This window comes from Arvicanthis niloticus, chromosome 3 (genome assembly GCF_011762505.2).
Source record: "Arvicanthis niloticus isolate mArvNil1 chromosome 3, mArvNil1.pat.X, whole genome shotgun sequence".
In the NCBI taxonomy this organism is placed as follows: Eukaryota; Metazoa; Chordata; class Mammalia; order Rodentia; family Muridae; genus Arvicanthis; species Arvicanthis niloticus.
In genome coordinates, this window is record NC_047660.1 from 92,821,514 (window position 1) to 92,893,405 (window position 71,892).

General features: G+C 41.2%; 4 protein-coding genes and 1 pseudogene across 5 annotated transcripts in view; 2 read left to right on the top strand and 3 right to left on the bottom strand.

Moving 5' to 3' along the window:
- The window catches only part of LOC117705676 (uncharacterized), a 9,012-nt gene extending 3,918 nt beyond the window's left edge, over window positions 1–5,094 (bottom strand). The window contains exons 1-3 of the mRNA XM_076931518.1: window positions 4,869–5,094; window positions 3,985–4,144; window positions 1–3,132 (exon numbers count right to left, since the gene is read on the bottom strand). The exon at window positions 1–3,132 is cut by the window's left edge and continues 3,918 nt beyond it. Coding sequence (XP_076787633.1) covers window positions 2,997–3,132; window positions 3,985–4,144; window positions 4,869–4,998 — 426 coding nt within the window. The 5' untranslated portion in view covers window positions 4,999–5,094 and the 3' untranslated portion in view covers window positions 1–2,996. The remainder of the gene's footprint in view (window positions 3,133–3,984; window positions 4,145–4,868) is intronic.
- An 11,632-nt stretch (window positions 5,095–16,726) lies between these two features.
- On the bottom strand, window positions 16,727–27,409 carry LOC117706227 (hyaluronan-mediated motility receptor pseudogene; annotated as a pseudogene).
- Window positions 27,410–36,412: 9,003 nt separating this feature from the next.
- Window positions 36,413–42,221, top strand: LOC117705502 (uncharacterized). Its single transcript, XM_076931521.1, has 5 exons — window positions 36,413–36,605; window positions 37,331–37,490; window positions 38,404–38,535; window positions 39,225–39,411; window positions 41,904–42,221. Exons 1-5 carry the CDS (start codon window positions 36,476–36,478, stop codon window positions 41,907–41,909), a joined length of 615 nt encoding a protein of 204 aa, XP_076787636.1. The 5' UTR covers window positions 36,413–36,475; the 3' UTR covers window positions 41,910–42,221.
- A 9,306-nt stretch (window positions 42,222–51,527) lies between these two features.
- LOC143441609 (uncharacterized) lies at window positions 51,528–55,485 on the bottom strand. The gene is made up of 4 exons (XM_076930505.1): window positions 55,323–55,485; window positions 54,438–54,597; window positions 53,489–53,620; window positions 51,528–51,654 (listed from the first exon to the last, which is right to left on the bottom strand). The coding sequence occupies exons 1-4, from the start codon at window positions 55,450–55,452 to the stop codon at window positions 51,600–51,602; spliced, it is 477 nt and encodes a 158-aa protein (XP_076786620.1). The 5' UTR covers window positions 55,453–55,485; the 3' UTR covers window positions 51,528–51,599.
- A 12,756-nt stretch (window positions 55,486–68,241) lies between these two features.
- The window catches only part of LOC117705501 (uncharacterized), a 10,840-nt gene continuing 7,189 nt past the window's right edge, over window positions 68,242–71,892 (top strand). The window contains exon 1 of one of the 2 annotated variants that reach the window (XM_076931520.1): window positions 68,242–71,394. In XM_076931520.1, coding sequence (XP_076787635.1) covers window positions 71,265–71,394 — 130 coding nt within the window. In that variant the 5' untranslated portion in view covers window positions 68,242–71,264. The other variant, XM_076931519.1, reaches the window with a different exon arrangement.

The window sequence follows — 71,892 nt, forward strand, 5'->3', positions numbered from 1 at the left end:
CCTTATGGAGAGCCTGCCAATAATTTAAGTGAAGGCTATGATTATTTCTTCAGTGCTAGAACCTACCTGGGTTCCACTTGTCAATCCCTTTATCTGGAAATACCCAGAGAAACCATCTCACATGAACTCCATGGGCACTGCCCTGGTCCTATAATCAGCAAGAGTGTGTTAAAGGCAAATGTTCCCAAGGCTAGTCACTGAACTATAAGGTGATGGTCATGAAGAAACAGAACATACCCCTGTATGTCTATGGCTATTGTAGGGCATAACCTCAAGCATACAAAATATTTCTGTTCACACAATATGACCATGGTATATTGCAGTAACCAGTTTAGTTTTTCAGTTATTGCTAATATAAAAATTGCTCAGTATATATTCCAGGTATGAAACATCAAATCTTGAATGGGATAGGTGCATAGTGGCATAGCATATGGACAGGTCAGGCAGGGATGTGCTTTCCTCTCTTAAACTGAACTTGGAATCAGGCTTCTTGGCCTATTATCTAACCTGGCTCAGCAAGTTCCCAAGGCTGTGTAGAGCAGGCTTGTGTCACATGTTGGTGGTAGAGTAGCTTCTTGTTCACTGTGTCAGCCTTGTCCCTAAGTCAACAGCCTCTTCCAATAGAAGCTTCCTTTGCCATAGCCTGACTGACCTGGTGTCCAAAGCTATGAGCCCAGAATAATAAGAAATCCCCATAACTAGGATAGAAATGTACCAATTTCTCCCCATAATGTGACTGTGTCAGGGATAGTTTGAGTAAGATAAGGCTGACTAGTTGAAATGTCAAATGCTTGTTTGGATTATCTCACACTGAGCAATGGTCCATGGAAGGGCTGCACCAAATGGTTCATTTTCACTCTTTAGCTGATGGACATCTGGATAGTTTCTCCTTCAGGGCTGCTGTGCAGAACACTGCAACCCTGATGTGCCCTAGTTGCTCTGTGTACATCTACTACTTGTTCTGATTTGTTGGGTAAATGGGACTACTTTTCCACTTTCTGAATGTGGCTTCTCATAGACCTACCCGATTTTATACTACCAGACCTGTCTAAAGGTCCTCATGACTCCCAACCCCCATTGAGGCTGATGTTAACTCAGAGAATGCGAATTTCAATAACAGCAGTTGCAGAATGCTACACAGATAACATAGGCTGAGTGCTTTACAGTATCATGACCCTCAAAAGCTCCTGAAACAGCCCTGTTCTTGCCCCACAGCTCTGGGATTTATGATGGATGCAGATGCAGCTCCAAGCAACTCAGTCTCTCAATTCCAGTGGGCTTTGACAATTTGCCAAGAGCAGAAAAGTGTATAAACACATGGGTTTTATACAACAACCTCCCCCTTACACCCATGCACAATATTCCTTTGATTTGCTCCAAAGGATTTCAATGAGAACCAACAGTTTTGTCTCTAATCATTTGAAAAATCTGACTTTACAAGAGTTTTTTTGTGTCCTGTTTCACTTGTGAGCTAGGTTTAGATGCAGAATTATTGAACTGATGTATTTGATATTTCCTGGAAGCAAACTGAAATCTCAGAGTGCTTTACTCATTAAATGTGGCATCTTGAGACACATACAGGTGTATGTCAGAAGAAAGTCACACATACACACAGAGAGACACACATTAACAACACACACAGAAACACACAAACCATTGTATATACAAACACCCATATCAAAAACACTTGCAAAATCACCTCGCATTAAACAAACATAAAACATTAGTATCAACACACTAATCCACAGCTGGTCCAAATACACACATAGACACACAAGAATTCACACTATAGATCACACACCACACACACACAAAGAGAGAGAGAGAAAGAGAGAGAGAGAGAGAGAGAGAGAGAGAGAGAGAGAGAGAGAGAGAGAAACACCAAAAGTCATAAGTGAGCAGAAAACAATGAGGAATCTGTCATGTTGGAAGAAAAGGTAATTTAGGGCAGGCAAAGCAGATGATTCAAGTGAGACCCATAACACTGCTGTTCTTCCTAGAGGAATTAAAATGAACATTTGGATCAGACATAACTGAGGGCCTTGATAACTTCGTTGACAGTGACACTGGTTGTCTATGTTTCTGGTTAGACATGAGGCCAATCTGCCTCTGATGCCTCATCCTACCTGCTGATGCTTGGCACTTGGGACATAGATGTTCTTGTTGGCCTCCTCACAGAAGCTCTTGTCTTCTCCATAGGACACTTGTGGTTCACTCTTCTCTACCAGCAGATTTCTGTTCCCGTTCTGCAGCAATACCCTGATACTGTCTTTCAGTTGAGAACATTCTATAAGGAGTTGGCAGTGCCTGGTGCTGAACCACAAAAAATGCTGATTCCCAGCCAGCTTCCATTGGCCTAACACTCCTCCCAGTACCATCATCCCTGCAAGTGCCCTCGTCCCTAGACAGCCTCAGACTAGAGTCTCCAGTATACTTATCAGCACCAGTCAGAGACAGGTCACACCCAGAGACCAGCCACATTCCACAAGACTGAAAGTACTTCTGTAAGGCCTGACAGCAACAGGGATTATGTCCATCAAGGAAGAGGAAATGTTCCTCATGGTTGCTTATCTGTCCCTGGTACTAGAAAACCATCAGTAGATAGAAGGCAATTCCCCTCTGAGAGAGGAGAGAAGAACCAACATCAATACACTCTTTCCATTTTTGTCATGGATCCCAGATCTTTAAATCTATTGCCAGAGCCCTAGAGGTTCAGTGTTACTTGATATTCCCATCAAGGTGGAAATGTTTTCTATGTAGAGGATCTTGAATTTGGAAGAATAAAGATTGAAAGGTCTTACAAACTTATATACTTATACAATCTTCAGACTTAGGACACCTGAGTCCAAGACTTACAAATCTATGACCCTTGCCTCAAGGCAGAGTTCCCCTTAAGAAACAGATAGTATAGAACCAGAGCCCTGACATTTGTTCAAAGTCCTAGAAGGACAGAAGCATTCCCTGCCTAGTGCTGGGGTCTCAGCTGTGTCAGTCACTCACCTGTAGGCATAGTTTTCTTCTATGACCTCCTTGTATCTCTCCATGGCATCAGTTATTGACTCAGTAATTTTCTGGATATTCATAATGGTCTTTTCATGGTTACTTTTAATGATATTGAATTCGATGTTCATCCTGTATTAGAGCATGGCCCAAGGAGCAAATATTTCTCTAAGGATCATGTGCAAAATGGCTGTATCCTGAACTACCACAGCCAATAATATATGCCACATCCTTGCTCTTTGGAACTGGGTTCTATTGGTTCTAATTAAACTTATAATCCTGAGCACAGGACAGCAGAGCCAGGGGACCAAATGGACTGAGCAGACCTTCTAGAGCATCCTGTGTGAGCCTGAAGGAATACACTAGTTCTGTGAGAAGTTTCTCCTAGTCTCTGCCACAAGCTTTGGCCCAACAGATATCTCTGATGACTTTTTTTTTTTTAAGGCAGGCATCTCAATCCTTGGTTCCTATTGTTACATGAATTCTCAGAGGACAAGAATAGTATTTCCAGAAAGAAGCTTAGTAACACCTCCACCCCCAGGAGAGTCCTATGGGACACCAGAGCAAACAGAAGGAGCAAAGTACCCTGTGGATCGATTTGGGCCTCTTTGGACTCAACATTATACTGACCTGCAAACTGTGTATCAGACAAATCCTCAAACCCCATCAAAGTTCCCAGAGCCTCGGAACCTGAACAGCGTGCACACACACACACAACTACATTCACACACATATACACCAACCCACCCACAAACACAATTAGAATGCCAACTAAATCCAGTGAGGTGCCATAGTCTCAGAGTATAAGGACCAAACTCAGAGGAAAGCAGTGATAACCTGCAGGCCAAATATCCTACTACTCAATACCTGTCAGGGCTTTCTAACATGCATGAATAGAGATGACACACTCCTTTGATGAGAGGAGATCTGGGGTTAATAGAGAGGGCACAATACTGTCAACAGGGGACTGAGCATAATTACTACCTGTAGTTCAAATCATCATAATTGTACAGGTTCAGCATTTCACTAATTTCTTCCTCCTCAAAGCTCATCTTCTTGATCTTCAATTTCAGTTCTTCCAATTTTGTCATCTGCTTCTGGTTATTGATGGTGGAATTCTGGGATGATGTTTGCCTAGCAGAGCCTGGAGATAGATAAACACTTAGGAATTTGCAGAGTTAATGGCCCAGAGGCAGGAGAGACCATTCTGAGACCCCAACAGAAGGGTGAAGAAGAGGAAAAGCTAGAGATAGGGTGAATCCCAGAGGGAGCAGAAAAGCTTCTTTGAGCTGTTCTGCTCAGCTATATCCCTCTTCCCAACCTTCGTCATCATACATATGCCACACTCCCTACTACAGGACCCCTTGCACTGAAATCCATAAGCTGCCTCAGACATGAAGATTTAGGGATCATTGTCAGCTCCTATCAGATGGGATGCAGGTAAATCCTGGAGTTCATGTTGCTTGGCACCATCAAGGTCTAATCATGTGTGTTGAAACCCAAAGCATCTGAGACCCCACACATGACCAGGGTAGCATCCTTCTCTGTTCTGTCCTCAGAGACTCCTTTAACCTGCAATCATCTAGAGAATGAAGGGCTTCAACTCCTACCATAAATGGACACATTGTTAATCCCATAATGCCTCCTGCTGACATTCTTTGCCACTCAAAATGAAATGAAATAGCTCCCAGAAAAGTAGCTGCAGGCTTGTCAGTACTCGGCTCTCTGTCAAATTAATAATCAGAAATTCTTGACTCTTGTTCTGCCATTGAGAAATTCCAAGGCTCCAGCTTGTAAGGCATACTGCTGGAAGGCCCAGATCAAGCCTATTTCTTCCAGGAAGTTCCCCAACTCTACCCAGGACTCACTGTGCCTTCCCCAGAATGATTTCAGTCTTCCTTTTTTACAAGACAGGAGGCCAGCTTCCTTCTTACTGGGAGTGTTCTCTCCTTGATCGCCATTCTCTTTCCGAAATAGCCTAAACAGCCTGGAAAACATGCCTGTTTGTGAACCCAACAGGCACTGAAGAAATATCCTACAGGCAGTTGTCACCACAACACAGGTGACATCACAGAAGATTCTACTTCTTTCCTAGATACAAGAGATTGTCCAAGGAAGGCATTCCAGATGATGTCACTGGGAACTGACATGCCCTAGCTGCTCAGTATGTCCCCAAATTGTCCAATTTCATTGGTGTCCTTTGCTGGAGCCTCTCATGTGGCCCCCAAATATCCTTTGGCAACCTCTCCATCCAAAGTTAGTGATTTCTCTCTGCTTCATGACAAGTGAAGTTCTTTGGATGGGGAGAGTTGGTTAGGACTTTGACATGGGTAAGACATTTTTGTTAGCACCTAACTCTCTGGGGACCATAGATGTGGGAAATTGTTCTCAATAATAAATATAACCACCTGAGTCAATTTATGCGCCATACAGTCCAGTGCCCCAGGTTTTCCCTGTTTCCCAGACACCAATATCTTTGTCCTATACCTTTAATTATATAATACATGGATAATATTTTCTCAATATTTAGTTTGTGTAAGCAGGGGATTGTTTCCTTCACGCATTAATTTTCTGACTCACTGTTAGTCTCAGAAATCAGATCTATTCCAGTGGAACTTCACAAGAATGAAGCATCCACTGGAAGAAAGAGTTCATCAATACACTCTGAAATCTACTGTGATTAAAGATCAACATCAACCACCGCTTGCTCTCCCTTGTTGATTTGCACAGATATGCCCTCCACTAGAGGCATGTGACCTCTGCTTCAGGCTCCATCCTGGCAGGATAGTCTGAAGCTTCAGATCTTCCCAATTCGACATTTCATCATTAGGCATTTCATGTCTAATCTGCATGGTTATCCTAGATGAGAAGTGACAGATCTTCTCCAAACCTGACAATCTGTGATTCTAGTGCCTAATCTTGAACCCACAAGAGTACTGCATGGGTGCCTGGTAACCTAACAAAACCAGCATGCAATCTTCATGCACCTGTACCTTAAGGTCTCCAGTAAATTGTATCTTTGTTTTGGGATAATCTCTTTCAATTAAAAACCACACAAGTCTGGAAGGAAAAAGATCAAATGTAGGGACTGGAGAGAAGGCTCTTCCATTAAGAGCGTTTGTCTATCCACAAAAGACCCAGAGGGCAGTTAACAATCCCATTACTCTGGCTCTAGGTGAAAGGCCATGCCCTCTTCTGGCCTCGGGAGTAATTGCATGCATGTGGTGCACAGACATCCAGCAGGGAAAGATATAAATAAATGAAGGAAAACAAACAACAACCCTCCAAAACCAAGCAACACCCTAAAAGCTCCAAATGTGTAGCCACACTAATATTACCTAAAAATAATGCCATGTGTCAACATGTCTAGGGATTCTCAACATGGAAATTTGGGAACTTGTGTCTGGGAAGTTTGTTATCTTCTGGCCTCCTGTCTCAAAAAGAAAAGGTAGAGATTGATCAAGGAAGAGACACAGCATTGACCTCTGGCCTCCAAACACACCTGAATACCTACACACACACCACACCACGCCATACCACACCACACCACACACCACAGAATACAAAATGTTTCCTTTTAGTTCTACCAGGGTATCTTTGTCATAGATTCCTAGAAGGAAAACTATAAAAACAAGGAATAATTACTTTTGTAATTGGGCTATGAGTTTGAAGAAAAGCTTTGATTTTAAATGCTACTGTGTTTTGGAGGTTGTGTCTTAAGAGCAGTTTTGAAACAGATCTTTTCTTAGCTGTCCAGATCTGAAAAAACCACCCCCCCAACGAAGTAGCTTAAAAGTATAATTGCTATTATTTTTCAGGCTTGCACAGTTTGCATGTGAGTGTTCAGTGGCTTGTTCCATCCCCACTTGTATGGTTGGTTGGGACAACTTGTCTGGGTCTAGAGGATCCAGATGCTTTAATTCCTACCTCATGTGCAAGCAGCTGCAGAAGAACACAATCACACAGCTTCTCTGTGCATAGTTGTGCATCCAAGTGTCTTAAGCATAGTACCCATATCCTGTGTGTGGTATTCACAAGTCCCTGGGTCTTTGGTGGGTCAGATCCAAAAGTTTCAAAATATTACTTTTACTACTGCATTCTTTTGGTCAAAGTCAGTTATAAGGATGCCCTTGAAATGGCTCAGTGAGTAAAGCCACTCACTGCCAAGCCTAACTATCTGGTTTGATCCCTGAACTCGAAAGTTGGAGAGAACCAAGTCCTACAAAGTGTCTTCTAATCTTTATATACACAGTACTCTCCATTCCCACTGCCAGCATGCATGCATTCATGTACAAACAAAATGAATAAATGTAATTTACAAAATGCTCGTTACAAAGGCATTCAGATTCACGGGTGGGTGAGGATAGACTCAGTAAAAATAAATTTATTTATTTAAATAAACAAAACTCCTTTGGAGTGAACTCTCTGAAGATCTCAACTTTTATGCAGTCATATGCATTATATAGGTCATAAATATGTACCCTGTTCTTACCTACTCCAGCCTCAGCAGAACTTGTGGAAAGCATCAATAGTGTCAAGAATTGAAGCAACTCTTCTCATGTTAGAGTTAGTTGTGCATAGTGGCAAAGCTTAAGGAGGTCAGAAGTGGCAGTTCTACTTACCCATGAAAAGGGAGAAAGCCTTGTTTTGTGATGGCCAGGAAAGTCCATCACCTACCTAGGATGTAAACCTGTAATAGCTATTTTATTCATCCATCCCCTTGCTAATTCAAGAACACTGCTTCAAGTACAGGCAGGAGCATCAGGATTTCAAGGCCAGATTTGACTTTACAGTGAGGTTGAGGCTACACACTCAGAGGAATGTCTATAAAGCAGCACAGAAAACAGGATTGAAGAGAAAGAGGAGTCGTTGCAGATAGGACTGGGAGGGTGTCTTAGTTAAGGTTTTACTACTGTGAACAGACACCGTGACCAAAGCAAGTCTTATAAGGACAGCATTTAGTTGGGGTTGGCTTACAGGTTCAGAGGTTCAGTCCATTATCATCAGGGCAGGAGCTTGGCAGAATCTAAGCAGGCATGGTGCAGGAGGAGCTGAGAGTTCTACATCTCCATCTGTAGACAAACAGGAGAAAAACTGGCTTCCAAGTAACTCTGATGTGGGTCTTAAAGCCCTTGCCCACAGTGACACACCTACTCCAACAAAGCCACACCTACTTCAACAGGACCACGCCTCCTATTAGTGCCACTTCCTGAGCTGAGCATACACAGACCATCATAGAGGAAAGATTGTGGAAAGAAGCAACAAGGCCAACAGAGCCTTCCTGTTGTTGTGTGACATCTTGGCAAGTCCTGCGGCCCAGTGCTCCTCATTTGGATGGCTTCCTTCCAAAATGGCCCCCGACTGTTTTCTGAGAGGACGGTAACATGTGTAGAAGTAAGAGGCCAGCTTACTTTCTCTCTTTCTACCTCCTAGGCCCGCCATCAGAGACAAGGCCCAGGTCCTTTACCAGTTGGACAAGTGCCTCCACCTACTGAGGTATCTTGTGACCCCTCAAACATGTTAGAAAAGAGAGGAGGGGGTGTGCCTGACTTATTCTTCATAATCCCCTACAAGGGTACATAGCAGGTAGCTGGCTCGCTATTGAAATTTAAAATGTATGCTGAATGTTCTTAAACATATTTAAAATATAGGCCTAAAATTACAATTACAAAGAAAAAATTGTCATGATATCCCCTTTACCGTTGGGAGCTGACTTGTAGCAGAAAGCGGCTATCAGCTTTGCAGCCTTCTCAAACCATATACCCTGACATGAGACTTGTTTTTCAACAGCCTACAACAGCTGAGCACACTCTGATAAATACCTTGTTTATCCCACGTATCTTGTTTTGCTGTTTAGTGCCCACAGCTACAAGGAGCATGTGGTATCCATGCTATCCATGCCTGTAAGGCATATGTCACATCCACACCTGCAAGGCACGTGACAAAGTGTATAAAAACTTCCCTTCAGAGAGAGACAATAGGTGACAGACATGAAGAGAGACAATAAACAAGAAACTGGACTTGATGACACACCCTGTCTTGTCTCCATTCTTTGCATCTCTTGCTAGGCCCTGACCTGCAGTCCAGAGCAACAGAGTAGTTTGAGACATTTTGGACCCAAAGCATGGGGCAGAAAGGTCTGCAACACAGTGGCTGCCAAGCCGGGCAGTGTGGGCATCAACACTTTACTTGAGTTATATCCTCCAGATTTTGATCTCCAATCCAATCTCAATATTATTTTAGACAGATATTTTTTGTTGTTGTTGTGCTGGGTGTTGAAGCCAGGTCCTGTCTATGGTCGTCTAGTACTCAACTACTGAACTACATACCCCAGTCCAAGTCTTTGCCAATGTCAAGTGTTATTGCACTCATTCATTAAGTTAACTTCCAGGGAAACAAATAGATTCTCGTGTGATTTCACCAGAGTAGTGTATGGTTCCTGAATTGTAACATCTCTCTTTGCTTCCTGGGGAAAAAAGGTATTATTTGGGGTTTGAGAGAAAGCTCATGTGGGTAATAGTGCTTGCTGCTCTTTCAGAGGATCCGAGTTTGGTTCCCAGAACCTGAATCAGGCAGCACACAACTGTCTGTAACTCCAGCTTCAGGGGAGCATATGCCTCTGACATTCCCAGACATCTGAACTCATGTACATACACACACACACACACACACACACACACACACACACACACACACTCAAACACAGAAACACATTTTATTTGTCATGGGCCGTGATACTAACCTCACCTGCCCAATGTACTTATTGATATAACAAATACTTCTTTTTATACACACACACATATACATACACACATACATTTAATTAAAAATAATAGAATCATATATATTTATTAAAAATAAATGAATCATATAAAATTTGGAGTGTGTATCACACTAGAGCATGTGTTACACACTGATGCTCCTGTAATATGTTCCAGTGCTATCCTATTTCTTTGACAGAAGCAGTTGTGGTGTAGCTAGCGACAGACAGAGTTAGCAGAAACGCAAACACAGTTTGATGAAGGCGGACATGAAGGAGCACAGGTTACAGTCTGTGCTTGGCACCCTGCATATTCAAACACAGACAGCAATGAGCATTACAGCACATTCTAAGACTGGATGAATTATGGAGTCTTTTGTTCTTCACTTTCTTCTTTCTGTACATGCTAGACAATTAAATATTTTTCCTAATGTACCTAGAAATAATCATTATTTCATGTCATGGAATTACTTGATGTTAGGTCTGTAGGAGTCTTAGGAACCTTCTAATCTGTATCCAATGTAGAAACTGAAGTCTGTTAAGATTAAGCCAGTTTTCTCTGCCCACATCTTATTGCTGGTAGGGCTGAAGCTAAGTTTTGCCCCCTTAGACTGGTTTCATCACACTGTAACATTTCCATTACCTATAACAGGACTTTCAACCTGCCAGAGCTATAAATAATGACATGAGACTTTTATTATAATTTAAAGCTTAGGCCTTTTGCTGGGGCAGTCTCCCAGCTAGCTCATCTAACTTAACCTATCTGGCCCACAACCCACCATGTGACTAGCTCCATACCACTCTACTCTGCTGTAGTCTGTGTCTGTTCCTTCCATGATGACGGATCTCAATTCTCCTGAGTCTGCTTTCTTCTCCCAGAGTCTGTCTCTCTCTGTCTGTCTGTCTCTGACTGTCTCTGTCTCTCTGTCTGGTCTCTATCTCTTTCTGTCTTTCCCCCCTTGTTCCATGTCCTACTTCCTGCCCAGATATTGGCCATCATATCTTTATTACAACCAATCAGACAATCTCTGATACAATTCTAGATTACCTCTAGGAATAGAAGGCTGTCTGACTTTCAAGTTATCAGAGGAGGTGTGGAAGGACAAGTGCTTACAATCATAAGGCAGGTGATGGGCCATAGAAGTTACAATACCAATGTCCTCCCAGCATTTAGTTCTGTGCTGCACAGAAGTAAAAATTGAAAACACAGAGTGATACATCTTCACACAGTGTAAAAAGGTTACCCCAGCCTTTACTGAACATTATTTGTTATTATTTAAATGTTATTTCTCTGTGTGTTTGGATGATGAGCAATAGAAAATGGGGGGGGGGGGAGTACCTCTCACCTGAGGAGGTCAGAGCTAACCTCCAGTGTCAGTTCTTGTCTTTCTGCCTGTTTGGAACAAGGTCTTTTATTTGTTTCTGCAGGTCTATATGAGGTATCCAGTTTGAGAGGGTCTGGAGCTTCTCCTCTGTCCTCCACTCATCTGCCAGTGGGAATGCTGGGATTGCAGACACAAATTGCCACATCTGGCTTTGCATGAGTGCTGGAGATGAGAACTCAGATATTCACACTTGCACAAGAAATGCTTGCCCACTGGATCATCTCCCCAGCTCCCTTCATTTACTTTAAATGGGGTACACATTATCTTCTAGTCAGCCCACAGATTCCTGAGGTTGTGTCAATGATTTGTTTCTCAACGTGCTGTCCAAACACAACTGTTTTGTCACTGAAGGATTGGTCTACAATGGCACTTGGCACCTTCTTTGCTGGACTCATCTCCTACTTTGGCAGTTACTTCTACTCGTTCCTTGAATGTCTCTGAACTGGGTTTTTGTCTTTCTCTACACTGTGATCTGTTATTCGTCATGACTTCAACAAGTGTTAAGCGGGCCCACTGACACTTTGCCCACTCCATTTCCTGATGTTCTCAATTCTGATGTTTCTTCTTCTCCACTCCTCCCCAGTATCCACTCTCATGCTTTCTCTCATAGCACAACCTGAAATCCTCACCTAAAGCAGTTCATTGCAATGAGTATTTCCTTCCTTCCTGCTTTGTTTATTTTTATAACCTCCACCCTGACATTTCTGTGGTCCCACTGGGACCTGGACCTTTGCATCAGTTTTTCCCTGACCTTCCTCTCTCCACTCCCCTCTCTTCCCAGCCCATCACAGCAATTATTCCCTTCTATTCACCCACAAAGCCCTTACTAGCATCTTCCTCTACCACATGTGATCGCAAAATCACTGATCCTGGGGGCAGGAGAGATGTCTCAGTGGTAAATAGGTGCTGGTCTTTAAAAGGACCTGAATTGGTTGCTAGTACCCCTGTCAGACAGCTCACAGATGCCTGCCACTCCAGCTCCATGGGTATCCAGTACCCTCTTCTGTTCTCCTTGGGCACTGGACACATTTCCCTGTTGTCCTTCTAAGCAAGAGCCTCTGAGAAAGCCCTCTGTTTTCCCTCTGTCCACTTGTTCCTCATTCTCTTTTAGCTTGCTCCATTTCTCATTTGCAATACATTCCCTGATACTTACTTATGGGCTGCCATCATACTCTGTGGCTCAATTCAGTGGCTGAGTCTTGCTTTCCTTCTGTGATGCTGGGGATTGAACCCAGGGCCTTGTGCTTGCTCAGCATGCACTCCACCACATTCTCAGCTCACTTTTCTTTTTTGTTGAGAGTGTTAGCAGTACTCATCTACTGAACATTCATTTCTTCTCTTTATTTTTATTTCCACACTTCCTCTGTTTTTTTGAGGCAAGATCTCTCTTGCTACAGCCCAGGTTGATCCTTCTGGATCAGTTTTGGGGTGCTGAGATTGCAGGCCTGCACTGTCATACCTAGGTTATTCCTTCTTTTTTGAAATGTGTGGGGTGCTAAGCTATGAGAGACAACCAGGCACCTGGTCGACCGAGCTTCTGAACCCCGGAGACCCTTTTGGGACAATGGCTGTTTGTACCCTATCCTCAGCCAAGCCGGAGACCTGTGGGACCCCATCTGGAGAGGGTCCTACAGGAATGTACTTTTTAAAGTCCTTGGTTTCTCCTATTCCACATATTCCCTTGCTGGCTCTTCTCTGTATCCAGAACATATTCCACCCACCTTCTTTATCTCAATAATATTTTCTGTTATGTAAGTTGATTTTTGAGATATTAAATTCACATTGCATTTCTTCAGTAAACCCTACTTGGTTGTAGCATGTAGTTACTTTAGGTTGCAGATTTCAGTTTGATAATATTTGGAAGAATCTTTCCATGTCTTTACTCTAAAGTATTGCTGTATAATTAATTATCTTGTTATATCCTCTGGCTTGGATAGCATGGCAATTCTAGCTTCATAAAATAAGTTGTGAAATGTCCTATTTTCTGAAATAGTTTATGAAGAATTGTCATTATTTCTTTGTAAAATATTTTACAGATTTCACCAGTAAAGCATCTGGTGCTGGCTTTTCTTCACAAGAAGATTTGGATCATTAATTGATACCTTTTCTCCTTATAAATTTATTCTTATATTTGGATTCTTCCTGTGTGTGTGCAGCAGTTTACACAATTCTATAAATAGTTTATTTTGTTCAAGTTGGTCAATTTGTTACCATTAATCTATTCATAATTTCACATTGTAATAGTTTTCAAGTATGTAGAGTTGACAGCAATACCCTTGTATTCATTCTTGATTGTAATGATTGGTGCTATTTCTCTTTGCTGTTGTTTTTGTTGTTGTTTTTGTTGTTGTTCTTTTGCTTTTTGTTGTTATTTTTGGTCTAGTGAACTACATTACACACACACACACACACACACACACACACACGGATACACTATTCGGAGTTTAATTTTAATGCAACTGCTTTCTTTCTGCTCCTGGATGTATTGCTGCGTTTGTTCCCTTTGCTCTTTGGGTTCTGGCACCAACACTCTGGTTCCTTAAGGAGAGGGGTAGGTTCTTGACCCAAGACCTTTCTTCTCTTCTGACACAAGGATTTCCAGTTTCAAATGTCCTGCAGGCAGTGCTTCAGCTCACTGCACACGTGCTGCTGTGTTGAGTTTGTATTCCACCTAATTATTCCTCCTTGTGACTTCTTCCATCACTCGTAACTTAGATGTGTTTTTAAATCTTCAAATACTTGGTGTTTTTCCAGATTTCTTTCTCTCACATGCTCTCACTTAATTCCATTGTAATCAGATGATAATCTTTATGTAATGTGCTCCTCTTTATTTTATTGAGATTTATTTTGGGATCTGACATTTGGATTTGAAAATCCTGGAGGATTTTCTATGTACTTTTGAAATGATGTGTTGAATCTTTTTGAAATGTTCTATAAATACCAGCTGAATTGACAATGCTGTCAGTCTCAGATTCCTTAAGTGTCTGATCAATTCGAGATGGAGTGCTGAAGTGATACCTTTTTTTTCCATTTTTTATTATATATTTTATTTACATATCAGATGCCATCCCCGTTCCCCATTTCTTCTCCCTAGAAAACCCCTATCACATGTCCCCTTTTCCTTTTTGCTTTTATATATTTTTTTAAAGTTTTAGTCAAAGGCTTTATATGTTTGGTAATGCTCAATCAGAAGTGTACCCCAATACCCAAAGTGATACCTTTTAATGCAAATTTTGTTTTTTGTATATTAAAAATCTAGGTCTGTGCCTGGAATGCAGACAGTGCAGTGCACCAGTCGCCCAAATGGAGAGCAGGGACAGCAGCCTGGGGTACACGCAGGAAGGGGGAGAGGGAGATTGGCGTAGGCATGTGCACTGCTGAGGCCCCAGGACCACGTCCCGGCCAGGGCTGGAGAGTCCTGTGCAGCCTGAAGCATGCAGACCACAAGGAACCACAATATGCCAGACAGCGCGAAGAACTGGCTGGCCAGGGGCCCTTGGCTTCATTCCCTCCTTTCCCCTGCCCACTGCCCTCGCTGTCCCTTGGGCGGCCAGAGGTGGCATGACATCTGCAGGAAGCCCTGTCTCCACAGTGATGTGGGCAAGCCAAGGGCCCAGGGACTTCAGAGGTGATGTGTGTGGGCTTTGGAGTGGCACAAGCACAGGGAAGGCAGTGGGCAAGCTATGGAGACAGCGGGAACAGATAAATTAAAAGAAGAATGAACTGTAATCCCTGAAGATAAACTGGAATATATGATGAGAACCTATGTAAGACAGCAGGAGAAGCTGAACTCAATTCTGCAGAAGAAGCAGCAGCTGCAGATGGAAGTGGAGATGCTGAGCAGTTCAAAGGCGATGAAGGAGCTCACTGAAGAGCAGCAGCATCTACAGAAAGAGCCTGAGTCTTTGAAGAACGACCATGCTCAGAGGATGGAGGAAGTTTATACTGGACAGAGAAACTTGGAGAAAAAGCTGGAGCAGGTGATGAAGCAGAAATGCACCTGTGACTCAACCTTTGAGAAAGGCAAAGAGGCTGAGTATGCAGCCCAGCTGGCAGAACTGAGGCAAAGGCTAGACCACGCTGAGGCAGACAGGCAAGAACTCCAGGATGAACTCAGACAGGAGCCAGAGGCGAGACAGATGCTCCAGATGATGATAGAGGAGCTGAAGTTGCAGACCATGAAATCGTCAAAGACCTCCAAGGAATAAGAGCTGAAGAAGAGATGTATCTGTATTGGCAGCAGGTCTTCATGTTTGTTGCTTGCTTTGAAAATTGAATCCTCACATCTTATTTGCATGAAGGTAGCTAGGCATTCTGTTCATTTGTAGGGCAACAAAAGTGAAGAATATATATTAATACAAATATTTTCCATTTCCAAATGAATGAAAATGTATGCTTTTTGTACTTTTTCCAGTCGACTTTGTAATAAGAAGCTACGTAATTTGAACCTGTAGTTAGTCAGTCTACCTGTATTTCTAAGAGTTACATACTTTCCAAAGCTGCATTATGTGGTGGAAAGTGCCTGTGTCAGTTTTGTCATGCATTGTTTCAGGCTCAACTTTAGATACAGAGGTAACGTTTATGATGCAAAGCTACTCACTCTGTATCCTTCTCATTACAGAGCCTTGGGACTTTTATCCACTGAGCCTGTTGTTACTTTTGTTTAGGTTGTAGAGTGAGTTTCTCCTGGTTTCCTCCTAGAGGAATCTTACTGATGAAATGATAGTACCACCTCCCCAACACACAGTGGGGGGCAAGGGAGCATGCTTTGCTGTGCCCTGATGCTGCACTCAAGAAGCAGTTGTAATTTGTCTTTCTGTTTAAGAGTGGCTATATCTAGGTGTGTGTGTGTGTGTGTGTGTGTGTGTGTGTGTGTGTGACTTCAGAAAATTAAAACGATTTCTGCACTTTTCCAGTTAATAGTGGTGTGAAAGTACTCATTCATGTTCACGAGGAAAATGAATTCCACTGATGTACGTTGGTTCCTATGTAACACATAATCCTCTTTTACAGTTTTTATATGTAGTCTTAAGAAGATCTTTCTTATGAAATTTATATAATGGATCTTTTTCTTTTAAATTGTAAAATACTAAATATCTTGAAGATTATTTTGGACTTTTGTATGTTTAAATGTTTTCAAAAAACTTGCACAAATGGACCATTATGACTCTTTAATCTCATTTTTAAATATTTATTTATTTTATAAAGAGTGGAAACTCTTTGCTGGAATAGAAAGAACTCTAGAGTCAAGCTAAAAAAACACGGAGGGAATACAGAATAAGGGGAATTTTTAATACTGATCTTAAAAAAAGTCAATTTGATGGTAGAGCAACATATGTAGCAAATCAAACAGATGGTTCAGAATAGGTGACACCAATAAAGATTGAGGAGACACAGAATAGAAAATGAAAGATCAAAAGTCGTTTTGATAACAAATGCTGAATTATGGTTTCATGTACCGAAGAATAGGTAGTAGAAATTAAATACATTATATAATATATACTATAAACATAGTATCAAGAATAATGAAGAAAATAATCTTCAACAAGCATTTCACATGTATTCGTCCACGATCCTCTTGAGGTTGCATCTGACTCAGCAGCAGTTTGGGTTGCCTTCTTTTAATGGGGTCTTGAGGGTCAAATTCTCCTTAGATTCATGACAAAAAGCCTTGGAAGGGTCAAAGTGCCTGATGCCCAGAGCTTTATCCAGTTCTCCCTGAGCTCTCAGCTCATTTTGTCTCATTTTAAGAGACTGAGACTCAAGTTTTGACACCTCCTATTTAACTTGGCTATTTTCATTTTTCAATTTCACAACCTGTTTGATTGTTTGCTTTAGATTCCGGTGACCCAATAGCTGTGCATATGAGTTTTATTTAGCTCTGATTTTATTTAGCTGTTCCTGAGTGGCATCATGTTCATTCAACAACACCTGCCTCTCTGCTGCAAAGGCATCCTGTTGTTGCTGAAAAGATTTAGTTTTGTTACACAGTTCTTCATATAGGAGATGCCATTTATTAATTTCCATGGTTAATTCTGTCACTGCATCTTCTTTCTCTGCTGTTCTTTCTCCTTCCTCTTCCAGCTTGTTCCTAAAATCTTCATCTTGTTGTCTAAGTTGATTTTGTAAATCAGTTATTTTCTCAAGAAATGAAGATGTGTTTTCTCTAATTTCTGTTCATTTCAGTGTTGACCTGTTCTGCAAATCGTGAGCCATCTTTGTGTATTCTTGATTTGTGCTCTCAGCTGTCAATATCTGTAGTTGAACATCTTCTACAATTTCTTTCAGCCATAGCTACTTTTTCTTGTAGAGTCATATTCTCCAGTCTAAGATTTTCTATTTCTTTAGTGTTGATGACTTATTGTTGTCCACTTGAGCAATGATGTCTCTCAGATTCTGTGCTGTGTCATTATACTTCTCTTGTGCAATCAAGGTGGCTTGGGTGTGAGCAGCAGTACTTCCCTCCAGTTCAACTTTTTTCTCAGCAGGTCATATAGCTGCTTCAGTTGTTCTGCAGTTGACTTCCTTTCCTCTTCCAGATGTTGGACCAGCCTTTTACTCTGCTCCTCCTTCTGCTGGACCACATCCAGCTCATCCAGGGTGAGCTTCAACTCTTCTTTAAAGACATTCTCAGAAGTCATTTCCTCATGGAAAGAGCAGAGCTGCTGAAGCTGAGCAGACAGTTCCCTCTCTTGCTGCAGAAGTGACTGGCTTTGCAATTCTTCTTGCTGTGGATTTTCATATTCTTGCTTTTTCAAAACCGGCTTCTCTGTTAGAATCTGTATGTCAGCACTGAGACTTTCAGTCCTTTCTCCATTCTTGCTGACAAGATTGTCTCTTTCCCCCTCCTGCAGTCTGAGGCCTGCGGGTAAGTGCACCCAGGAACCCCCAGACACATTCTGGGGGATCCATAGAACACATAGCCAGCGCTAGCACGCCCCTTCCGCCGCTCGCCCCTCCTGCAGTCTGAGGCCTGCGGGTAAGTGCACCCAGGAGCCCCCCAGACACATTCTGGGGGATCCATAGAACCCATAGCCAGAGCTAGCACGCCCCGTCCGCCGCTCGCCCCTCCTGCAGTCTGAGGCCTGCGGGTAAGTGCACCCAGGAACCCCCAGACACATTCTGGGGGATCCATAGAACACATAGCCAGCGCTAGCACGCCCCTTCCCCTGCTCGCCCCTCTTGCAGTCTGAGGCCTGCGGATAAGTGCACCCAGGAGTCCCCCAGACACATTCTGGGGGATCCATAGAACCCATAGCCAGCACTAGCATGCTCCTTCTGCTGCTCGCCCCCCCTCCGGTCTGAGGCCTGCAGGGTCTGAGTCCCAGACCAGACCTCTACCAGGTCTGCAGTTGTGTGGACCCCGGATTCCACCTGAGACATACTGGAAGGTCCGCTCAACCCAGAGCCACAGAGGAACAACTGAACTCAGAGTGTCAGACAACATACCCTGAGATATCCAAGAGGAGACACTGCACCCAGAACAGCAGACATCTAGCTGGACTGCTACCTTGGAGGCACCATATCCTGAGGCATCCTAGAGATACCACTGTAATCAGGGCAGCTGGAAAAAAACCACAAAGACATCTGGACTCCTAGAAGACCAAACAAAAGCGAGACAACTGGAAAGACAGGCTTCAATCAGAGACAGAAGTACAGGTAGCACTAGAATTAACCAGATGGCAAAAGGCAGGCGCAAGAACGTAAGCAACAGAAACCAAAGTTACATGGCATCATCAGAACCCAGTTCCCCCATCATAGCAAGCCCTGAACACCCCATCACACCAGAAAAGCAGGAATCAGAATTAAAATCACTTCTCATGATGATGATAGAGGACTTTAAGAAAGACATAAATAACACTCTCAAAGAACAGATAGAAACCCTTAGAGAGGAAACACAAAAATCCCTTAAGGAATTACAAGAAAATGCAACCAAACAGGAGAAGGAATTAAACAAAACCATGCAGGATCTAAAAACGGAAGTAGAAACAATAAAGAAATCACAAAGGGAGAACACCCTGGAGATAGAAAACTTAAAAAAACGATCAGGAGTCATGGATACAAGTATTACCAACAGAATACAAGAGATGGAAGAGAGAATCTCATGTGCAGAAGATACCATGGAAAACATAGACACAACTGTCAAAGAAAATGCAAAATACAAAAAGCTACTAACCCAAAATATACAAGAAATCCAAGACACAATGAGAAGGCCAAACCTAAGGATAATAGGAATAGATGAGGGGGAAGACTCCCAACTTAAAGGACCAGTAAATATTCTCAACAAAATTATAGAGGAAAACTTCCCTAACCTAAAGAAAGAGATGTCCATAAATATACAAGAAGCCTACAGAACTCCAAATAGTTTAGACCAGAAAAGAAATACTTCCCGCCACATAATAGTCAAAACATCAAATGTACAAAACAAAGAAAAAATACTAAAAGCAGTAAGGGAAAAAGGCAAAGTAACATATAAAGGCAGACCTATAAGAATTACACCAGACTTCTCACCAGAGACCATAAAAGCCAGAAGATCCTGGACTGATATCATACAGACCCTAAAAGAACATAAATGTCAGCCCAGACTACTATACCCAGCAAAACTGTCAATCATTATTGATGGAGAAACCAAAATATTCCATGACAAATCCAAATTTACACAGTATCTCAACACAAACCCAGCACTTCAAAGGATAATTGGTGGAAAACTCCATCACAAGGAGGGAAACTACAACCTGGAAAAAGCAGGAAAGTAATCTTCCAAAAACCGTAAAAGAAGGTAGCTACACAAACATATCCCCACTGCCAATAACAAAAATAACAGGAAACAACACTCATTTTTCCTTAATATCTCTTAATATCAATGGACTCAATTCTCCAGTAAAAAGACATAGACTATCAGACTGGATACGTAAACAGGACCCAACATTTTGCTGCATTCAGGAAACGCACCTCTGTGGAAAGGACAGACACTACCTCAGAGTAAAAGGTTGGAAAACAATCTACCAAGCAAATGGTCCCAAGAAACAAGCTGGAGTAGCGATTCTAATATCAAATAAAATCAGTTTTCAACCAGAAGTAATCAAAAAAGATAAAGAAGGACACTTCATATTCATCAAAGGAAAAATGTACCAAGAGGAACTTGCAATTCTCAACATCTATGCCCCAAATGTAAGGGCACCCACATACATAAAAGACACTTTACTAAAACTTAAAGCATACATTGCACCCTACACAATAATAGTGGGAGATTTCAACACCCCACTCTCAGCTATGGACAGGTCATGGAAACAGAAACTAAATCGAGACACAATGAAACTAACAGAAGTTATGAACCAATTGGACTTAACTGACATCTATAGAACATTTCACCCTAAAACAAAAGAATACACCTTCTTCTCAGCACCTCATGGTACCTTCTCGAAAATAGACCATATAATTGGTCACAAAACAGGCCTCAACAGATACAAAAAGATTGAAATAATCCCCAGCACCTTATCAGACCACCATGGATTAAGACTTGTCTTTGACATGGACAAAAACATCAGAAAACCGACATACACTTGGCAACTGAACAATGCTCTACTCAATGACAACTTGGTCAAGGAAGAAATTAAGAAAGAAATTAAAGACTTTTTAGATTTAAATGAAAATGAGGACACATCATATCAAAACATGTGGGACTCATTGAAAGCAGTACTAAGAGGAAAAATCATAGCTCTAAGTGCTCACAAAAAGAAAGTGGAAAGAGCATACATCAACAACTTGACAGCAAACCTGAAAGCATTAGAACAAAAAGAAGCTAGTATACCCAAGAGGAGTAGACGGCAGGAAATAATCAAACTCAGGGCTGAAATCAACCAAGTCGAAACAAAAAGAACTATACAAAATATCAACAAAACCAGGAGCTGGTTCTTTGAGAAAATCAACAAGATAGACAAACCCTTAGCCAGACTAACCAAAGGGCGCAGAGACAGCATTCAAATTAATAAAATCAGAACTGAAAAGGGAGACATAACAACAGAAACAGAGGAAATTAAAAAAATTATCAGATCCTACTACAAAGGCCTATACTCAACAAAATTGGAAAATCTGGAGGAAATGGACAATTTTCTAGATAGATACCAGGTACCAAAGTTAAACGAGGAGCAGATAAACCACCTAAACAGTCCCATAACGCCTAAAGAAATAGACACAGTCATTAAAAATCTTCCCACCAAAAAATGTCCGGGGCCAGATGGTTTCAGTGCAGAATTCTTTCAGACCTTCAAGGAAGACCTAATACCAATCCTCTTCAAGTTATTCCATCGAATAGAAACAGAAGGAACACTACCCAATTCATTCTATGAAGCTACCATTACACTCATACCTAAACCACAGAAAGACCCAACAAAGAAAGAGAACTACAGACCAATCTCTCTTATGAATATTGATGCAAAAATACTCAATAAAATTCTCGCAAACCGAATCCAACAACACATCAAAACAATTATCCATCAAGATCAAGTAGGCTTTATCCCAGGAATGCAGGGATGGTTCAATATTCGGAAATCCATCAATGTACTCCACTACATAAATAAACTCAGAGAGAAAAACCACATGGTCATATCACTAGATGCTGAGAAAGCATTTGACAAAATTCAACATCCCTTCATGTTAAAAGTCTTGGAAAGATCAGGAATACAAGGCCCATATCTAAACATAGTAAAAGCAATATACAGCAAGCCAGTAGCCAACATCAAACTAAATGGAGAGAAACTGGAAGCAATCCCACTAAGATCAGGGACTAGGCAAGGCTGCCCACTCTCACCTTACCTATTCAATATAGTACTGGAAGTCTTAGCTAGAGCAATTAGAAAACAAAAGGAAGTCAAAGGGATACAAATAGGAAAGGAAGAAGTCAAAATTTCACTATTTGCGGATGACATGATAGTATACTTAAGTGAACCTAAAACTTCCACCAGAGAACTCCTAAACCTGATAAACAACTTTAGCAATGTGGCTGGATATAAAATCAACTCAAACAAATCAGTAGCCTTCCTCTACTCAAAGGATAAACAGGCAGAGAAAGAAATCAGGGAAATGACACCCTTCACAATAGCCACGAATAAAATAAATTATCTTGGAGTGAATCTAACAAAGCAAGTGAAAGATCTGTATGACAAGAACTTCAAGTCTCTCAAGAAAGAAATTGAAGAACATCTCAGAAGATGGAAAGATCTCCCATGCTCCTGGATTGGCAAGATTAATTTAGTAAAAATGGCTATCCTGCCAAAAGCAATCTACAGATTCAATGCAATACCCATCAAAATTCCAAATCAATTCTTCATAGAGATAGAAAAAGCAATTTACAAATTCATTTGGAATAACAAAAAACCTAGGATAGCGAGAACTATTCTCAACAATAAAAGAACCTCTGGGGGAATCACCATTCCGGACCTCAAACTGTACTACAGAGCAGTAGTGATAAAAACTGCTTGGTATTGGTACAGAGACAGAAAGGACGATCAATGGAACAGAATTGAAGACCCAGAAATGAACCCGCATACCTATGGTCACTTGATATTTGACAAGGGAGCTAAATTCATCCAGTGGAAAAAGGACAGCATTTTCAACAAGTGGTGCTGGCTCAACTGGAGGTCAACATGTAGAAGAATGCAAATTAATCCATTCTTATCTCCTTGCACAAAGCTCAACTCCAAGTGGATAAAGGACCTTCACATAAAGCCAGGTACACTGAAAATATTAGAAGAGAAGTTGGGGAAGACCCTCGAATACCTAGGCACAGGGGAAAAGTTCCTGAACAGAACACCAATGGCTTATGCTCTAAGATCAAGAATCGACAAATGGGACCTCATCAAATTGCAAAGCTTCTGTAAGGCAAAGGACACTGTCAACAAGACAAAACGGCAACCAACAGATTGGGAAAAGATCATTACCAATCCTACATCTGATAGGGGGCTAATATCTAATATTTACAAAGAACTCAAGAAATTAGACGCCAAACAACAAAATAACCCCATTAAAAAATGGGGTACAGAGCTAAACAAAGAATTCTCAACTGAGGAAACTCAAATGGCCGAGAAGCACCTTAAGAAATGCTCAACATCCTTAGTCATCAGGGAAATGCAAATCAAAACAACACTGAGATACCACCTCACACCAGTCAGAATGGCTAAGATCAAAAACTCAGGTGATAGTAGATGCTGGTGAGGATGTGAAGAAAGAGGAACACTCCTGCATTGTTGGTGGGGTTGCAAGCTGGTACAACCACTTTGGAAGTCAGTCTGGCGGTTCCTCAGAAAATTGGACATAGCACTACCTGAGGACCCAGCTATACCACTTCTGGGTATATACCCAGAAAATGCCTCAACAAATAACAAAGACATATGCTCCACTATGTTCATAGCAGCCCTATTTATAATAGCCAGAAGCTGGAAAGAACCCAGATGCCCTTCAACAGAGGAATGGATACAAAAAATGTGGTACATTTACACAATGGAATATTACTCAGCTATTAAAAATAATGAATTCGAGAAATTCTTAGGTAAATGGATGGATCTAGAAAATATCATCCTGAGTGAGGTAACCCAATCACAAAAGAACACACATGGTATTTACTCACTGATAAGCGGAGATTAGCCCAAAAGTTTGAAACAACAAAGATTCAACTACCAGAAGACACGAAGCTCATGAAGAAGAAAGAACAAGTGAGGATGCCTAGGTCTTTCTTAGAAGGAGTAACTAAATAACCAAGGGAGCAAATATGGAGACACAGTGTGGGTCAGAATCATAAGGGGGGGTTGTAGGGAGACCATTGTGTCTGGGTATTCATTCCATAGGCAGTCACCAAAAATAGACGCTGATAGGGATGTCAGGATGGGAAAGCTGACAGCAGCCTGATAAGGCTGTCTCCTTAGAGGTCTCTCAGAGTCGGACATACCCAGAGACAGATACCCACAGCTATCCATTAATCTGATCAAAGTTCCCAATGGAGGAGTTAGAGAGTAAATTGAGGGAACCGTGAACCATACGGGCTGGTGGCCCTGTGAGGAGAGCAAGAATACCAACCAGCCAGAGCTCCCCAGGGTCTAAACCACCAGCCCAGGTGCACATAGGGAGAGACACATGACTCCAGCTGTATATGTAGGGGAGGATGGCCCTGTTGGGCATAGGTGGGAGACAAGATCATTGGTACCCTGAAGGCTGAGCACTGAGGGGGGGAATCTGAGGGTGGGGAGGGAGGCTGGGGGTAGGTGGGTAACACCTTCATAGAGGCAGGAGGAGGGGGGATGGGATAAGGGGTTCCTGGGTGGTGGGGGAAATATGGTAAGGGGATAAAATTTGAAATGTAAATATTATATCCAATAAAAGAGGGGAAAAATAGAAAAAGCGGTTAGAACCAACATTCTTAATAAAATGTCAGCCCTCTTTAAAAAAAAACTATCTGGATACTAAAATTTGTTTTGAGAATTGTATATTGCAGAATGATCAGCCTTGGTGTATCTACTCAACAAGCAAGCTGGGCAGACCTGCTCAAACCTCTGAGGTCTGTGAATTCCATCTGGAGGCAGCGAAGACACAGCATCAGAGGATTGTCAACTTGCTCTCCCCCCCCCCACTCCTCTTCTAATATCTCAACGCCCATAATCAGCTTGAAGAAGCTAATGATGAGTCAGCGCCCCTATTCCCTGGGCATGGGGACTAAGGTGGTAAATGTTGGGCTGTCTCCCTAGGGAAAAGTAGTGGTTTTGTCGGAATAGAGAGGATTAGCTAGGGTTTATTGCATAGCCATAACCTATTAGTAGAAATCTGTATAATTAATATCAAGATGAAGATATAAATTCTTAAATGGCACCAATTTACTTTGTTTACAAATTTTAAGGTTTTCATTGGCATGAGCTTCTTAGTGATATAAGAGTGAGATGAATATTGTTACTCTCATAGGCATTGTACCAGTATAACACACTTAGGAATACAAAGCTTAGACCCAGTCCTTCTTTAACTTTTTTAACTGATTTGAGATGGTCAGCCTGTGAGTTAAGGGACTATAGCAAATTCATGACTTGGAGTTTATTATAAGGGTGTTCTCTATGTTTTATTTAGAAATAGCTGAGTGGAGTTAACAGGCAATAGTCCAGATTACCTTACATGGATAGCTGGTTTTCAAAACATCAGAAATCCTTAGAATTGACATGACAAACATTTCAGTATTAATGTTCATTTTCATTAGAGACCTGTCTGCTCCGGACAGCTTCCTATGTTAAATTCTAAGAAGAAATTGAGCATCCTTGGAGCTACTCCAGTTGTGGTGAGACAGCCACTAGGCAAGAATTGCCACTTTCCTTCTACAGACAAATTACTGTCCAGAAAAGGACACACTTGCAGAATAGTCGACTGATTATATCTGCCTAGACAGAGTAATCAGCCCTTAATAATTCTGCAGCACTAAGGTCTGTCAGATGATCCTGGGCCAGAAGGCAGAAGAACAGATGCTCCAACGTTTTGAAGTAGAGCGAGTGTCCAGGTGTTCAGAGGTCTCTATAAATTGGCTAAGTTTTAGAAGCTATGCTTTGTGCTTCCCACAATTATAGTCAACTCAGTCATTCTGGATTTCTGATGGGGTTGAAAACTTATAGCTATTTACTTTGAGAGAAAAGATCTGAGTGTATGGTCATCAGCTGACATTCATCCTAAAGCCAAGGAAAAAGCCAGGTTCAGAACTAAGTGTTTTAGTTAGGATAGATGACAGAGGTGCTGGTTAGTCAACAAAAGGATGGACTGGGTATTAGGACTATCTTGTACCTCACTGGTACAAATAGGCATAATTATGCTCTAATTGTATTTTGAGAGAAAAGTTTCCTTTTAACAGGAAGGGTGATGTGTAGGAGGAGCTAAGGTGGGAGGAGTACTGAGAGGAAGAAAAGGAGTAAGAAGAGGAGAAGAAGAAGGAGAGGAGAAGCTAGGTGATGAAAGAGAGATAGAGGGGGGAGACAGGGAAGCAGATGTTCATGTATCTCCACCAGTCAAAGATAGTTGATATATCTAGGTTGGGTAGTGGGTTACACCTCTGATTGAACAATACCAAACTTATAAAGCCTATGATTAACATTTCTTAAAAAAATGTATAAATGCAAAATGAAAAGGGGGCATGGGATAGGGGTTTTCTAAGGGGGGGGGGAATGGGGAAACAGGATGGTATCTGAAGTGTAAATGAAAGATCTAATAAAAAAAAAAAAAAAAAAAAAAAAAAAAAAAAAAAAAAAAAAAAAAAAAAAAAAAAAAAAAAGATTGTCTCTTTCCGTTTCAAGCAGCTGACATTTAACAGTCAGGTCTTCTATTTGCTTAGAAAATGGAAAGTTTTCCTCAAGAGATTGCTTAAGACTTAAAATCTCACGACCCTTCTCTTTCAAATCTTCTTCTAAATGGGCAATATCTAGTTTGTATTTTTCCACTTGATCAGATGCACAGCTAATTTCTTCTAGATTTTCTGCTTCAGATTTTTCATCGATCTTTTCTCTATGGAAACAAGTTTTCCCTCCAGCTGGACTAGTTTTCCTGTAGACTCAGCGAGGTCCTTCTGAGTGGCTTGCAGCTTCAGCTCCATGCCTTCCTGTTTAGCCATCAGACTTTGCACAACAGAGATGACCTCATCTTTGTCTCTCTCTTACTTCTGAGTTGCATCAGCTCCAGGCTTAGAGTCCTCATGGTCTTTGGATGACTATCTTCAGGAAACTTAGACTTTAGTAGTTTTCCTGCTGCTCTCTATCTCGTTTTCTAATCTCTTCACATCTCTATCATTTTTCTGAGACTCTGTTTTTGACACCACTGTCTTTGCTTCTTTAGCCAAAGCAAGCAAGGTCATATCTCTGTCTATGTTAAGATTTTGTTGTGATTCTCTTTGGTTTTTAAATCTTTGTGATTTCTGAAAAGACACTGGTCCTTTCCTTGCTTCTGAAGTTTTAACATCATAAGCACCTGGAGACTGAGCACAACCTGAAGGGTCACTGAATCTTTTTAGGGATGCCTTAGGAAAGACATTCTCACTCCTGGGTCCAGATTCGAGAGCAACCAAATGTCCCACCAACCGACTCTTTAATCTTAAGGTCAGAAAATTACCATCAGCTAAAAATATGTGATAGGTTAATAATTCACAATTGAAGTATCTGCTACTAGCAGGAATTTTTGATGACAAATTCCATGATTTGGGTAAGGGCACCCTCTGCACTTTTCTTTGTTGTTTCTTTGCAATAAAGTCTGACATTTTTACCACCAAATTTCACATTAGTAGATGCTTGGCTTGAAATTACTAGGGAAAAATCTTGGCAAGCTTTTTTTTTTTTTTTTTTTTTTTTTTTTGGTTTTGTTCTGTTTGGCCTCCAACTTGCAGGGATCCTCTTGCCTCTGCATCCAAGTGTTGGGTTAACAGGCATGAGCCCCATCACTGCTGGCCATGTGCAGGCTTTTTAGAGATATTCCTGAAAGCAGCTCTGGCATCATCCCCTGTTTCATGTGTCCTGTGATGTCTCATGGCAGTACATGTAGTGACTTGAGATCTATACCACATGCTGTGAGACACCAGGGCCCTGGGTTATCACACCTGCTTATGGTCATATTTTGTTTCATGATACTTGTCTAAAAGCAACTTTTCCACTTTCCAGGAGGGTTTTTTTTCCTAAATATATCGTGATCTAACTGGATTTTTTTCTACTGTGTTCTATAATTTAATGTATTGACTTTTGTAACCTCCTTGGGAGAAACGTTAAGTGGCACGGGACCATTGATGTCATTTTATCATTTTATTTAGATCTGCAGAAAGGAAACTGCAGGCATTTACAAAATAGCCTTAGCTTAGTTGTCAGTTCATTGTATCCTAGCTTATGTGTGGGAGGCAGACTTCAAGGACTTGCACCATTTATTTTTCTGACAGACTCAGAAGTGTTCTGCTTATGTGCTACTTAGTAAGTGTGATTTTTCTAGTCTTGATGAAATTCCCCTCGTGACAATGTTGAGTGTCGTCTTCACTTCCCAGAAGATAAAATGATGTGCCATCATTTTCTGTCTAAACTTCCTTAAAAGTAATTTTTAATCAACTGTAAATATCATATCTACTACTGTTGAACATAACTTTAATTTTTATTGCACCAGATAGCTTGAAAACAAACTTTGAAATTCTGTAATACTCCACAAGTGACCTCTGCTAAAATGTCCATATGAAGCTGACTTTGTGCATGTTCATGCTGTGTGCTGGTTGCTATCTTAAGGTTTGCTTTGGTGTTAGATCTCATGTGTTATGCCAAGTTCACTAGGCAGGCAGATTTTCCTTCAGAGTCCATACTCTGTTTAGGGAGAAATGAGACCATTCATTCTGAAAAGCTATGTTTAGGAGTGGAAGAAACAGTGTTACCTTTTACACGGAGCAACAGGTGGTTTCTGTTTGTGGTCTAGACTCTGAGGAATTTGCACCAAGTGTATAAAGGTACTTATCTGTAGAAGCTCCTGCTGCAATGAAGGAGACTTTTAAACAAACCACCTGCTAATCCCAGCTGAGGCTGAACACTGACAGATTCTACCAACAACTTAGGTTTGCCTTGGGCTTTAACATTTTTGAAGTATAGTCTTTTGCTTGAATCTTTTGTGTTTTGGAAGATAAGGATGTTTTATACTTCTTGAGTTAATTTTATAACACATTTAATAGATAACCTGTTAATATGTAAAATCTTTTATACAGGGGTGGGAAGCAGTAGTGAAAAAAAACTGATTTGTATATAGTGAATTATAAAGCAGACCAAAGTTGGTGAAACAGTACTGCAGTGTTTCCAGGCTCCCCACATCCCTCCAGAGTCTGTCAGAGCACCCAGTGTCTGTGTGTCTATGGCTCACGTCTGCAGAAATGAAAAGGAAGCACAAGAAATAAAATATGTGCCCAAGGTATTTCCCTAGCAAGAGCTGCAAAGCTAGTCCTGAAGGGTTCTCATCTACTTCTGAAAGATCTGTGCCACATGTTATGCTGAGTAGGGAAGGATATTCGTTTTTATTCCTGCGTTAGGCATTTAATCTTTAGGGCAAGACATTACAAACTAATGAGAAATTGTGGTCATGCTATATACATGTGCTCCTGAACTTGGATCTACTTGTTAATGGTTTCATGGAAGCAATCAGCAATATGTGATAGGAACTGCTGCATTATGTAGTATACTTGTGGAACTGAGATATTTAAACAGAGCTTAAGTTCTGTTTTCTAGTGTAAAATACTTAAGCATTTCCACTATTGGAAGAAAAACATATATGGGTATTTTGTATAGTATCTTGTTTAAAAGGACAGTTTTATTTAATCTTCCCACTTAAATGGATTTTAAAATATATAATACAATTTGAAGCTTGTGTAGAACTAGAATTAAATGTCTCATATAGTGCTACTGTTTTGGAATTAGAAACTGATGAAATATAAAACATTTTAAGATTTAAGCCCAGAAAAAAATTAGTGTTTAAAGTTAGTTTAGTATAAAAGAAATTTTTAAGTTTTTTTCTTCAGTATAAGATACCTCACTTGAAAATAAAGAAAGCACAGCACATTTAAAGTAATTCTAATGAAAACACTCCATTAGAATAATTGCTAAATCTAGGACATCTTTGGAATTGTTAGAGTATGTGATAAATGTAGTCACCATTAGCTGTCCTGCTGGAAGGACTTAGGGAATTTTAAGGCAGTGTAATAGTTCAATTATTCCTCAGTTTCTAAACTGTGAAGGCAGTAAGTGAACGGTCCCTTCTGCAACTACTGAAGCAAATTAACTACATTGAGCATAAGTCAATTGATAATTTTGCCAATGCATATAGTTTTATGATTAAAATTGCTGTGGTTGGTTGCATTACATGACACACAAAACGGTCCTCTACCTCATGTGACATAAATATTTTATATGGTTTTACTAAAAAGAAAATGATTCATCTATCTGGTCACTTAGTTTACAAATTTTGTATCATATTTATTGAAACATGACATACTGTGCTCTTAGCTTACACCTCAACTGTATTTTGTGCTGTTTGCCATTTTCATGCCTTGTACATAACTTGTACAGATTGGATGATATTCCCAATAAAACATTTTAATGCTGATAAAAATCTAAAACATAATATATAATAAAATTTTATATTATATTGGAGACACACCTATATAATAAAATATAATGAAGAAAACTAACGCACCCATCACCTCACACATAAGTATCTTTTTGTGTCAAGATCAGCTACAACACTCATTTAGAAAAAGGTCTGAATACAGTGCGTCCTTATTAACTATGGCACGCTCAATTTTAAACACACTCATCCTACACACTTGGTGTTCTGCATGCTTGAGTAGCTTCTCCCATTTTCTCCTCCTCCCTGGATCAGGTAGGTAATGCTTTATCATCTATGTCTATATATTTGGCTGGGTGTTGGTGTTTGTATGTATGTTTGTTAGACTCCATATGAAAGTGAAATCATGAAATACTTTTCTGTGTCTGGCTTATTTCTTTCAAGATCATCCATTGCAAAGAGTAGAATCTCCTTCTTAAACTGATGGTGATGACTACGATGACAATGTGCGTGTATGTGTGTGTGTGTTCATGTGTGTGCAAGTGCATATGCACATCTGTGTCCACATGCATGTGGAGGTCAGAGAAAGTAAGTCTTCAATCACTTTGGACCTTATTTCTTGAGACAGGGTCTCTCAGTGAACCCAGAACTCACTGATCTGGCTGGTCCGGGATCTTCCTGTCTCTGTGATTATAGGTGTGCCCTATTGTGACAGGTTTCTTTAATTTATAAACTTGAATGCTCTCTTAGGGTTTTACTGCTGTGAACAGACACTGTGACCAAGGTAAGTCTTATAAAAACATTTAATTGTGGCTGGCTTACAGGTTCAGAGGTTCAGTTATCCTCAAGACAGGAGCATGGCAGCATCCAGGCAGGCATGGTGCAGGAGGAGCTGAGAGTTCTACATCTTCATCCAAAGCCAAATAGGAAAAGATCCAGGCAGCTAGGAAGAGGGTCTTAAAGCCCATGGCCACAGTTTCACACCTATTCCAAGGCTATACCTCCAAATAGTGTGACTCCCTGAGACAAACATATTCAAACCACCACAAATGCTTAGGAGCCTGAACTTAAGTCTTCACTCCTTCCCAGAAAGCACTTTACTAACAGTCATCTACCCGGCAACAAAAACAAACAACAATAAAACTGTTACATTGTAGCTTTTATGAATTATTTTTAAATTTAGAGGTGGGCAGTGGTGGTGCACACCTTTAATCTCAGCACTTGAGAGGCAGAGGCAGGTGGATTTCTGAGTTTGAATCCAGGCTGGTCTTCAAAGTGACTTCCAGGACAGCCAGGACTACATAGAAAACCCTGTCTCAAAAAAATTAGACATTAACTCTTTATTAGCTATATAGTTTGCCTATTTTCCCAGTCCATAGGTCATGGTTTTGTTGATTATTTTATTTAGCATGAAGAAACTTTTCAGTTGGTGCAGTTCCATTCATTTCTCCTTTTGTAGGATGAACTTTTGGATGGAATGTCCACATCATTGCCAGGGCCAAGGGGTTTCTCTTATTTTCACTTAATGGCTTATGGTTTCATGTCTTCTCTCCATTTTCAGTTCATTTTTATATGTAGTACAAGACAAGGGGCCAATTTCATAATTTAGTTATGGAAACACACTTTCCTATTACTTATAGAGGCCATCTGTTCCTAGCATGTCAAAGTTATCAAGAATCTAGTGTATCAAGAATAAGCTGGTCATATGTCTTTAGATTTATTTCTGAGTTCTTTCCTCTGCTCCATGGGCCTGGAGCTGCCTTTATGCTGTCATATTGCATTGGTTACTATAGCTTTATAATATAACTTTAAATCAGTATATGTGAGACCTTGAATGATATTTTCTTTCTTCAGAACTGCATTGACTATTTAAAATTGTATTGGTACCATAAAAATTTAGGATTTCCAAAAGAGTCTCTGAAGTTTCCTTGGAATTTTGATAAGGATTGCACTGAATCTGTCTATTGATTGGGGTAGCATGGACGTTTTTGACAATATTAATTTATATGATCCATGAGCACAGGCTTTCCATTTATTTGTGCCTTTAATTTCTTAATTCAACATTTAATAGTTTGTAGTGTACAACTCTTTCATTCCTTTGGTCAAATTTATTCTATAGGATTAATTTAGGTATTTTAATTATGTGTAAGGGTGTGTGTGTGTGTGTGTCTGTGTCTGTGTGTGTGTTTGTGTGTATGCATGTGACTATGTACAAGTGCCAGTTGGAGTTACAGAAAGTTATTTTCTGATTACTCACCCATATTACTGATATGGGTGCTGGGAAATGAACTCGGGTCCTCTGGAAGAGCAAGAAGTAAGCTTAACATTGGAGCCATCTTTCCAGCCTCCCTGGACACATTGACCCTATCATAGGTGAAATTGTCTTGTTAAGAAATCCCTCTCTTGGAAACTTGAATGGCTGAGAAGCACCTTAAGAAATGCTCAACATCCTTAGTCATCAGGGAAATGCAAATCAAAACAACCCTGAGATACCACCTCACACCAGTCAGAATGGCTAAGATAAAAAACTCAGGTGATAGTAGATGCTGGTGAGGATGTGGAGAAAGAGGAACACTCCTCCATTGTTGGTGGGATTGCAAGCTGGTACAACCACTCTGGAAATCAGTCTGGTAGTTCCTCAGAAAACTGGGCATAGCATTACCTGAGGATCCAGCTATACCACTCCTGGGCATATACCCAGAAGATGCTCCAACATATAATGAGGACATGTGCTCCACTATGTTCATAGCAGCCTTATTTATAATAGCCAGAAGCTAGAAAGAACCAAGATGTCCTTCAACAGAGGAATAGATACAGAAAATGTGGTACATTTACACAATGAAGTATTACTCAGCTATTAAAAATAATGAATTTGAGAAATTTTTAGGTAAATGGATGGATCTAGAAATTATCATCCTGAGTGAGTTAACCCAATCACAAAAGAATACACATGGTATTTACTCACTGTTAAGGGGATGTTAGCCCAAAAGCTTGGAGTAGCCAAGACTCAACTCACAGACCACATGAAGCTCATGAAGAAGGAGGACCAAGACGGGATGCCTCAGTTCTACTTTAAATGAGTAACAAAAATACTCAAGTGAGCAAATATGGAAACAAAACATGGGACAGAAACTCAAGGAAGGGCCATCTGGAGACCATTCCACCTGGGTATCCATCCCATGTACAGTCACCTAAGCTAGACACTGATGTGGAGGGCTGGAAGTGCATGCTGTCAAGAACATGATATAGCTGTCTCCTTAGAGGTCTGCCAGAGACTGACACATTCAGAGAATGATGCTCACAGCTAACCACTGAATTGCTCAAGGGGTTCCCAATGGAGAAATTAGAGAGAAAACTGAAAGAGCAGAAAGGGTTTGCGACCCCAGAAGGAAAGCAATAATACCAAACAACCAGAGCCCCCCAGGGTCTAAACCACCAGCCTGGGAGCACATAGGGAGGGTCCCCATGACTCCACCAGTATATGTAGGGGAGGATGGCCTTGTCGGGCATAGGTGGGAGAGAAGATTCTTGGTCCTGTCAAAAATGAACACGGGGGGGGGGGAGGTGATGGTGGGGAGGGGTAGTGGGGGCAGGGGTTAGGTGGGGGCACAGCCTCATAGAAGCCTGAGGAGGGGGATGGAATAGGAGGTTTCTGGGTAGTGGGAGGAAGTGGGGTAAGGGGATAAAATCTGAAATGTTAATATAATACCCAATTTTTAAAAAAGATGAAAAAAAGAAAAAAAAGAAAAAAGAAAAAAGAAAGAAAAAAGGAGATTTAATAACACAAATGGAAGGATTTAGAAATTTAGGAGGCAGTTTATGTTAATGGAAACATCATCATAGAAACAGGAAAATCACACCCTCATAGAAGCACAAGAAGGAGAGATGGGATAAGGGGATAAAATTTGAAATGTAAATATTATAACCAATTTTAAAAGGGATAAAAAGAAAAGTTAGAACTAACATCTTTAATAAAATGTCAGCCCTCTAAAAAATTATCTTGATACTAAAACTTGTTTTGAGAATTGTCTATTGCAGAATACACAGCCTTGGTGTATCTACTCATCAAGCAAACTGAGCAGACCTGCTCAAACCTCTGATGTCCTGGAATTCCATCTGGATGCAGTGAAGACACAGCATCAGAGGCTTATCAATTTACTCTTTCCCCCACCCCTGTTCTAATATCTCAACACCTGTAATCAGCTTGATGAAGTTAATGAAGCGTCAGCACCCTTATTCCCTGGGCTTGGGGACTAAGGTGGTTAATATTGGGCTCTTTCTAGGGAAAAGTAGTGATTTTGTTGGAACAGGGAGAATTATCTAGGATTTATTGCATAGCCATAACCTATTAATAGAAATCTGTATAATTAGTATCAAGATGAAGTTATAATTTCTTAAATGGTACAAAATTTACTTTGATTTCAAATTTAAGGTTTTCATTGGTATGAGCTTCTTATTGATATAAAAGTGACATGAATATTGATACTCTCATGGGCATTGTGCCTGTATAACACAGTTAGGAACACAAGGCTTAGACACAGTCCTTCTTTAACTTTTTTTAACGGATTTGAGATGGTTAGCCTGTGAGTTAAGGGATTATATATAGCAAATCCATGGCTTGGAGTTTATTGTTAGGGTGTTTTTTATATTTTATTTAGAAATAGCTGAGAGGAGTTAACAGACAACAGTCCAGATTACCTTACATGGACAGTTGGTTTTCAAAACGTCAGACATCCATAGAATTGACGTTACAAACATTTCTATATTAAGGTTCATTTTGATTAGAGATCTGTCTGCTCCTGACAGCTTCCTGTCGTAGATTCTAAGAAGAAATTGAGCATCTTTGGAGTTACTCCAGTTATGGGGAGACAGCCACTAGACAAGAATTGCCTCTTCCCATCTACAGACAAATTATTGTCCAGAAAAGGACACACTTGCAGAATAGTCAACTGATTATATCTGCCTAGACAGAGTAATCAGCCCTTAATAATTCTGCATCACTAAGGTCTGGCAGATGATTCTGGGCCAGAAGGCTGAAGATTTGATTCTCCAACATTCTGTAGTATAGGGTTGTCCAGGTGTTCAGCAGTCTCTATAAATTGGCTAAGTTTTAGAAGCTATGCTTAGTGCTTCCCATAATTTCAGTTAACTCAGTCATTCTGGATTTCTGATGGGGTTGAAAACCTATAGTCTCATAGCCAATCCTGGCTATTTACTTTGAGAGAAAAGATCTGAGTGGATGGTTTTCAGCTGACATTCATTCAAAAGCCAAGGGAAAAAAAAGCCAGGTCAAGAACTAAGTGTTTTAGTTAGGAGAAATGACAGCGGTTCTGGTTAGTCAACAAAATGATGGACTGGGTATTAGGATTATCTTGTACCTCACTGGTACAATTAGGAATAATAGCTCTAACTGTATTTTGAGAGAAAAAACAAAACTGTATTTTGATGTTTGTGGGCTTCTGCTCATGGTCAAGCCTGTCAGTCACAGCCAGAAAAAGAGCACCTCAGAGTTTTTGTGTGGGTCCAGTCTATGTGAACTTCTGTCTGATAAATATGTTTAATACTCAGTGTCTTCTTCTATTCTGGACTTTCTGGTATATTCTGCTCAGGCTGTCTCTGAACACAGAGATCCTCCAGCTTCTACTTCCCAATTATGAGATTAACGGCATTTATAACCATGCCTGCGTGAAACTACACTTTTATTGAGGAAATCGTCCATAGATATGAGTTTCCCATCATTGAACACTGTTCTCTGCAAATTTTACCTGCTTCCAGGCATAGGAGATATTGGGCTCTGGGAAACAGAAAACCCAGGGCAGTGGACTGTATGGCACAAGAATTGACTCAAGTGGTTATATTTATTATTGAGAACAGTTTCCCACATCCATGGTCCCCAGAGATTTATGTCTTACCCATGTCAGGGTTCTAACCAACTCTTCCGATCCAAAGCACTTCACTTGTCATGAAGCAGAGAGAAATGTCTAACTTTGGATGGAGAGGTTGCGAAAGGGTATTCCCTGGGTCACTTGAGAGGCTCCAGCAAAGGACACCCCAGAAATTGGACAATTTGGAGACAGATAGTTAGCAGGTAGGGCATGGCAGTTCCCAGTGACATCATCTGGAATGCCTTCCTTGGACAATCTCTTGTATCTAGAAAAGAAGTAGAATCTTCTGTGATGTCACCTGTGTTGTGGTGACAACAACTGCCTGTGGGATATTTCTTCAGTGCCTGTTGGGTTCACAAACAGGCATGTTTTCCAGGCTGTTTAGGCTATTTCGGAAAGAGAATGGCGATCAAGGAGAGACCACTCCCAGTAAGAAGGAAGCTGGCCTCCTGTCTTGTAAAAAAGGAAGACTGAAATCATTCTGGGGAAGGCACAGTGAGTCTTGGGTAGAGTTGGGGAACTTCCTGGAAGAAATAGGCTTGAGCTGGGCCTTCCCACAGTATGCCTTACAGGCTGGAGCCTTGGAATTTCTCAATGGCAAAACAAGAGTCAAGAATTTCTGATTATTAGTTTGACAGAGACCTGGGTACTGACAAGCATGCAGATACTATTCTGGGAGCTATTTAATTTCATTTTGAGTGGCAAAGAATGTCAGGAGGAGGGACTATGAGATCAACAATGTGTCCATTCATGGTAGGAGTTGAAGCCTTTCATCCTCTAGATGACTGCAGGTGAAAGGAGTCTCTGAGGACAGAACAGAGAAGGATGCTTCCCTGGTCATGTGTGGGGTCTCAGATGCTTTGGGTTTCAACACACATGATTAGACCTTCATGGTGCTAAGCAATATGAACTCCAGGATTTACCTGCATCACATCTGATAGGAGCTGACAATGATCCCTAAATCTTCATGTCTGAGGCAGCTTATGGATTTCAGTGCAAGGGGCCCTGTAGTAGGGAGTGTGGCATATGTATGACGATGAAGGTTGGGAAGAGGGATATAGCTGAGCAGAACAGCTCAAAGATAGCTTTTCTGCTCCTTCTGGGATTCACCCTATCTCTAGCTTTTCCTCTTCCTCACCCTTCTTTTTGAGGCTCAGAATGGTCTCTCCTGCCTCTGGGCCATCAACTCTGCAAATTCCTAAGTATTTATCTATCTCCAGGCTCTGCTAGGCAAACATCATCCCAGAATTCCACCATCAATTACCAGAAGCAGATGACAAAATTGGAAGAACTGAAATTGAAGATCAAGAAGATGAGCTTTGAGGAGGAAGAAATTAGTGAAATGCTGAACCTGTACAATTATGATGATTTGAACTACAGGTAGTAATTATGCTCAGTCCCCTGTTGACAGTATTGTGTCCTCTCTATTAACCCGAGATTTCCTCTCATCAAAGGAGTGTGTCATCTCTAATCATGCATGTTAGAAAGCCCTGACAGGTATTGAGTAGTAGGATACTTGACCTTGAAGTGCTAGGAGTCTGACTGGTTCTGTCCACAGCAGGCAGAACATGGTCAGACTTGCTGCCTCTCAGTGTGTGAATGAAATGCCTGCAGGTCATCACTGCTTTCCTCTGAGTTTGGTCCTTATACTCTGAGAGTATGGCACCTCCCTGGATTTACATGGCTTTCTAATATGTGTGTGAATGTAGTTTTGTGTGTGTGTATGCTGTTCAGGATCCGAGGATCTGGGACCTTTGATGGGGTTTGAGGATTGGTCTGATGCACAGTTTGTAGGTCAGTATACTGTTGAGTCCATAGAGGCCCAAATTGATCCACAAGGGTACTTTGCTCCTTGTGTTTGCACGGGTGTCACATAGGAATCTCCTGGAGGAGGAAGTGTTATTAAGCCTCTTTCTATTCTTATACTATTCTTGTCCTCTGAGAATTCATGTAACAGTAGGAAGCAAGGACTGATATCCCTGCCTTAAAAATAAAACTCATTAGAGATATATGTTGAGCCCAAGTTTCTGGCAGAGACTAGGAGAAACTTCTCACAGAACTAGTGTATTCCTTCAGGCTCACATGAGATGCTCTCGAAGGTCTGCTTCCTCCATTTAGTCCCCTGGATCTGCTGTCCTGTGTCCAGGATTATAAATTTAATCAGAACCAATAGGACCCATTTCCAAAAAGCAAGGATGTGGCATATATTATTGGCTCGGGTAGTCCAGGATATAGTTGTTTTGCACATGATCCTTAGAGAAATATTTGCTCCTTGGGCCATGCCCTAATACAGGATGAACATCGAATTCAATATCATTAAAAGAAACCACGAAAAGACCATTATGAATATCCAGAAAATTACTGAGTCAATAACTGATGCCATGGAGAGATACAAGGAGCTCATAGAAGAAAACTATGCCTACAGGTGAGTGACTGACACAGCTGAGATCCCAGCACTAGGCAGGGAATGCTTCTGCCCTAGGACTTTGAACAAATGTCAGGGCTCTGGTTCTATACTATCTGTTTCTTAATGGGAACCCTGCCTTGAGGCAAGGGTCATGGATTTGTAAGTCTTGGACTCAGGTGTCCTAAGTCTGAAGAGTGTATAAGTGTATAAGTTTGTAAGACCTTTCCATCTTTATTCTTCCCAATTCAAGATTCTCTACATAGAAAACATTTCAACCTTGATGGGAATATCAAGCAACACTGAACCTCTAGGCTCTGACAAGAGATTTAAAGATCTGGGATCCATGACAAAAATGGAAAGAGTGTATTCCTGTTGGGTCTTCTCTCCTCTCTCACAGGGGAATTGCCCTCTATCTGCTGATGGTTTTCTAGTACCAGGGACAGAGAAGCACCCATGAGGAACATTTCCTCTTCCTTGATGGACATAAACCCTCTTACTGTCAGGCCTTACAGAAGTACTTTCAGTCTTTTGGAATTTAGTTGGTCTCTGGATGTGACCTGCCTCTAACTGGTGCTGATAGGTATACTGGAGACTCTAGTCTGAGGCTGTCTAGGGACAAGGGCACTTGCAGGGATGATGGTACTGGGAGGAGTGTTAGGCCAATGGAAGCTGGCTGGGAATCACCATTTTGTTTGTTTGTGGTTCAGCACCAGGCACCGCCAACTCCTTAGAGAATGTTCTCAACTGAAAGACAATGTCAGGGTATTGCTGCAGAGCGGGAACAGAAATCTGCTGGTAGAGCAGAGTGAACCACAAGTGTCCTATGGAGAAGATAAGAGCTTCTGTGAGGAGGCCAACAAGAACATCTATGTCCCAAGTGCCAAGCATCAGCAGGTAGGATGAGGCATCAGAGGCAAATTGGCCTCATGTCTAACCAGAAACATAGACAACCAGTGTCACTGTCAACAAAGTTATCAAGGCCCTCAGTTATGTCTGATCCAAGTGTTCATTTTCATTCCTCTAAGAAGAACAGAAGTGTTATGGGTCTCACTTGAATCATCTGCTTTGCCTGCCCTAAATTACCTTTTCTTCAAACATGACAGATTCCTCATTGTTTTCTGCTCACTTATGATTTTAGGGGGTTCTCTCTCTCTCTCTCTCTCTCTCTCTCTCTCTCTCTCTCTCTCTCTCTCTCTGTGTGTGTGTGTGTGTGTGTGCGAGTGTGTGTATGTGTGTGGTGTTAATGTGTCTCTATGGGTGTGTCTTTGTTCATCCATGTACCTGTATGTGTCTCAAGATGCCAAGTTTAATGAGAAAAGCACTTGAGATTTCAGTTTGCTTCCACAAAATATCAAATACATCAGTTCAATAATTCTGCATCTAAACCTAGCTCCCAAGAGAAACAGGACACAAAAAAAAAAAAAATCTTGGAAAGTCAGATTTTCAAATGATGAGGGGCAAAACTATTGATTCTCATTGAAGTCCTTTGGAACAAATCAAAGGAATATGGCGCATCGGATAAGGGAGAGGTTGCTGTATAAAACCCATGTGATTATGTCCCTTTTCTGCTCTTGGTGGATTGTCATGGCCCACAGGAATGTCAGGTGGCTCACTGTGCCTTCTTAGCATTCCAGGTTGTTGTCCCCATTTTCTGCTGTCATTTACTTTCAAGCTACTTCTACTCAGTAAAACTTTGCCTTCGAGTTTGTCTTGGATTTTATTCCTTGACAGATTGAGTTGCTTGGAGCTGTATCTGCATCCAGCAGTATTCCCAGAGCTATGGAGCAAGAACAGGGCTGTTTCAGGAGCCCCTTGAGGGTCATGATACTCTAAAGCACTCAGCCTATATTATCTGTGTAGCATTCTGCAACTGCTGTTATTCAAAATCACTTTCTCTGAGTTAAAATCAGCCTCAATGGGGGTTGGGAGTCATGAGGACCTTTGGACAGGTCTGGTAGTGTAAAATCGGGTAGGTCTGTGAGAAGCCATGTTCAGAAAGTGGAAACGAAGTCCCATTTACCCAGCAATTTCAGAACAAGTAGTAGATGTACACAGAACAACTAGGGCATATCAGAGTTGTAGTGGTCTGCACAGCAGCCCTGAAGGAGAAACTATCCAGATGTCCATCAGCTAAAGAATGAAAATGTACCATATGGTCCAGGCCTTCCATGGACCTTTGCTCAGTGTGAGATAATCCAAACAAGCATTTGGCATTTCAACTAGTCAGCCTTATCTTACTCAAAGTATCCCTCACACAGTCACATTATGGGGAGAAATTTGTACTTTTCTATCCTAGTTATGGGGATTTCTTATTATTCTGGTCTCATAGCTTTGGACACCAAGTCAGTCAGGCTATGGCAAAGGAAGCTCCTGTGGGAAGAAGCTGTTTACTTGGGGACAAGTCTGAAACAGTGAACAAGAACAAGAAGCTGGTCTACCACAAACCTGTGATCCTTAGCTGGAAAACAAGACTGCTCTACACAGCCTTGGGAACTTGCTAAGACAGATTAGAAACAGGCCAAGAAGCCCGTTTAAGTTTAGTTTAGTTAAGTTCAGTTTAAGAGTGGAAAGCACATCACTGACTGAGCTGTATATGCTATGCCACTAGTACCTATCCCATTTAAGATTTCATTTTTTATACCTGGAATATATACTGGGGATTTTTATATTAGCAATAACTGGGAAATTAAACCAGTTACTGCAATATACTATGATTGTATTGTATGTATTTGTATTTGTATGTATCATATTGTGTGGACACAAAGGTTTTGTGTGTTTGAGAGTGTTCCCTACAATAGCCATAGATATACAGGGGTATGTTCTGTTTCTTCATGACCATTAACTTATAGTTCAGTGCCTAGCCTTGGGAATATTTTCCTTTAACACACTTTCTCTGATTATAGGACAAGGGCAGTGCCCATGGATATCATAGGAGATGGTTTCTCTGGGTATTTCCAGATAAAGGGATTGGCAAGTGGAACCCAGGCAGGTTCCTGCACTGGAGAAATAATCATAGCCTTCACCTAATTTATTGGCAGGCTCCCCATAAGGCATCTACATTGTTTCCTAGGTAGCTCTCATCTCTCTTGAACTCAGATTCAGACATTGCTACAATGTTATTATTACTCAATATAATATACCTGGATTATTGGAAAAATATGGTGGTTTTTTTTAACTCCAGTACAGTGTGTAGTTCTCAGGTCCGTTTCTAGCAGTTTTTAAAAGCTGAGAAAGCAATCCAAGCACAGGTGCTCTATGACACTTGGGGATCAGGGAATAGCCTCAGCTGATGGGTCATGTTGGATTGTCCAGCTGAATAGAGCTGCTGTGGGAGGGATAGCTGAATTGACAAATCCTTACCAGGCCTTTGGCCCTTCCTTCCATAGTTCTGAATGCTCCAGCAGAAATTCATGGCACAGACCAGGACAAGATCTTCCACCAAGAGAACTGCTGTGTGAGGTGCACTGAGTGTGTGCAGCCAATGCACCACTATGGCATCTCATCCCTAATCACCATGGCAATAGATGGCTGCAGTCTCTTCTTCATCTTGCTTTCCTTGGTGTGAATAGACCTTAATTTCATCTGGCCACTAGCCCAGCAAGAGTGCACATTTGGAGGAATTCAGAGAAGAGCATGGGATAGGGGTTTTCAAGGGAGGGGAAATGGGGAAAGTGGATGGCATCTGAAATGTAAATAAAATATCCAATAAAAAAATTAAAAAATAAAAAATTTAAAAAAAAAGAAATCCCTCTCTCACTGTTCACTTGTGTGGGTGCATGCATGTGGTGTGTGTCTGTGTGTGTGTGTGGATAGATAGACAATAGATAGATAGATAGATAGATAGATAGATAGATAGATTGTAGATGCAAGTACAAGGCACCTGGTGTCATCTTATGCCACTTTAATTTTTCATTTTATTTATTTATTTTTTTGGTATTGTCTCCGTGAACCTATGGCTTTTTTGTTTTTTGGCTAGGCTGGAAGACAGCAAGCCCCACTGGCCTCCTCCTTGAAGATGAGGTTCCAGGTTGTCAGGAGCCATTTTGCCTGCTTCTGTGAAAGTCTGCCTGCCAGGCAGAGTCATGGCGGGTCATGAATTGTTGGCAGATTTTCTGGCCTAGTGAGGCATGGAAGGATACATGGAGATACACTTGAGGCTCAAGGCCAGGGGTTGAAGGTTCTATTCACCTTGGTGGAAGGAACAGGGAGGCCTTTGGGTGAGAACATTCTGTTGGCTTGTAGCTTTGTTTCCCACAGTACTGTGGTGTATTAAAGGCCTATGCAATATAAACTCTAGACTGGGGCAGCATTCACTGGCAGTCCTCCCAAATCTATCTCGTCCTTGTATCCTTTTTCTACCTTTCCTATAATCATCCTCATTTCCAACTCAGAGACTATTCAACTCATGCTGGCGGGCTCCTGCATAGGTGGTGCTGAGCATGGGCCTCTGAGAGTTGGGGATGAATTGAAGGATACCAAGGAAAAACTGAGTGCTCGGCAAAAGAAAAAAAAAAAAAAAAAAAAAGCTCAGAGAAAGGGTACCAGGTGTAGCACATCTGCAGTCCCAGTTATTCCAGAGGCTGAAACAGGAGGATCGCTTGAGTTCAGGAGTTCTGGGTAATATGCTATGCCAGTTGAGTATCTGAACTAAGTTCTGCATCAATATGATGACCTCACAGGAGTAGGGGGCCACAGCTTGCCTAGAGGTATGGACCTGCCCAGGTCTGAAACAGAACAGGTCAAAACTAGGTCTCCCTATTAGCTTCCTGGCCAGCCTGGTCCCATTGGTTATTATGATGTAGGTAGTACTTTTCAGGAATATAGATTTATCATATCTTATCTTATCTATAGATCTCAGGATTTCACTAAATAGCCTCCTGGTCAGCCTATCTATCTATCTATCTATCTATCTATCTATCTATCTATCTATGTATGACAGGGTATCACTATGTACCCTCCTGGCCAGCCTGGAACTTGCTATGTTGATCAGGATGGCCTCAACCTCACAGAGATCCACCTGCCTATTACTCCCAAGTGCTAGGACAAAAGGCATATGCTGCCACACCTGGCTGGGCTCTTTTCAATTTTAACAGACGCAGGAATAATCATATATTTTGATGTTAATAAAACTTGAACACAAATATTTTCAATTTATTGCTTAATTATATAGAAGTTTTATTTCTATTTTTCCAGAATCAATAGTTGTTACTACCTAGACAGCCATGAAAATATAGTTGTTAAAATACTAATATTGAATTCAAATGGTCCTTAAGAATTCCCAGTTTTTCATATTATTATCTTCCTTGACTGTGTGACGTGAGTAGGCTGGGTAATATTAAGCATAGCCTTTCTTTTTAATAAACAGTAAGTAAGACACACAAGATGTTAAAGTGTTCAAGATGGAGAAAGGTGAGCCCACCTAGGACTGAAACAACCTTTGCAGCATAACATGCCCTCTCTAATGCAGAGATGGAATGCTGTAAAATACTTTCAATTACTCTCCACTAGAAATTCTCATCAACTCAATCCTAATACACTGAGATACACATTTCGTCCACTATCTTAACCCGTACCTTCAAAATCACCCGTATGCTCCCCAAAGTCAGTCTGTGCTGTGTTCCTAATCAAGTACCTGCTGTGCTTTTAAATTCTAGAACTTTAACCCAGAGGAGAGTGTACTGAGGATGGGTGTTTATTCAAATGTATTAATTGCTGAGCCATCATCCAGTGTTAAACAGGCATACATATAGAAGGGAGTAAATCTTTCATCCTCGAGGAAGGTAAAACTCGATTGGCTGTAGCACATGGACGATTATAATCACAACATATTGTAGTAATGTCGTCACAACACCTCTGTTTCGGAGAAGTCAAAGGCTTTCATACTGCTAACTCATTCACCTTCAGTGTACTGATAAAGAGACATGGGATGACAGAATCTTCATTTCATCAGCTGAAGTTGATGCAGAAAGGAATTAGGTACTGAAGAAAATGCAAAGAAAATCATTTTTTTTCTGCTAAGCCTCTTCTCTCAGTTACAAGAATTCCTCCATTTTAAAGTAGCAAATACCATTCATGGTAAAAGTGTAATTTTTAGAAAAGGGACTGTTTCAGCAGAATTATGGCATAGTTATGTTAAGAGATATCAGAAGGCTCTTAGTGCATTGGATCTTGCACTTTGATATTTTCTGTTCTTATGGGGCTAAAGAGTTGTTTTTAGTAGCAGCATTATAATAAACTGACAGTCCTGGCACAGATTCCCATTTTTCTAGACTGCCATTAGGCTCAAATCGATTCTCTAAATAAAGTCTGTCCCAAGACACACACCAATGCAGGGAAAAGATGAGGTTTGTTTTTGTTTTTTAAATCAACCCAATAGCTCTCATTTGTGTTCTAACCATGTGTACCTTTTATTAATCAGGGGCTGGAGCTGCCCAGGCTGACAGACACAGGAGAACAATCTGCTCCTTCACAAACCTGGAATGCTAACAGTGTGAAGCTGCCTAAGAAGGAAAAGCCTTTTCTGAGCTGTGGGTTGGCGTGGGTGCATGTGCCAAGGCGAGGGAGTCATTCCTCTTCTCTATCCAAAGGACGCTATTAATTGGAAATCCTGCACATCTTTTTGAAATAATTGATTTCTCTCGAGTGGGAGGCAAACCCTTTTGATGATAAAGGGAAAATTCACATGCAAGATCAAAAGGGGTGCTTTGGAGAGAAATGCTCGGTGTTCACAACCTGTTAAGGCTATGAAGACCACACCCTTCAGTCCCGCGTGTCAGCAGTCCCCCGGTAACTAAGTATCCCCCAAAACCGCGGGGGTATTCTCACTCTCGGTCCACGTGCAAGTCTGGTTCCCAGCAGTCCTCGCTACTCTGTTGGAAGCAGCACCAGTCCCGAGGTCGCCCTCACTTGCACTGGCTGCCTTCTCTGCACCTGACTGAGCTGAGCTTGGGCACGCCACCTCCAGGTGCCATCCCGGGCCATTACCTGGTACCCAGTTTCCATCCCTCCCCACCTCCAGTCCCAGCTGCTCCCACCGCATCCGGGCGCGCGCCCAGGGCTGGGGAGGCGCCGCCCCCTGCCCGCGCTCTCTTCAACGTAGCCGCCACCTACCCGCCCGACGCCTGTAGTAGCCAAATGGCGGCGACCGCCATGGCGTTCCTCAAACTCCGCGACCAGGTAGGTGAGGGGCGGTGGGGCGGGATCGGGCCACCGAGGAGCCGGAGGAGGGTGAACCAGCGGCGGCGTGGGCCGCCCGGACCCCGTTCGGCGGGGTGGCAGCGAGGGAAGAGGGTGTCCCGGGCCGGGAGCGGTGCGGGCCGTCCGCCTGTCAGTGCAGCCCCAGCTCCGAGAAACCCACGTGCTGCCTGGGGATCGCGGCGGCCGCCACAGGGGCGGGTTCCGCGCTCGCCGCCCTCGGGTCCGGCGCGCTGCCGGGTCCGCGCCTCCTCTTTCCTGCCAGGTGAAGCTCGGGCCTAACAGGTGGCTTTGCGGTGCAGAGTAGGAGCGGGGCTGGCGATGGCCATGACCTGGGGTCACGACCTTGTTCCCGGGTTCGCTTTGTGGGGTGGGTCCTGGTCCACCACACTGTGTCTGGGGAAGAGGTGGAGGGGGAAGAAAGCAAACCCACCAGTCCCGATTGATTCTGCTGGGGACCAGTTGTTATGGTGCATATCCCCAGACTCCTTTTTTTCTCTTGGCATATTCTGCACTATCTTGGTTTAGTTTTCTTGATTTAGGAAGAGCTTGTCAAAGAACACCTGAAGTGCTCCAAAGACTGACACTGTGGGCAGGGAAAAATAACTCTGTATCTACCCATGAAATCGCAACTATGCCTGAATGAATGCTTGTTACCTTTAAAAAGGTGAAATGGTGAATCATAAGACTTTCTTTCAGGAGATGCAGACGCTCCCCAGTGTTTGTCTCTCTTAAGGAAAGGGGAATTTAACATGTGGAATTTACAGAGTCCTGGGAACCTATTAATGCTGAGTACCGATTTTGCCATTGTTTTTCTGAACAGGAGAAACTGAACAGATTTGAAGGGAAGGTTACTTGCATGGGTTGGGAAACCAGAGAGCAACCACTGGCCACTTTGTTTTGTTAACAAAAACGATAGGAGAAAACTTAACATGTTCATATAATTTTCTACCAATTAAAACTTAAGTTCTGAATCTAGCTAATGTTAATTCTCATTTCCAAAGTGAATATTCTCTTTGGGCTGAATGCTGGCTTTATGTATCATTTGGTATCAGCAGAATTTTGGCTGATAATAATAGGGCATGATGCTTTGAAACGCTCTGATTGATAAGTTTGCATTTCAAATAATGTGAGTAACTTTACTGTTCAACAGGTTCCATTAGCTACACATGGAATCTTTAAGTTGAGTAAAATTGAGAAAACAGTTTCTTAGTTGTGCTAGTCACTATTCACAAGTTCTCACTAGCTACAGGCAGCTCTTGGTTACCGTATTAAATACAGCAAAACCTTTCATTGCACAAAGTTCTCAAGAGTTCAAGCCTAAATCCCCTAATTCTTATATGGTTAATACCATGAAACTCAAGATCTAGATTTCCCACTAATCTTTACTACTCTAGTAACACTTTGTACCTGCATATTTGGTTCTAATTCTTCCTTCACTTTTGGAAATGTATTTTGTGATTTGGTCATTGTGTGTGTTAGGGATTTGGTAGGCTACTAGAAGATCATACTTTATAAACACCATGAATAAAAAATAAAAATCCATTTGCATCTTTGCATTCCAGTGTTTAGTAACTACAGTTTTGAAGCAGTCGTAACACTGACTCAGTTTTATGTAATATTTGTTAATACTTGGTGGTCATATTGATCTATAAAATGTCACCTGTAAGCTTGAGAATACTTCAGTAAGTTGATGAAATGGCCTTGCTGGGGAAGACTGACTGTGTTACTCAATAATTGGCTCATCTAGTTCTTTTGAAAGACTAAGAACTGAGTTTGTTTTGCCTAATTTATAGGGAATTTCACTTTTTGACTTTTTTTTTTTTAAAGAAACCAGTTTACATGTCGGTATGTTACAAGACATTAGCAATGATGATAGAAATGAGGTGGAATGCAATAGTTTAATGTTCTCCATTTGCAGGGAATGCACATCAGGTAGACAGAGTAGTTTGTGAAGGAAGGATGAGATCTGGATATGTACACAGGATTTTAAACCTGGAAGGTAGTTAGTATTGCTTTTAACCCAACAGCTTTATGTACATTTGAGATCGGAAGTAGTATTTTTTTTAACCTTGCAAAGAATAGTAAAAAGAAGCAAGACATGAGTAAGGATTTTCATCAGCATTTAAATATGAAAATGGTTCTACATAGTAAAGATATAAAATCAGAGATGAGGAGATGACACAGTCAGTAAAGACTTAACATCTACATAAGCATGAGGATCTGAGTTTGATTCCCAAAGCTCATTAAAAAAAATAAAAGCCTGAGCCCAACAGCACATGCTTGTCATCTCAGCACTGGAGAGGCAGAGTCAGCACACTCTTGCTGATTAGAGCATCTCTGCACTGAGCATGGATTTCCTGGGAGATGGTCTCTCTGGGGATTTGCAGATGTAGGGTTTCACAAGTGGAACCCAGGCAGGTTCCTGCACTCCAGATAATAACAGCCTTTCCTTGAATGGGGGCTAGGCTCCCTATAAGGCCTCTATATAGTGTTCCATTCAGACATTGCTACACAGTTATTTTTCAATATAATATATATGGACTATTGAAGAAATGTGTTGTTTTATTTTAACACCAGCACATGGTGTAGTTCACAGTTCACTTTCAAGCCATTTATTAAGTCCAAGAAAAAATTCCATGCCCAGGTGCTCTCTGGCCCTTCTTCTTTGGGGATACAGGAAATGACCTTAGCTCAAAGGTCATACTGGATTGTCCTGCTGAATAAGCCTGGTGTTTCCTGGATAGCTGACATGGCAGGTCCTTACCAGGCCATTGTCTCTTCCTCCCCTAGGTCTGAAATACTCCACCAGAAACTCAAAAAGGACAGAGAACAGGTCAAGGTCTCCCTCAGACACAAACTCTTCACCAGGGGCACTGAGTGTGCAAAGCAAGTGAACCACCATTGCATCTCATTCCTATAACCATGGCACTCTTGGGTGGCATTTTTTCCTTTCTTTGGTTTCCTACATGTGACAAGGCCTTTATTATGTCTAGCCTCTGGTCCAGCAAGAGTGCATGTTTGGAAGGCTTCCGAGAAGTACTGAGGGACATCAAGATCTGCTGGTCATCCAGGAGGAGCCTGAGAATGTAAATTTTTGCTTGTCCTCATGGGTCATCAACAATAATTTCCTAAAGATCAGTCAAGCAAATTTTAAAGACTTTGAGGTATTGTCTGTAACATGACTCATGCTTTGCCTTGGCAGCCAACACCCCACCACAATGGGGCATACCTACATTCATCTTGAAGAGATTGTTACCATCTCTGACTGCCTTTGTACTATACTTTGACTCCCCCACTTTAAGCTGGTATTGAATAAATCAATGTATTATTATGAATAAAAAGGCAATCTTTAATTTTTATTTCATAAGAACTGTCTGTATTCATCTGTGATTCACAGTCTTGTAACAGTAGAAGTATCAGGTAGGAATGGACCTCTTCAGTGTAATGTGGCTTAGGCTTCATTATTAGTTCCCAACCAGTCAGAGCTACACAGAGAATTGTGCTTTTGATGTGGATAATGTGTCAAACTCTGTGGATCCCAGCTTCACGATGAAAAACGTATCCATGCTGTATGTTTGTGGTCATAAATTCAGCTATGTTAAAATGTACTACTCCGTGGATATTCATGATGAACACACAGAGGAGAAACCCAAGAGTTTTTCTTTAATACCTCCCAAGAAATAAAATTATTCACTAAGGGAGTATCAAAGAAATCCGTAAACACAGAGCTGTATGCCTCTTGTTTCCTTGAAAGGTAGCATCACTTATAACTGCACAGCAGAGATCATGAATTCCAACACCTTTTGGCAGATGTTGGGTTTTTGTTTGTTTGGTTGGTTTTGTTTGGTTTTGGTGCTGTTGTTGTTCTACTGATGATGATTTTTGTTCTCTTGGCCTGGACAATGTATTTGATGCTTTTTAAAAATTCGGTTAGTTTTTTTTTTCTGTTTTTGCATTATTTCTTTAATATGTATGGGTGTTTTACCTGCTGTATGTCTACATGCATACAATTCCCCAGAGGCAAGAGGAGGTCAGTGGATTCCACCTGGAACTGAAGTGACAGAGGATTGTTAATCATTGCTTTTTAAGTTGTCTGAGAAACAAATTCTCAAATGGATAACCCATCTATGCAGCCCCTGCCTGGACTTTTGTTCTTCCTTGTATGATGTATTAGTTGCACTGGATCACAACCAACCAAAGAGAGAAGATTCGTGAGAACTGTACGGTCACATACTTGGGGCAGGCATGTTCAGTGTTTAAACTTTGAGGCCTCCATGTAGGGCCTTATAGTGGGTTCCTGATTGTGCCTCAGGATCTCTTATTGTCAGGGTTGGAGCAGATCTCTCATGTCTCATCCTGCATGACAGTGCAGATTAGGCTTTATCAGATGAATTGCAGAATTGAGAACTCTCCTAGGGATGGAAGTGGCAAATAAATCATGTTCAAGTACCATCAAAACAGTGTTTTTATTAAGTTTAGACAAGCCCAGGGGATTGGAGCCTGCAGCAGAGGTCACAGACTGTGGGGTGAATATTTCACTTCAAGGCTGGCAAGGGAGGGGGATGGTAGATGTTGCCTGTGTTTATGTTCTACTTTCTACCTTTACTCTGGGAAGTGACTCTGCTACCAGGCCCCTCCTAGCTTCCCTTAACACTGAGGCTAAAACACAGACAGACAGACAGACAGAAAGAAAGGCAGACAGATATACATAATCACACACACAAACACGCGCACACACACACACACACACACACACACACACACTTGTTCATTTTCTACTTGTCCTCTAGGGGTTGTACTATCTCCAGACTGGTAAAGGGTGTCTTCATGAATTTCTTATTTCAACCTCTCCCAACTCCCCTACATTTTAGCCTTTCACTAGTATCTGTTCCTAAATACACCTGACCACCTGCCTGTAGCAGCAGACACTGTGGCCACTTTATTTTGATGCCTCACATTGCTGCATTGTTCTTCTTTCTCCAAAGCATGCTCCCTTTCCTTTTGTCCACTTTTCCTCCAGGGACCTGCACCTTCTGTCCACCAGTTAGCCATGGCTTTGTTTACTGACAGGTCAGGAAATAATTAAGAACAGGACTGTAACATCAGAACTGTTTCCTATAGGTAGTTGGGGCACCTTTACCATAGTAGATCCCACAGTATATTAGAAAATGTTTCTTCTGATGAATAACTGTTTCTGGTGAAGTTCCCCTGAATTGTGTAAATTCTGAGACTTTGGAGGAAGTAATCCTGTGCATCTCCAGACAGGTATTGTCAAAACCAAGAGCAAAAAGTATCACCTCTTTCAGAGTGATGGACAGATAAACACAGAGAGCTTCAGTATAGGTACAGAGCTTCTTCAGTTCCATGACTGAGGTGATCAGGTGGTTTGCTGGCTCAACAAGTAAAGTCCTTTTTGCCAACTCTCCAAACCAGCGCTCCTTCCCTTATACCTACATGACTGAAAAAAAGGAGCAACCCACCTACAAATGTCCTCTGACTTTAATGTTGATGGGGGTGCAGTGCGTTACTCCCCACTCCAAATTTTCAGTGTTTTGCTATTAGGTTTCTTAACTGCACTCAGTTCTTTAATAATGACCACTTTGTCTTAATCTTATATTTTCTCACACACTTTTCTACATCTATTTGCTCTACATTTTACTTCTAATTATCACTGTAAACCTCATTAAATGTGGTCAGTACCAAACATTTCATGCATTCTTGGAATTTCTTCTTCCATGTTAATTCATCTTTTATGTTTGAATTTAGCTTCACTCAAAATTTCAAATTGAAAGAAGAATGCAGCCAGTTTTTTTCCTTTTCTAGTTTTCATTTATTGAATTTTTTAATACAACACATTCTGATTGCTCTCCTCTCCACCAACTCTTCTAAGATCCTCTCTCCCTCTTCTTGTATGTGAATTCACACCCTTTCAAATCTCTCCTAGAAAAGAAATAGCCATTTAGATAATATTGATAAACCAGCCTGCCTCCATCTTAGGCTTGAAAACTGTCTTACACTAAAGAAAAATTATGTTCATTGCTGTTTATGATTAAATACATTTTTCAAGGATTGGCCTATAGCTTATCAATAACTGTAGCTCAAATGGATCTGTACTACCTCTTTCAGAATGGCAAAAATGCCTTTTTATTTCTTCTCAAGATAATTATGACCACATGTTGTTGTGACCACCTGTTATGATCACTTTGGAGTGATGTTCACCTTGAAACCATGTTTTTGTATCACGTGCTGTTATGATCCACTTGTTATGTTTATGTTCTGCTACTGCAACAACACTCATTTGCCTGGAAGTCTCTATGAAGACTATGTTTTAAACATAGGCACAAACATGGAAGCAGAAACTGACGCAGAAGCTGTGGAGAAATATTGCCTACTGTCTTACTCCTCATGAAGCCTACTTTCTTTTATAACTTAGAACAATGCCTAGGGTTGGCAACACACACATTAAGCTGGACACACTCATATTGATAATTAATCAGGAAACAGTCTAATAAATTTGCCTATAGGACACTTTTATGGGGGCATTTTCTCAGTTGAGGGTGTCTCTTCCCAACTGATTCTAGCATGTGTCAAGTTGACCATAAACTAGCCAGCATATTTAACAATGATAAATATAGTGAGAAAAAAAGAATCAAGGAAACAATTCCATTCACAACAGCCTAAAAAAGAGAATATTTTGGAGTGCACCTAACCAAGTACACAAAAGACATCTGAAATGAACATTAAAACACTGAAGAAAAGGAAGAAGACACTAAAACATAGAAAGATCTCCCATGACCAGGGACTGTTAAGATTAATATTGTAACAATGATCATTCTATGAATAGCAATCTATAATAAAAATGGTACATCAATGAGGTGCCAATTTTTGATCTTCACAGAATTAGAAAACAATTTTAAGTTCATGTGGAAACACAAAAGACATGGCTAGCCAAAGCAGTCACAAAGAATAAGAAGACTTTGGAAGGTAACTCAGTACCTGATTTCAAGTTACCGGAGTCTGATTCAGACAAATAATCATCATCCTTTGGTCTTATTTTGGATTTTAATTTTGGGGATATGCGTTTTATCTTTTTCTTTTGAATGGCTGAGTCATTTCTCTTTGGGCCGAGGGACTCTATTTGGTTTGGCTTTCTTCCCGTTCAGATTTTCTATCTCTAAATTCTGATCTAAATTTTGGGGCCTACTGGATGACCTTTGAGAGGTTGCTCTCTAGAGAAATTAAATCTATATCCTCCTTACAAGAATCAACTTTTCTTTCTTTCTTTTCTTTTTTCTGTCTTTCAATTTTTTTCACCCCCTTTAATGACTGCCTCATGAGTGTTTATCTGTCCCTAGTACTAGAAAACCATCACCAGATAGAGGGCAATTCCTCTCTGAGAGAGGAGAGAAGAACCAACATCAATACACTCTTTCCATTTTTGTCATGGATCCCAGATCTTTAAATCTCTTGTCAGAGCCCTAGAGGTTCAGTGTTACTTGATATTCCCATCAAGGTGGAAATGTTTTCTATGTAGAGAATCTTGAATTTGGAAGAATAAAGATTGAAAGGTCTTACAAATTTATACACTGATACACTCTTCAGACTTAGGACACCTGAGTCCAAGAGGTACGAATCCATGACCCATTCGTCAAGGCAGAGTTCCTGTTAAGAAACAGATAGTATAGAACCAGAGCCCTGACATTTGTTCAAAGTCCTAGAAGGACAGAAGCATTCCCTGCCTAGTGCTGGGGTCTCAGCTGTGTCAGTCACTCACCTGTAGGCATAATTTTCTTCTATGAGCTTCTTATATCTCTCCATGGCATCAGTTATTGACTCAGTAATTCTCTGGATATTCATAATGGTCTTTTCGTGGTTTCTTTTAATGATATTGAATTTGATGTTCATCCTGTATTAGGGCATGGCCCAAGGAGCAAATATTTCTCTAAGGATCATGTGCAAAACAGCTGTATCCAGGACTACCCCAGCCAATAATATATGCCACATTCTTGCTTTTTGGAACTGGGTCCTATTGGTGCTGATTAAACTTACAATCCTGAGCACAGGATAGCAGGGCCAGGGGACCAAATGGAGGGAGCAGACCTTCTAGAGCATCCTGTGTGAGCCTGAAGGAATACACTAGTCCTGTGAGAAGTTTCTCCTAGTCTCTGCCACAGATTGGGCCCAACAGATATCTCTGATGACTTTTCTTTTATTTTAAAGGCAGGGATCTCAATCCTTGGTTCCTATTGTTACATAAATTCTCAGAGGAAAAAAATAGTATTTCCAGGGAGAGGCTTAATAATATTTCCTCCCCCAGGAGATTCCTATGTGACTCCAGTGCAAACACAAGGAGCAAAGTACCCTGGGAATCAATTTGGGCATCAATGGACTCAACACTATCCTAACCTCCACACTGTGCATCAGAAAAATCCTCAAACCCTATCAAAGGGCACAGAGCCTCATATCCTGAACAGCACACACACAACTACATTCACACACATACACACCAACCCACCCACAAACACAATTAGAATGCCAACTAAATCCAGGGAGGTGCCATAGTCTCAGAGTATAAAGACCAAAGTCAGAGGAATGCAGTGATGACCTGAAGGCATTTCATTCACACACTGACAGGCAGCATGTCTGACCAGGTCCTTCCAGTACATCTCGGGTGAATAGAGAGGGCACAATACTGTCAACAGGGGACTGAGCATAATTACTACCTGTAGTTCAAATCATCATAATTGTACAGGTTCAGCATTTCACTAATTTCTTCCTCCTCAAAGCTCATCTTCTTGATGTTCAATTTCAGTTCTTCCAATTTTGCCATCTGCTTCTGGTTATTCATGGTGGAATTCTGGGATGATGTTTGCCTAGCAGAGTCTGGAGATAGATAAACACTTAGGAATTTGCAGAGGTGATGGCTCGGAGGCACGAGAGGACATTCTGAGACCCCAAAAGGAGGTTGAAGAAGAGGAAAAGCCAGAGACAGGGTGAATCCCAGAGGGAGCAGAAAAGTTATCTTTGAGCTGTTCTGCTCATCTATATCCCTCTTCCCAACCTTCATCATCATACATATGCCACACTCCCTACTACAGGTCCCCTTGCACTGAAATCCATAAGCTGCCTCAGACATGAAGATTTAGGGATCCTTGTCAGCTCCTATCAGATGTGATGCAGGTAAATCCTGGAGCTCATACTGCTTAGCACCATCAAGGTCTAATCATGTGTGTTAAAACACAAAACATCTAAGACCCCACATATGACCAGGGTAGCATCCTTCTCTGTTCTGTCCTCAGAGACTCCTTTAACCTGCAGTCATCTAGAGGATGAAGGGCTTCAACTCCTACCATGAATGGACACATTGTTAATCTCATAGTGCCTCCTCCTGACATTCTTTGCCACTCAAAATGAAATTAAATAGCTCCCAGTAAAGTAGCTGCAAGCTCGTCAGTACCCGGCTCTCTGTCAAACTAATAATCAGAAATTCTTGACTCTTGTTCTGCCATTGAAAAATTCCAAGGATCCAGCTTGTAAGGCATACTGCTGGAAGGCACAGCTCAAGCCTATTTCTTCCAGAAAGTTTCCCAATTCTACCCAGGACTCACTGTGCCTTCCCCAGAACGATTTCAGTCTTCCTTTTTTACAAGACAGGAGGCCAGCTTCCTTCTTACTGGGAGTGATCTCTCCTTGATTACCATTCTCTTTCCAAAATAGCCTAAGCAGCCTGGAAAACATGCCTGTTTGTGCAACCAAAAGGCACTGAGGAAATATCTCACAGGCAGTTGTTGTCACTACAACACAGGTGACATCACAGAAGATTCTACTTCTTTCCTAGATACAAGAGATTGTCCAAGGAAGGCATTCCAGATGATGTCACTGGGAACTCACATACCCTATCTGCTAACTAGGTATCCCCAAATTGTCCAATTTCTGGGGTGTCCTTTCCTGGAACATCTCATGTGACCCAGGGAATACCCTTTGGCAACTTCTCCATTCAAAGTTAAAGATTTCTCTCTGCTTCATGATAAGTACATTTCTTTGGATGGGGAGAGTTGTTTAGGACCGTGACATGGCTAAGAGATTTTTGTTAGCACCTAAATCTCTGGGGACTATGGATGTGGGAAATTGTTCTCAATAATAAATATAACCACCTGAGTCAATTCATGTGCCATACAGTTCTCTGTTCCGTGTTTTCCCTGTTTCCCAGAGGCCAATATCTTTCTGATATACCATTAGTTGTATAAGACATGGATAATATTTTCTTAATGTTTAGTTTTGGTAGGCAGGGGATTGTTTCCTTCACACATTAAGTTTCTGACTCACTGTTAGTCTCAGAAATCAGATCTGTTCCAGCAGAACTTCATAAGACTGAAGCATCTACTGGAAGAAATACTTCCTCAGTACACTCTGAAATGTAATGTGGTTAAAGATCAACATCAACCATCACTCGCTCTCCCTTCCTAGCTCTGTACAGATATGCCCTCCACTAGAGGCATGTGACCTCTGCTCCAGGCTCCATCCTGGCAGGATAGTCTGAAGCTTCACCCCAACACTGGCCAGCTGACTTTAAATGGTGATTCTTCCTCCACCTATGCCCTTAAGAGCACCTTCTCAATTTGCCACTTCATCATTAGGCATTTCATGCCTAATCTGCATGGTTATCCTTGATGAGAGGTGACAGATCTCCTCTAAACCTGACAATATGTGATTCTAGGGTATAATCTTGGACCCACAAGAGTACTGCATGGGTGCCTGGTAACCTAAGAAAACTAGCATGTCATATTCATGCACCTGTACCTAAAGGTCTTCTATCTTTGGTTTGGGATAATCTCTTTCAATTAAAAACCACACAAGTCTGGAAGGACAAATATCAAATGTAGGGACTGGAGAGAAGGCTCTTCCATTAAGTGGGTTTGTCCATCCACAAGAAGACCTAGAGGGCAGTTAACAATCCTATTACTCTGGTTCTACGTGGAAGGCCATGTCATCTTCTGGGCTCTGGAGGAATTGCATGCATTTGTTGCACAGACATCCAGCAGGGAAAGATACATTTAAACAAAAGAAAACAAACAACTCTCCAAAATCAAGCAACACCTCAAAAGCTTCAAATGTATCAACACACTAATATTAACTAAAAATAAAGCCATGTCTCAACATGTCTGGGAATTCTCAACATAGATATTTCGGAAGTCTTTATCTGGGAAGTCATTATTTCAACTTTGCTGTTATCCCTGAGGCTGTATTTCATGGAAATGAGAGGCAGATAGCTCTGAAATTCCTGGGTTTTTTTGTATACACCCAGAATGAATACTCGTTTCCTAAGAGGTTTTAGAGGAATACAGTTGTGACTCTCATTAATTTGGTCTGCATGACTATTTCAGGAACATGTGAATGTGTGCACCATATTTTAGGGGTATCTACATATATGACCTAAAGGATACAGTATGGGTACATTTTTCACCATTAAGTGGGTATCCACAGAGTAGACCATGACATTCATGCCCCTAAAAAGTACTGTGTAGAACTGGCTGGCAGGGAATTCACAATGTAGCCCATGGTGCCTGGAGATCATAGAGATCCATCTCTGTCTGTGAATTCTGGCGATACAGGAGTGTGACAACACACCTGGTGACAAGAGCTGTCAGAGAGTGAAGACTTGGAAACTGACTTTTTTTAGTTCACAAAAATGCAGCCATTTCTCTTAATAGGGGCTTAAAGGAATGTCTAATCAGCTAGATCAGTATAGCCAGTGCATATAGCCCCAGCAAAATACCAAGATATGACCAGAACAAAAAACACCAAAACATCAAAACCTCAAACCAATGAAACACAAAGCCTAAACCTCAAAGAAAACAAAACTCAAACCTAAATCAAACTAACAAGCAAACAATCAAACAATCAAGTTGAGCTGTATTCCCTTGCTACAGTTTAGCAGCACTGAACTAAACCATGTGGCCAGAATTGAAGGCAGGGTATAAAGGCAGTTTCAGATGTAATAGGCTATAGAGACATCGGTTGCTATGTCTCTTTCGGGGCTTTTTAGTTTAAGCCTTCCCAAGGCTAAGGATGAAACGTATTACAGGCTTTTGCTCAAAGACCTTTACCTTTAGTTGACACATCTCCTTTAGAGATTATCACATGGCAGATCAAAGCTAGTATAAATTTTTACTCTAAAACTTATTCTCCTGAATGCTGAGCAGCTATGGATGTGCTTCTGCTTTGTCTGAAGCACTGCCTGCTGCAAGCTCAGCAAGAGGGCTATCCCACACACCTCTGTGTAGAAACACACTTGCCCTGCCTTTCTGGACACTCACTTTACCTCTGCTCAAATATTTCTACTCCTAAGAAGATGAACATCTTCTTGATGTACACCAATAATTTTATAACATAGAATATACACAATAGAACATAGAATATAATTTCTAGCATCCTAAGTGTTCTTGGTGGTTTCTCCTGGATACCCGTAGCTCCCCTCCTGTTTTTCTGACACACTCTGCACACACCAGCACTGACTTGGAAGCAATATCATTATTGCTTCCTTGGCTGTGAAATGGCTGTTGAGCCTAATGAATTACAGCTTTGTTCATTCCCAAGTAGGCACTTTTTATGTTAGTTGTGAATAGTGAAGTTTCTTAGGTTCTCAGCTTGAAGTATGATAGCAGTTCTTACTACCCCCACACACGTATGTCTAATAATGACCTGGTCCAGACCTATAACATTGAGAAATGAATAATTGCAGTTAAACTGTTGCAGCAGTAGAATTCTCTGAAATGCTATTTCACAGAAAGATTTACAATTATACTTTTCAGATGATCCCTCTGAAACTCTAATATGTCATCATTTATCAAAGGCGTTTTAAGAGTGGAGCAGGAATCCTAAGTTCTGTCTGTGACACTGGGTTTAACTTAATTGTGGATGATGCACTTCATATCCTGGACACATCCTCCATGCCACACACAATGGACAGCAAGAATCTAAAGAGTCCACAGTCACTCATGCTCTATAAGTTTAGGAGCACCCATCTTGAAAGAGAGCATAACCTCCTCTCTTATACACTTTGTTAGCACACCACATCACCTCTAGCTTATACCATTTGCAGACAACCTTGTGGTTCAGATTAACCACATACTATCTGTCATTATTCTCTCCAGTGGGATTCATGGCTGCAGGGTAAATAATTTGTAGTGTTTTTAGGTTCTGTTTTCCACCAAGATTCAGCAAGTGTTGATTAATCTGAGAAGTTGAATTTGTCTATCACATTGATATTTTGGCTATCGGAGGCTCATGTACGAACCTCATCAGCTGCAGGTACAACTCTGGTTGAAAGCTCAGGTCATTCTCCCTGAAGGTCATGTTCGTTGTTGTTGTCCAGTTGTACTGTCACATGATTCACAAGTGAATTCCATATATGATTCCTTTATATGATTTATATGATATATGATTCCCTAGAAAACCCCTGTCCCATGCCCCCACCTTTCCTTTTTGCTTTTATACAATTTTTTAAATGTTAATCAAAGGATTTGTAAGTTTGGTAATGCTCAATCAGAAGCGTAACCCAATACCCAACCTAGATATAAAAACTATCTTTGACTGGTGGAGACCTGTGAACATCTGCCTCCATGCCCCCTCTCTCTTTCTCTCTCTCATCACCTAGCTTCTCCTCTCCTTCATCTTCTCTCCTTACTCCGTCTCTTCCTCTCAGTACTCCTTCCCACTTAGCTTCTCCTACATATCACTCTTCCTGTTAAAGTAAAACTTTTCTCTCAAAATACAATTAGAGCATACTTATTCCTAATTGTACCAGTGAGGTACAAGATAGTCCTAATACCCAGTCCATCATTTTGTTGACTAACCAGCACCTCTGTCATCTCTCCTAACTAAAACACTTACTTTTGATCCTGGCTTTTTTTTTTTTTTTTTTTTTTTTTTGATCCTGGCTTTTTTTTTTTTTTTTTTTTTTTGCTTTAGAATGAATGTCAGCTGAAAACTATCTACTCAGATCTTTTCTCTCAAAGTAAATAGCCAGGATTGGCTATGAGACTATGGGTCTTCAACCCCATCAGAAATCCGGAATGACTGAGTTAACTGAAGTTATGGGAAGCACTAAACGTAGCTTCTAAAACTTAGCCAATTTATAAAGACCAATGAACACCTGAGAAGCCCCTATACTACCAAACGTTCGAGCATCAAATCTTCAGCCTTCTGGCCCAGAGTCCTAAGAGGAGGGTCTTAAAGCCCACAACCACAATGACACACCTACTCCATCAGGGCCACACCTTGTAACAGCACAATTCCCTAAGAATAGCATACACAAACCATCACACTGGGGATATTGGAAAGGGTTTTCACAAGCTGAGGATTGCTATGAGAGATTTCAGGCTACAAGAGAAAAATTACTCCAATCATATCAACCGAGTCTGAACAAGAAATGACTTCCTAGTCATTGTCACCAGAAAGGATGACTGACAGAGTGCAGGGTCTCACTTGGAACATTTTCATTGTATAGCCAAAATTCAATGCTCCCCTTGCATGATGAATTCCTCATTGCTTTCTGATCACTTATGGTTTCTGAGGTGTGTGTATGCATGTGTGTATGTGCATGTATGTGTGTTTATGTCTGAATTTATGCATCCATGCACTTGTGTGTTTTTTATAAACCACATTTAATAAGAAGAGTATAATTGCTGTTCAGTTTGCATTCTTGAAACACACAATACAGCAACCCATCATTCTGCATCTCCATTAAGGTCCCTAGAACAAAAAGGACACATAACCTGATATAAAGTCAGATTTTCAAGCAACTCAAAGTCTTTTGATCCACCTTGAAGTCCTTTGGAGTAAATCAACAACAAACAGTTAATGGAGGTGAGTAGAAGGCTGCAGTGTCATGCACCTCTGCCTGAGAGTCACCAAGGCTGGCCTAGGGTTTATGTCCTACAGCCTTTGTAAAGTAGACAGTGTGTTTGATGGAGTGCTTTTTGATGCAGAAACTGAGGTTGGATATGCCTAGGCTCTACACTTCATGGCCACAACCGAATCTGAAGTATTAATGGGTGTCTTTAATTTTAGGCTCAGGAAGATGTCTCCTTGTCTTCCAAGGCAGCCTGGGCTATATAACCTTTGCCTCAAAACAGTAAAAAAAAATGCACTGGTGGGATGTGTCAGCAAGTGAAGGTGCTTGCAACCTAGCTGGTGATCAGTTTTTGATCTCCAGAAGTCACAAGAAAAACTAAAATTGATTGTCAACATATCGTTTGAGCTCCCTTGTCCTTGTCCATAGGTCTTCCCTCCCTTTCCACTCGGTCATACTCAAATGGAAGTCACCTAAATTCATCATTAATTGCTAGGAGATGGGCTTGATAGGGAAGGCACCTGACACAGAGCTAACCAGATGTGGGGCCTTTGTAGTCAGAGCATCCTGAAAGGCTGGAACTCTTTCCCCCAAATATGATTGAGACAACTGCATACACCCAGGTCTCCCCAGGCATTAACTATCCCTGGCCTCTATATTTCAAAGACGCCAAATACCAAAACAGATGCTACTGTTTAGGAAACTGAGAAAATCACACACAGTAACAAAAGATCCAGGACTTGATCCCAGGGTGATGTTATCACCCTAGGTTTACTTCACCATATGCCTGTCACCATGTCTACATAGTCAGTGTGGTTTCTGACACCCAAATCAATATCACTTCTTGGATTTTCATTGGTAGACAGAGCTGGCCCTGAAACTGACTCTGTCACAGCAACTGACAGGTGCACTAAAGAATCATGTGATTCCTGGTTGACCTTGCCACTTCCACACTCTGTGACCCGAAGCAGATGCCCTAACATTTCAAGGACCCTGTTTGCTGAACTCATTGTTAATCTCCACATTGTGAGGACCTTAAGCGAGTAATGGCTTCAAGAGTGGTGGAAGTGTCAGCCCTCTCTCCTCCTCCCTGCTTGGCTTCTCAGTCCCAACACTGTGGATGGAATCAATCAAGGTGAGCGTATTCTAGTTTCATAATCCACATTGAAATTTGGCATGAACTCTGTGTTGGGAGCCGACTTTAGTAGAAAGCGGCTAGATCAACTTTGCAGCCATCTGGAACCAGAGCACTTAGCCCCAAAAGCATTGAGGCAAAGCATTGAGGCCGAGTGTGGGCCTCAACATTAGTGGCGCCCGAACAGGGACTCCAGTAATTGGGATATAGTGGAAAACACCCTGCGCTGGAGAACCAGTCCGACTGACAGAGCCTCAACATTAGAGCTCCAGTAAGCGGGATACAGTGAAGGACACCACTGGAATTGGAAGCTGTCATCCTCACTCCTGAGCTGGAGAACTAGTCAACTGACAGAGCTGGTTGAATTCGGAAGTGAAACAAAGGTGATTACATAGTAACAAAAACGGGGCAAGAAAAAAATAAGCAGAAACAGATGAAAAAGGATTTAAAGATGCAAGGAATAAATTACAGGCTGCTCTGAGTCAAGAGAGCCAAACAGATAAATAAATAAAGGTTATAGTAATGAAAATGGGGCAAGAAATAAGTGAGTAAAAACAGATGAAAAAGGCTTTAAAGATTCGAGGAATAAATAGAAGGCTGCTCTAGACAGAGAGCTAAACAGAATGATAATGTTAATAGATTTAACTTTCAAAATGGGTGTGATTCTGAGTTATATAGTTATAGTTTTCTGAATAAAAACTCAATGTAAAGGTTTTTCTGGTTACTGGCTTAAGGAAAGGTTAATTTGGAAAAAAAGATTTTTCTATGAGTTTTCTGATGAGGTCATTAAGGTAGTAGTTATGTCGTCCAGAATTATATGGATCAGACATGACAGAGGTAGGCCTCCAGAACACTAGATTTCAGAGAATCAAAATAATTATCTTGATAGTAAAATTTGTTTTGAGATTTGTATATTGCAGAATACACAGCTTTGGAGAATGAATCTTATCACCTGCATGTTCACTGATGCCCTGAACTTCCAGCTGGATGTAGTTAAGACAGATTTCAGATGCTTTCAATTTACCCTTCCCCTCATTCCTCTTCTAAAAGTCAACGCCCATGTTCAGCTTGAAGAAGTTAATAAGGAGTCAGCACCCCAATTCCCTGGACTTGGGGACTGAGGTGGTTAATATTAGGCTGTCTTTATCTGTATAATTGTTACTAAGCTGATGCAAAATTCAAGGATTTCATTGGTATAAATTTGTGGGTACAAGGCTTAGGCCTTTCACTTCTCCAACAGGGGAAGTTGTGTGTTGCCTTAAAGAGTGTTGCTTTTATATCAACGGTTTAGATATTAAGTCTCTTGTCTCTCCGGTTCATGCTGTTCAAACTGATTGCTTTGGTTCGGCAACAGATAACAAATGAAACCCATACAGGTCTGCTATTACAGGCTGGAAGTAGGGGACTCTGAAACCTCTGTCATCAAGACTGATGAGGATTAACCCCTAACTTGCGTGCTAAGCCGGTTAGCCAATGACGGGTAAGAGGGCATATCGAGACCCTTGCCCCTAAAATAAGGGAGGCCTCACCATCTTAAGTGAGGCTGGGGTCCTTTGTTCCAACCTAGGACAGGCACGGTTTCCGTAAGTTTTCCCAGACTTCCCTTTTGAAAAAAATTTAAAAGGGGGGACCTGTTGGGAGCCGACTTTAGTAGAAAGCGGCTAGATCAACTTTGCAGCCATCTGGAACCATATACCCTGATGAAAGACTTGGTTGGCAAAAGCCTATAACAGCTGAAGCACACTCTGATAAATTATTTTTTATCCCACATAGCTTGTTTTGCTGTTTAGTGACCTCAGCTGTATGGTGCACGTGGTAAAATGTTTTCACCTGTATTCTCCTACTTGCGTATATAAATGCCTCAGAATTCCCTTCAATAAGAAGAGACTTGAGAAGATAGAAGAGAGACTGAATCACACCCTGTCTTGTCTCCATTCTTCGCGTCTCTTGCCCCAAGAGCCACACTCTCTCTTGACCAGAGCACTTAGCCCCAAAAGCATTGAGGCAAAGCATTGAGGCCGAGTGTGGGCCTCAACAACTCTGGGCAGACATCATAGCTAAAAGGAGCACGTGGTCTCCCTTCTCCCCATTGGCTCCTACTGGGTTCCCTCTCCATTCTTTCTATTTTGTTGCCTGATGTGAAGAATCTGATTTGAATACTTAGATTCTGAGTAATTTGCCTTTCATGAGACTCTGGGTATGGGTTCTGTCTCTCCTTAGGACTCTGTGTATCAAGCTAAGTTCTTAGTAGACCTGTTTCCACCTCTGCAGCACTAGATACTTTCAGGAGCTTCTAGACCTCATAGATGGGTGGGTCTCCAGAGCTAAGATAGAAGATATTACTGTGAACCACACCCTTCCTCCTGCAGACCTTTTTCTGCTGAACAAACTCAATGCCTAGCTGCAAAAGGTAAGGTTAGGGCCCCACCACATCTGGCTGGACCGTAGCTTCCCCTCCAGTTTAATGGTGCAGGGACCTTGAATGAGTCCTATTGTTTCTGACCATCCACTTAAGTGGAACTTAGGTCCTTGCTGATTATGGGCAGTGTGCTCTTCTCTGCATGGCTGCTGGTCAACCTGATGTTGATGGTGCTGCAGGTGCACTCACGGCCTTGGTCCTATGGTCCTTCACCCCTGCATCAGCCCATATTTGTGTTCTAAGTGCCACTGTGTGACATGGCAGTAACCAACATGCTGGGCATTGTCAGTCAGTACAGTCATTCTGGCTGCCTAGCAGCAAACCCAGAGCCTACAGCATCTGCTGCCTAACCCAGGAAATCATTTATATGAAGCCTCTGCCTTCATGCTCTTCTTTGTGCTGGTCTAGACATGGTAGGTACTGGCTATGGTACTGGAGTGCCAGCTGTCATGAGGTCATCCCTTCTTCTACTCAAGCCACATTACCCTGTGCTGGGAGGAAGTGCTGTCGGTGCTGGTTTTGGATGCCTTCTGCTTGGATTTCTTCTGGCTCCAGTTTGCTGGCTTTGAGAAGTTCATGCAGAACTATCCGGGAACTTGCTGCTTCATGTAGATGGTCCACAAGACTTACTGGGATTCTTAATTGGATTATACTATATTTTCATCAAATCTACCCTCACTAGTATCCTAAAAAAGAAAAAATATAATGGGACACTAGAGATCTATTCCAGGACTTGCCAGCTGGGCTCATTGCAGCACTAGAGAAGAGCCACTGAACCCAGAGCACCTGGAGCCCAGGACCATAGAGTCATCCGTACCCCAAGGAGTTCTGATACAACCAAGATAACTGGAAAGGCAGATTCCAGTCAGAACCAGTGAGTGCGAGTAGAACTACAGCTAACCAAATGGCGAAAGGCAAGCACAGGAATGTAAACAACAGAAACCAAAGTTACTTGGCATCACCAGAACCCAGTTCCCCCACCATAACAAGTCCTGAACACCACATCACACCAGAAAAGCAGGACCCAGAATTAAAATCACTTCTCATGATGATGTTAGAGGACTTTAAGAAGGTCATAAATAACACTCTCAAAGAATTTGAGGAGAACACAGGTAAACAGGTAGAAGCCCTTAAAGAAATGCAAGAAAACACAACCAAACAGATGAAGGAATTAAACAAAACTGTCCAGGATCTAAAAATGGAAGTAGAAGCAATAAAGAAATCTCAAAAGGAGACTACTCTGGAGATAGAAAACCTAAGAAAAAGACCAGAGGTCATAGATGCAAGCATTACCAACCCAATACAAGAGATAGAAGAAAGAATCTCATGTGCAGAAGATACCATGGAAAACATTGCCACAACTGTCAAAGAAAATGCAAAATGCAAAAAGCTCCTAACCCAAAACATCCAGGAAATCCAGGACACAATGAGAAGACCAAACCTAAGGATAATAGGTATAGATGAGGGGGAAGACTCCCAACTTAAAGGGCCAGTAAATGTCTTCAACAAAATTATAAAGGAAAACTTCCCTAACCTAAAGAAAGAGATGTCCTTAAATATACAACAAACCTACAGAACCCCAAATAGACTAAACCAGAAAAGAAATACCTCTCGTCACATAATAATCAAAACATCAAATATACAAAACAAAGAAAAAAATATTAAAAGCAGTAAGGGAAAAAGGTAAAGGGAAGAGTACATTGATAAGCCTCTGATGCTGTGTCTTCACTGCATCCAGATGGAATTCCAGGACATCAGAGATTTGAGCAGGTCTGCTCAGTTTGCTTGATGAGTAGATACACCAAGGCTGTGTATTCTGCAATAGACAATTCTCAAAACAAGTTTTAGTATCAAGATAATTTTTTTAGAAGGCTGACATTTTATTAAAGATGTTAGTTCTAACAACTTTTATTTTTCCCTTTTTTTAATTGGTTATAATATTTACATTTCAAATTTTATCCCCTTATCCCATTCCCCCAACCACCCAGGAACGCCTTATCCCATCCCCCCTTCTTGTGCTTCTATGAGGGTGTGATTTTCCTGTTTCTATGATGATGTTTCCATTAACATAAACTGCCTCCTAAATTTCTAAATCCTTCCATTTGTGTTATTAAATCTACTTTTTTTCTTTCTTTTTTCTTTTTTTTCATCTTTTTAAAAAATTGGGTATTATATTAACATTTCAGATTTTATCCACTTACCCCACTTCCTCCCACTACCCAGAAACATCCTATTCCATCCCCCCTCTTCATGCTTCTATGAGGCTTTGCGCCCACCTAACCCCTGCCCCCACTACCCCTCCGCACCATCACATCCCCCCCCCCCGTGTTCATTTTTGATGGGACCAAGAATCTTCTCTCCCACCTATGCCGGACAAGGCCATCCTCCCCTACATATACCGCTGGAGTCATGGGACACTCCCTATGTGCTCCCAGGCTGGTGGTTTAGACCCTGGGGGGGCTCCGGTTGTTTGTTATTATTGCTTTCCTCTGGGGTCCCAAACCCTTTCTGCTCCTTCAGTCTTCTCTCTAATTTCTCCATTGGGAAACCCTTGATCAAATCAGTGGTTAGCTGTGAGCATTGTCCTCTGAATGTGTCAGTCTCTGGCAGACCTCTAAGGAGACAGCTATATCATGTTCTTGACAGTATGCACCTCCAGCCCTCCACATCAGAGTCTAGCTTAGGTGACTGTACATGGGATGGATACCCAGGTGGCATGGTCTCCAGATGGCCCCTCCTTCAGTTTCTGTCCCATGTTTTGTTTCCATATTTGCTCCCTTGAGCATTTTTGTTACTCGTTCTAAGTAGAACTGAGGCATCCCGTCTTGGTCCTCCTTCTTCATGAGCTTCATGTGGTCTGTTGGTTGAGTCTTCGTTATTCTAAGCTTTTGGGCTAACAGCCGCTTAACAGTGAGTAAATACCATGTGTGTTCTTTTGTGATTGGGTTAACTCACTCAGGATGATAATTTCTAGATCCATCCATTTACCTAAAAATTTCTCAAATTCATTATTTTTAATAGCTGAGTAATACTTCATTGTGTAGATGTACCACATTGTTTGTATCCATTCCTCTGTTGAGGGACATCTTGGTTCTTTCTAGCTTCTGGCTATTATAAATAAGGCTGCTATGAACATAGTGGAGCATATGTCCTCATTATATGTTGGAGCATCTTCTGGGTATATGCCCAGGAGTGGTATAGCTGGATCCTCAGGTAATGCTATGTCCAGTTTTCTGAGGAACTACCAGACTGATTTCCAGAGTGGTTGTACCAGCTTGCAATCCTACTAACAATGGAGGAGTGTTCCTCTTTCTCCACATCCTCACCAGCATCTACTATCACCTGAGTTTTTGATCTTAGCCATTCTGACTGGTGTGAGGCGGTATCTCAGGGTTCTTTTGATTTGAATTTCCTTGATGACTAAGGATGTTGAGCATTTCTTAAGGTGCTTCTCAGCTATCCAAGTTTCTGAGAGAGGGATTTCTTAACAAGACAATTTCACCTATGATAGAGTCAATGTGTCCAGAGAGGCTGGAAAGATGGCTCCAATGTTAAGCTTACTTCTTGCTCTTCCAGAGGACCCGAGTTCATTTCCCAGCACCCATATCAGTAATATGGGTAAGTAATCAGGTAATAATTTTCTGTAACTCCAACTGGCACTTATACATAGTCACATGCACACACACAAACATACACACAGACACAGACACACACACCTACACATAATTAAAATATCTAAATTAATCCTATAGAATAAATTTGACCAATGGAATGAAAGAGTTGTACATTATGAACTATTAAATGTTGAATTAAGAAATTAAAGGCCCAAATAAATGGAAAGCCTGTGCTCATGGATCACATAAATTAATATTGTCATAACCGTCCATGCTACCCCAAGCAATAGACAGATTCAGTGTAATCCTTATCAAAATTCCAAGGAAACTTCAGAGACTCTTTTTGAAATTCTAAGTTTTTATGGCACCAACAAAATTTTAAATAGTCAATGCAGTTCTGCAGAAAGAAAATATCATTCAAGGCCTCACATATACTAATTTAAAGTTATATTTATAAAGCTATAGTAATCAAAGCAATATGACAGCATAAAGACAGCTCCAGGCCTATGGAGCAGAGGAAAGAACTCAGAAATAAATCTGAAGATATATGACCAGCTTATTCTTGATACACTAGATTCTTGATAACCTTGACATGTTAGGAACAGATGACCTCTGTAAGTAATAGGAAAGTATGTTTCCATAACCAAATTATGAAATTGGCCCCTTGTCTTGTAGTACATATAAAAATGAACTGAAAATGCAGAGAAGACATGAAACCATAAGCCCTTAGGTGAAAATAAGAGAAACCCCTTGGCCCTGGCAATGATGTGGACATCCCATCCAAAAGTTCATTCTACAAAAGGAGAAATGAATGGAACTGCACCAACTGAAAAGTTTCTTCATGCTAAATAAAAAAATCAACAAAACCATGACCTATGGACTGGGAAAATAGGCAAACTATGTATCTAATAAAGAGTTAATGTCTAATTTTTTTGAGACAGGGTTTCTCTGTGTTATCCTGGCTTTCCTCAAACTCACTCTGTAGACCAGGTTGGCCTCAAACTCAGAAATCCACCTGCCTCTGCCTCTCAAGTGCTGGGATTAAAGGTGTGCACCACCACTGCCCACCTCTAAATTTAAAAATAATTCATAAAAGCTACAATGTAACAGTTTTATTGTTGTTTGTTTTTGTTGCCGGGTAGATGACTGTTAGTAAAGTGCTTTCTGGGAAGGAGTGAAGACTTAAGTTCAGGCTCCTAAGCATTTGTGGTGGTTTGAATATGTTTGGCTCAGGGAGTGGCACTATTTGGAGGTATAGCCTTGGAATAGGTGTGCCCCTGTGGGCATGGGCTTTAAGACCCTCTTCCTAGCTGCCTGGATCTTTTCCTATTTGCCTTTGGAAAAAACTATTACAATGTGAAATTATGAATAGATTAATGGTAACAAATTGACCAACTTGAACAAAATGAACAGTTTATAGAATTGTGTAAACTGCTGCACACACACAGGAATAATCCAAATATAAGAATAAATTTATAAGGAGAAAAGGTATCAATTAATGATTCAAAATCTTCTTGTGAAGAAAAGCCAGCACCAGATGCTTTACTGGTGAAATCTGTAAAATATTTTACAAAGAAATAATGGCAATACTTCATAAACTATTTCAGAAAATAGGACATTTCCCAACTTATTTTATGAGGCTAGGATTGCCATGCTATCCAAGCCAGAGGATATAACAAGATAATTAATTATACTGCAATACTTTAGAGTAAAGACATGGAAAGATTCTTCCAAATATTATCAAATTGAAATCTGCAACCTAAAGTAACTACATGCTACAACCAAGTAGGGGTTACTGAAGAAATGCAATGAGAATTTAATATCTGAAAAATCAACTTATATAACAGAAAATATTATTGAGATAAAGAAAGTGGGTGGAATATGTTCTGGTTCAGATTAGGTCCTATATTTAGATGCCCCTAAAATATGGTGCATACATTCACATGTTCCTGAAATAGTCATGCAGATGAAATTAATGAGAGTCACAACTGTATTGCTGTAAGAGTCTTAGGAAAGGAATATTCATTCTTGGTGTATACAAGAAACCCAGAAATCCAGAGCTATCTGCCTCTTGTTTCATTGAAATACAGCCTTGGGGATAACTGTGAAGTTGAAATTATGACTTCCCAGATAAAGACTTTCCAAATTTTTATGTTGAGAAGTCCCAAACATGTTAAGACATGGCATTATTTTTAGAAAATATTAGTGTGGCTACCCATTTGGAGCTTTTAGGGTATTGCTTGGTTTTGGAGGGTTGTTGTTTGTTTTCTTTCATTTATTTATATCTTTCCCTGCTGGATGTCTGTGCACCACATGCATGCAATTCCTCCCAGGGCCAGAAGAGGGCATGGCCTTCCACCTAGAGCCAGAGTAATGGGATTGTTAACTGCCCTCTGGGTCTTCTTGTGGATAGACAAATGCTCTTAATGGAAGAGCCTTCTCTTCAGTCCCTACATTTGATCTTTTTCCTTCCAGACTTGTGTGGTTTTTAATTGAAAGAGATTATTTGAAAACAAACATGCAAGTTACTGGAGACCTTTAGGTACAGGTGCATGAAGATTGCATGCTGGTTTTGTTAGGTTACCAGGTACCCATGTGGGTTCAAGATTAGGCACTAGAATCACAGATTGTCAGGTTTGGAGAAGATCTGTCACTTCTCATCTAGGATAACCATGCAGATTAGGCATGAAATGCCTAATGAAGAAATGCCGAATTGGGAAGATCTGAAGCTTCAGACTATCCTGCCAGGATGGAGCCTGAAGAAGAGGTCACATCCCTCTAGTGGAGGGCATATCTGTGGAAATCAACAAGGGAGAGCAATCGGTGGTTGATGTTGATCTTTAATGACAGTAGATTTCAGAGTGTTTGATGAACTCTTTCTTCCAGTGGATGCTTCAGTCTTGTGAAGTTCCCCTGGAACAGATCTGATTTCTGAGACTAACAGTGAGTCAGAAACTTAATGTGTGAAGGAAACAATCCCCTGCCTACCCAAACTAAACATTGAGAAAATGTTATCCATGTATTATACAATTAAAGGTATAGAAGAAAGATATTGGCCAAAGGGAAACAGGGAAAACTCGGGGCACTGGACTGTATGGCACATGAATTGACTCAGGTGGTTATATTTATTATTGAGAACAATTTCCCTCATCCAGGGTCCCCAGAGATTTAGGATCTAACAAAAATCTCTTACCCATGTCCGGGTCCTAAACAACTCTCCCCATCCAATGAACTTTGCTTCTAATGAAGCAGAGAGAAATCTCTAATTTTGGATGGAAAGGTTGCCAAAGGATATTCCCCAGGTCACATGAGAGGCTCCAGCAAAGGACACCCCAGAAATTGGACAATTTGGGGACACCTAGTTAGTAGCTAGGGCATGTCAGTTCCTAGTGACATCATCTGGAATGCCTTCCTTGGACAATCTCTTGTATCTAGGAAAGAAGTAGAATCTTCTGTGATGTCACCTGTGTTGTGGTGACAGCTGCCTGTGGGATATTTCTTCAGTGCCTGTTGGGTTCACAAACAGGCATGTTTTCCAGGCTGTTTAGGCTATTTTGGAAAGAGAATGGCGATCAAGGAGAGACCACTCCAAGTAAGAAGGAAGCTGGCCTCCTGTCTTGTAAAAAAGGAAGACTGAAATCGTTCTGGGGAAGGCACAGTGAGTCCTGGGTAGAGTTGGGGAACTTCCTGGAAGAAATAGGCTTGAGCTGGGCCTTCCATCAGTATGCCTTATAAGCTGGACCCTTGGAATTTTTCGATGGCAGAACAAGAGTCAAGAATTTCTGATTATTAGTTTGACAGAGAGCCGGGTACTGACGAGCTTGCAGCTACTTTTCTGGGAGCTATTTAATATCATTTTGAGTGGCAAAGAATGTCAGGAGAAGGCACTATGAGATTAACAATGTGTCCATTCATGGTAGGAGTTGAAGCCCTTCATCCTCTAGATGACTGCAGGTTAAAGGAGTCTCTTAGAACAGAACAGAGAAGGATGCTACCCTGGTCATATGTGGGGTCTTAGATGCTTTGTGTTTTAACACACGTGATTAGACCTTGATGGTGCTAAGCAATATGAGCTCCAGGATTTACCTGCATCACATCTGATAGGAGCTGACAAGGATCCCTAAATCTTCATGTCTGAGGCAGCTTATGGATTTCA

Bases quoted from the DNA above. Each gene is read 5' to 3' on its own strand.
- LOC117705502 (XM_076931521.1), top strand. From the start codon at position 36,476: ATGTTTTCCAGGCTGTTTAGGCTATTTCGGAAAGAGAATGGCGATCAA. The intron at 37,491-38,403 runs GTAGTAATTATG...GCCCTAATACAG, and splicing joins TATGATGATTTGAACTACAG to GATGAACATCGAATTCAATA. The intron at 38,536-39,224 runs GTGAGTGACTGA...TTTGTGGTTCAG, and splicing joins GAAGAAAACTATGCCTACAG to CACCAGGCACCGCCAACTCC.
- LOC143441609 (XM_076930505.1), bottom strand. From the start codon at position 55,452: ATGTTTTCCAGGCTGCTTAGGCTATTTTGGAAAGAGAATGGTAATCAA. The intron at 54,598-55,322 runs GTGAGTCCTGGG...ATCTATCTCCAG, and splicing joins ATCGTTCTGGGGAAGGCACA to ACTCTGCTAGGCAAACATCA. The intron at 51,655-53,488 runs GTGAGTGACTGA...TTTCTTTTCTAG, and splicing joins GAAGAAAATTATGCCTACAG to GAGAGATTTGAAAGGGTGTG.